This window comes from Delphinus delphis, chromosome 13, assembly GCF_949987515.2.
Source record: "Delphinus delphis chromosome 13, mDelDel1.2, whole genome shotgun sequence".
NCBI classification, from domain to species: domain Eukaryota; kingdom Metazoa; phylum Chordata; class Mammalia; order Artiodactyla; family Delphinidae; genus Delphinus; species Delphinus delphis.
Window position 1 is genome coordinate 76,184,909 of NC_082695.1, and position 71,849 is coordinate 76,256,757.

General features: G+C 43.4%; 1 protein-coding gene across 2 annotated transcripts; it reads left to right on the forward strand.

Annotated features, from left to right (window-relative positions):
• The first annotated feature begins 6,706 nt into the window (after positions 1-6,706).
• ZCCHC2 (zinc finger CCHC-type containing 2) lies at positions 6,707-59,657 on the forward strand. 2 transcript variants are annotated; one of them, XR_009521784.2, is made up of 16 exons: positions 6,707-7,735; positions 20,079-20,190; positions 22,777-22,853; positions 25,132-25,203; positions 28,190-28,302; positions 34,127-34,221; positions 37,035-37,118; positions 39,059-39,116; positions 41,211-41,346; positions 42,813-42,877; positions 43,265-43,359; positions 46,934-47,062; positions 51,611-53,095; positions 54,020-54,164; positions 58,406-58,519; positions 59,348-59,657. XR_009521784.2 is itself a non-coding variant. In XM_060029175.1 (14 exons), exons 1-14 carry the CDS (start codon positions 6,797-6,799, stop codon positions 54,085-54,087), a joined length of 3,528 nt encoding a protein of 1,175 aa, XP_059885158.1. In that variant the 5' UTR covers positions 6,707-6,796; the 3' UTR covers positions 54,088-56,990. The 2 variants fall into 2 exon arrangements, 1 of the variants encoding a protein (XP_059885158.1); XM_060029175.1 differs by lacking the exons at positions 58,406-58,519; positions 59,348-59,657 and having other exon boundaries at positions 54,020-56,990.
• The last annotated feature ends 12,192 nt before the right edge of the window (positions 59,658-71,849 follow it).

Here is a 71,849-nt window from a genome sequence, read left to right on the forward strand (position 1 = left end):
CCTTCTAGCATGAGACCTTGGGAAAATAGCTTAACCTTTTAGTCTCGCTTTTCTCATCTATAAAATGGCATATACCATTTTATAGAATGTTACGAAGATTAATTGGCAGGTGGATTCTTAACCACTGCACCACCAGGGAAGTCTGATTTTGCACTCTTCTTTAGGAACATTTCCGTCTGAGGATGACCTTGCTTGCATTTGGCTGTGGCCCAGGTTTCCTTCAGAATGCATTGACAAACTGACTCTTGGGACACCTTATAACTCTGCAAGCCATTTCAAGTTGATTCTAACCAGCTTTACTCTCTAATATCTTGAAAGGTCAATATATTGAGGTAACAAATTCAGAAAACCCATTCTCCATTAGGCTTGTGTTCCTTTTACAAATCTTATTATTCTATTTTATATATAGTTTTAAGGGGACTTTGATTAATGTTTTGTCCCATTGACAAAACCAGTTAATTAAGCAACTTTAGGGACTTCCCTGCTGGTGCAGTGGTTAAGACTCTGAGCTCCCAATGCAGGGGGCCCAGGTTCAATCCCTGGTCAGGGAACTAGATCCCGCGTGCCACAACTAAAAGATCCCGCATGCAGCAATGAAGATCCTGTGTGTTACAACTAAGACCTGGCACAGCCAAATAAATAAATAAATAGTTTTTAAAAAGCGACTTTAAATGTGCTCAACTCCATTCCTAAATTAACAAATTTTATTTTTTTACTCATCCTGTGGATGTGTATTTGCAATTGCCATTTTTTCCCACTTTATTTTGAAAAAAAAAAAATCGCACCTAAAGAAAGGTAAAATTGTACAATGTTCACGCATATACCCTTCATCTAGATTTGTCTACTGTTAATATTTTGTCACATTTGCTTTATTTCTCTCTATATAATAAAAGATAAAATTGTAGATATCATGACATGTCAACGTTCAGTACTTTGGCATGAACCAACTGAAAACATTTTTCTATACAATCATGATGTCATTCTCACCCAAGAAAGTTAGCATTGATACAGTAACCATATCAAATAAGAAGTCCATATTCAAATTTACCTAATTATTCCCAAAATGTCTTTTAGAGTTTTTTAAACCCAGGATCCAATCATAGATCATGAATTGCATTTGGTTGTCGTGTCTCTTTAGTTTTCTTTAAGCTACAACAGTCCCCTGCCTGTGTTTGCTTTTATGAGATTGATATTTTGGTTGATTCAGGCCTGCGTCTTGTATAATGTCCCCAATCCAGATTTTGTCTCTTTCCCCATGACTAGATTCAGTGTAGACATTTTGGCAAGAATACTGCAAATAGTGTGTGCTTCCAATGACATCCATGACAGGAGGAGGAATGTTAGACTGTCTCATTATTGGTGATGCTAATCACGACCACATGGTTAAGGTGGTATCCATCAGATTTATTAATGTAAAAGTACCATCCCTCCCTTTTAACTAAGTGAGGTGTTATTTTGAGGACCTGTGAATGTTTTGCTTCCCAACAACTTTGCACCCAGTGGTGAAAATGCCTGGATCAATTATTGCATTTGGTGGTTGCAAAATGATACTTTCCTTCTAAAATTTTCAGCTCGCATTCTTCTATAAAGAAGCGCTTTCCATGCACCCTTCTCCAGCCCTTTTTCTTTGAGAATCCCTATGAACTTGGATTCTTTTTTATTCACTGGCTCCATCTTATTCTTTTTGATATTCAAATTCTGCTAGATTTGGCCAGTGGGAGCCCCTTCACGTACCAATTTTATAGAGTTTCTTGGCTCGTATGTCCATTTGATATATCCCAGTCATTCTGGGTTTCTGAACCAATTGGAGAGAAGTATGGGCTTTCCTGATTGGGTTACTGCTCAATCCACGGAGCTGGCAAAGGTATCCCCCAAGCCACACAGGGTCTTTGGGAGAAGCCTGGATACTTGAAAAAAAAAAAAATGAGGCTTCTTTTATGAAGATGAAAGGGTAAGAGATGGTGGGTTTAAGGTGGGTTGACAATCAACAGCTCACCAATAATATGATGTTACCATATGTTTAAAGAAGTACATGAATTCAGCAAATTCTATTCCAGAGATGCTGCTGGAGCAGAGGTTATTTTTCTATCTAGCAAGTCAGCCTTCCAGAACTTCAATTCTACCTTTCCACAGGTCCCTAGAAGGCCATGTGATTTTTTTTGGCAGGGGGTGGTGGTGGGGGAGAGACAGCCCTTGCCTTTTTGAGCGATTGGGTACAAGGTCTATTTGCAAAGCTACCAAAGAACCACACAAGTGCCTAAGGTCATCCAGCTCCTTAATTTCTAACACAAATCAGAAGCCTGAGGATTTTGCAAACCAAACCACTTCAGAATCAAGTTTATTTCCGCACAGGGCTCAAAGATTGGTGGATTTCAGGGTTTCTCTAAAAGTTTTGATTTATAAGTGGGAATACTCAGGCAGCCTGGTCAATCTAAGTCCCTAAGAAACTTTCTGACAAGTGGAACCATAACTCCAGGGAGACTCCGAATTTTACCCAATGGTAGCCTTCCAGAAAAGGTGCCATATACCAGTATTGGGCATGGACTGCCAGCTGATCAATGAGATCATGGACTGCCAGCTGATCAGTGAGATCATGGACTGCCAGCTGATCAGTGAGATCATGGACTGCCAGCTGATCAGTGAGATCATGGACTGCCAGCTGATCAGTGAGATCATGGACTGCCAGCTGATCAATGAGATCATGGACTGCCAGCTGATCAATGAGAATACTGCCACAGCATAAACACTGAGGATTTCTTTTTATCTCAAATCTGTCATATTGGGTGTTTTTGTAAACCTTACAAAAACTTATCCTTTTAATTTTAAATACGCAATATTTTTTCCCTTAAGTTGTATGTCAATTTACCTGTGTTGTTTGCAAGACCTTTAGACCAGATTTTTAACTGTAATCTCTAAAGACAATTTAATATTTAATCTCTTAAAATAAATATGATGTAACAAAAGGAAAATATGTGACCTAACTAAACAAAAAATTGTTCTTGAGGTACCTTAAACCCATGACAACTTAAGTGATCAAAACTATAGATTGTAAGTACAATGACACTGGACACATGTTGGGTGCTTCCCCAGCATCCATGTTTCCCTTCCTTCCAAAAGCCCTGGATTTCTTTTGGGGGATCCACACAGTTCTGAAGAAGCTGCCTCCACTTCTCTGGCTCCAGGATTGATCAGGAACAGGCATGTAACCGAAGCCAATTCAGTTAGAATAAATCTCAGAACTAGCCTGGCAAGGTTGGGAGCCGATGTTTTCTCTTCCCTGCTAGAGGTGAAAAGGGTTCAGGTGATCCCAGGAGCTGTTAGCAGTTACTTTTGGTCCCTGGAGCGTTATTCATTCATTATTTAACAAACATTTAGTAACAGCTACTGTGTTCCAGATGTGAAAATATAAAAGTGAATAAAACATGGTCGTTGATGTTAAGATATTTATATTGTAATGGAGGAAACAGGGAGGTATAATGGGGAAGGGGGCAGATAGGTCAACATTCACAAAGACTAAGAGAACAAATTCTTGGTACGGATCAGGTTAGCTGTTGCAGGATATCATCTGAGGTAGACGTGGCTGTATCTAGGCATCCTTTATATGGAGTAGATGTCATTACCAGTCTGCCTTGAACCATCCAATTAATTGTGGTTTCAGTGAAATTTCTTGCAGTAACCCAACTGCAAAAGGCTTACAAAGTCTCCTCAATCTTCAAACACTGGCTGGTTCTTAATCCAAAGTATAATCTTAACTTGAAACCAGTCTTCTGGGTATACCATCTTTCATTGTTAAAGAGGCAAATAAAACAAAGTATATTGAATATGCATAAGTATCATCTAGGGACAAGACACAATAGCACTTTGTGTCCTTAAAGATGTCTTTTACAGGATATATTCCTCTGAAAGATCTGGATACAAACACACACACACCATTACCACAGCAATACTATTTGGCCCATCTGAATGATTATATAGAAAATATATAAAATACCAGGGAATCTAGAGCAGGTGTTCCCAATAGGTAGGTCCGGTGGGAGGAATACCTTGCTAGGATGTCTTATTAGAATCATCTGGATAGTTTTTTCCAATAAACACGCCTACACCTCATCTTGGGATTTCCATCTGGGCCCCTCCCTGTTGTAGTACATTAGTCTTAACTGAAGGTGTTCTCTCTCTCTCACTTAGGGTGGGGTGGAAAAAACAGAGGCCTGGTCTAATGAGTAGCGGTATGGAGAGGGACCTCTGAAACCATGTACTGGGGCATAAATAGCAAATTATCCAGCTGATGGATGATGACCAGAATCATTAAATCACTGTGTGTCATGTATGTGATTTGATCACTTTGATCACTGCATTTTCTAATATGGATGAAAGATAGAAGGACAAAAGTAATCATCATTGATTACAAATCTGAATTCAGACCCAAAATTTATGGATCAAGTATTGTGGGGAGTTCATACCAAATGGCTTCTTGTTGCCAAGGAAGAGGTGAAGACCATATGCCTGGATCACCTCGATCCTCATCTAGACAGGGTGACTCACTGTGGACCTGTGAGTATCTAGCAAGATTATTATTGGTTGCCTAAAGTATTTCACCCTAAGCTTCAGAAATGTGGGAACAGATGAGATAGGATAGAAGATTCCAGGGCAGGTGAGGTTGACAGCAAACAGGGGCAAGGACTGTAATAATAAAAGTCCTTGTAAAGTTTTCTCCTGATTGTAATGATTTCTACATCACACCAAAAGAACACAAGGAAATAGCAAATTACAGGAAAGAATGGCTTTCATATATTTTACTAATCTCAAGTGTGTTGAAAACAGTTGTCTCCCTATTTTATCACTGAAACTGATTTAGGCTTTAGTTCAGCCTTTTACTGAATTATAAATTAGCTTCTTAGGGCATAAAGCTGTGGGGTAAAGAGGGCTCAGCATATGCTCTCCCAACAGATGTCCAAATAGTTTCAGAAAGACTTTCGTAAAAAGTGATTCTTTTTTTACATACTGCCACAATATAGCTATAATAGGACTTCCTAATTTAAAACATTAAGGATTTTTTTTAAAACCCACCTTTTTAAAGTTAACCCTCAAAAGATCCAGTGGGACCGTAAAAACTTAGGCTCCATTGGTTTTTAAAAAGCAACAAACAGGGGCTTCCCTAGTGGCGCAGTGGTTGAGACTCTGCCTGCCAAGGCAGGGGACACGGGTTCGAGCCCTGGTCTGGGAGGGTCCCACGTGCCGCGGAGCAACTAGGCCCGTGAGCCACAATTACTGAGCCTGCGCGTTTGGAGCCTGTGCTCCGCAACAAGAGAGGCCGCGATAGTGAGAGCCCCGCGCACCGCGATGAAGAGTGGCCCGCACTTGCCGCAACTAGAGAAAGCCCTCGCACAGAAACGAAGACCCAACACAAACAAAAATAAATAAATTAAAAAAAAAAGCAAACAGAGAGGGAAGAGATTTTGGAGGTCTTTAAACATTAAAAATGAAAACTTAAAAAAAAAAAGTTGAAAGCCTGTTCCCGGCATGGGAATTCAAAATATTACGTTTTGTAGAAAATAAAATAATCCCCCAAAGATGGGGGCTTTGGAGGGCTTTTGCTAACTGTCGTGGAAATAATTTCCAAAGAGCGTTACAGACCAGAGGCAACTGTTAGGCCAGAGGCGTCCACACCCGAGCGTCCCGCCTCGGTCCAGAGGCCGTGGAACTCCCGTGGGTCGGGTCGCCCCTGCGCCCCCAGCGTCGACCCGTGCCGCCCGCGCCCCGGGTGAGCGCTCGCCCGGGATCGAGGTGTCCTGGCCCCCCAACCCACAGCCGCAGCCCAGCTTCCCCACCCTGTTCCCCGATCCGCAATCCGGAGAGCCGACACAGAGATCCCGGTAAAGCTGCGGTGGGAACTGTCCTGTCGCTGACTTCCAGACAGTCGGCCGGGCTGTGAACCGAAGAAGTGCGGGTTAGCGCGCTCCCTCCGGAGGAAGCCCGGTTCCTGGGACGCGTACCACGCGGCCGCGAAGGGAACCCGGCGGCGCTCTGGGGCGGCGGCCCCCATGAGGAGGTAGGGCAGAGTCGGTAGTCACAAGCCGTGCTCGGGCCCCTGGAAAAGGTGCAATTCCCCACCTCCCTCCTCACATGTGGGGCTTGCACCCTCCTCGCCGCGCTCCTGCCCATCTAGCCGCCACCCACGGTCCCACAGCGTCCTCCCCCCGACCCGCAGCAACCACCAGACATTAGGACCGCGCGGAAGCCGTCCAGAGGGAAGGCGCCTAAAGGCCAGTTGGGCGTGGCTTCTCGGAGAGAGGCGGGCCTCGGGGGCGGGGAGATCTACGCAACCATTGGTTCGGGCTGCTGATTGGCTGAAGTGCCTGAGTGGAGCCCGCAAGCGTCTCCGCCCCGACTAGCCGCTCCTCCTCTTCTCCCAGCCGATCGGTTCGCACCAGTTCGCGAGGGAACCGCTCAGGTACCGCCGCCACAGCCCAGTGCGGACGACGGGAGAGGGAGGCAGAAGGAGGACACGCTCGCTCGCTTGCTCGCTCCCACCCGCACCCGGGCTCCTAGAGCCGGCGCGGAGCCCAGGGGGAGGAGCCACTGCGGGCACGCCCCGCCTCTGGCCCGGGAAGACTACGCCAGCGACCCCGCCGGCTGGCCACCGCCCCCCTTGCCGGCCGAGACCCGCCCCCGGCCCTCCCTCGGCGGCATGGAGGGGACCCGCTCCTGACGGCCGCACCGCCGCCTCGGCCCCCGCCCCTCCTCCTGGCCCCTCCCTCCCGCCCCCGCTCGCATGTCCGCGCCGCCTTAGCCGAGGATGCTGAGGATGAAGCTGCCGCTGAAGCCGTCGCACCCCGCGGAGCCGCCGCCCGAGGCGGAGGAGCCTGAGGCGGACGCGCGGCCAGGCGCTAAGGCGCCGCCGCGTCGCCGCCGCGACTGCCGACCCCCGCCGCCGCCGCCGCTCTCGGGCCCGCCGCGGGGCCCCCCGCTGCCGCCGCCGCCGCCGCCGCCACCCGGGGGGCTCGGGCAGCCTGTTGCTGGCGGATCGGCGGCGGGGGCGGGCATGCCGAGCGGCGGCGGCGGGCCCACGGCGGCGCTGCGCGAGCAGGAGCGGGTGTATGAGTGGTTCGGGCTGGTGCTGGGCTCGGCGCAGCGCCTGGAGTTCATGTGCGGGCTGCTGGACCTGTGCAACCCGCTGGAGCTGCGCTTCCTCGGCTCGTGCCTGGAGGACCTGGCGCGCAAGGACTACCACTACCTGCGCGACTCGGAGGCCAAGGCCAACGGTCTCTCGGACCCGGGGCCGCTGGCCGACTTCCGAGAGCCCGCAGTGCGCTCGCGCCTCATCGTCTACCTGGCGCTGCTGGGTTCCGAGAACCGTGAGGCCGCCGGCCGCCTGCACCGCCTCCTGCCCCAGGTGGACTCGGTGCTTAAGAGCCTGCGCGCGGCCCGGGGCGACGGCTCGCGGGGCGGCGCGGAGGACGAGCCCGGCGAGGACGGCGACAACGAGGAGGACGCCGAGAAGGACGGCTCCGGCCCGGAAGGCGGCGGCGCCGAGCCCCAGCCCTGCGGCGGGCTGGGCTTCAGGGCCCAGGAGGAACTGCTGCTGCTCTTCACCATGGCCTCGCTGCACCCGGCGTTCTCCTTCCACCAGCGGGTCACCCTGAGGGAGCACCTGGAGAGGCTCCGCACCGCGCTCCGCGGGAGCCCCGAAGACGGGGAGGCGGAGCTGTGTAACTTTGCCGGCCCCAGGGCCCAGGTAAGGCGCGCCAGCCTCCCTACGCCCGCGGGGCGGCCTCCCCCGCCTGCCTTTCGGACGCCCCTTGACCGAGCCTCACCCCGGCGCAGGTGGCTCGGCATCCCCAGCCCAGGCTCCCAGCCCCAGAGCACTAATCTGCGTTTTGCTGGGCCGCTCAGTTGCACTCCCCACCCCCCCGCCCCTACACACACGGGTACCCGCCATAACAGAATGCTCTAGAAGTCTCTTCCGTGCCGGAGTTGCCACGGAAAACATGGAGCGCTCAGCCCCGTCCCCCTGTCGGATGAAGGGTCTCGGGACCTTTCTGGCTTTGAGCATCTCGACGTGCTGGGAAAGGCGAAGCGCTAGGGGAGCCTGTGTGTTGGCCGCAGTCAGCCCTGGGCTGAGCTTTCCCTTTCCTGCCTCCTGGCGCTCTGGTCACACGTTGTAAGGCTCTGCCTTGCTCCTCGGTGAGGCGTCCTAAAGGTGCGCTCCCGGCGTGTGGCCCTGTCTTTGATACAGAGGGGCTCTTTTTGCTCAGTGTATGCCTGAGTTAGAGGGAGTCGTAGGGTCTTTGGCTCCTGCTCAGGGAACTTGATGTTCCCAGAAAAACGTCAGATGTGGAGACCCGCGAAATGACTCAAATTAGATAAGTCGTAGCGCTGGTTGTCTGGGTAAAGAAACCCCTCCTGGGGCGGTTGGTTATGCTCTTTGCCTCTGGCGTGTCCTAGTTTCTAACGGGTTTGAGCCGTGCTTACACATTTGAGTACGGGGATGTTTGTTGGTCCTTTACTGAGGCATAAGTGTTTTCTAAAAAGTTATTAAACACCAAAGTGTAGAAGACGAGAATTAAGATAAGTCATTTGTCGCAAACATTAAAGAAAATTAATTTATTTGGCCACGAAAGCAATTTAATAATAATCTAGGCCCAATATAAAGTCCTTGAGCGTCACAATCTTATGGAGTAGTAGCTTTTATTTAGAGTAAAACCTGTACAGTAAGTTTATTTTCGTGGTTCACAACTATTTAAAAAGTATTTATTTGGATGCCGTGTTAACTTAGGTGATCTCCAGGATGGAAAGGGGGAGTTTTTTCACTCCTTGCTTGAAAGTTAATTAAACTTATATATCTGCTGACGTTCAATACCTTGGAATTTAAACTGGGCATTGTATTTCTCTAATGGCTGTGTGGACCCAGCACCCATAGAATGAAAGGAATTTGGGGGCTGGAAGGGATTTAGGGATAATCTAGGCTGAACCCCTCCTTTCTATAACGAGGCTTCTGTGAAGTGACTAACTCACATTTTAGGACATACTTTATCAAACTCAGATGTAGTAACGCTAGTATCCAGAATTTTCTTGGTGAGCTTGAAATATTTTCCAATGTCTACTACTAGCATGCAACTGTGTATACTGATGGTATAAGCCCTTACCACTCTTCAGCCTACTCACTAAAATAATTCCAAAAAAATCCTGCACCCGTCATTAAATTTAGAGAAGCAAGTCTGAACTCAGAAGCAGTACTTATATATCTTTAAAAAAATTGTTTTCTTGTAATAGTATATATTGTAGAGATAACCTTAGAGTGTAGATATAATCAAAATGTCCCACAGTGGAGCAGTTTATATTCCATTCGTATCATTCCAACAAGGGTAACCGATTTCTGGTTTTAAAGCTGAGTCTTTTTTTTTTTTTTTGCCTTTAAAATTTGCTTATAATGTGTTGGAAGGTGACTAGACAAGGAGAGAGAAGCACGAAAACCACAGTAATGAAATTTTTATCGTGACTGCAGTGTGTGGCCTTTTCTGGCAACCAGTGAGTGCTGGGAAGAGTGGACAGAGTGAGGCTGGGCATCCTGCCATTAATTTCAGCACATCATTACTTCTCAGGCAGTGCCTTGTGCTGTGGCTATCAGTAGAAGTGGGGGAATAAATAATAGGGGATACACACACTACAGGTGACACTGAAAGCTATTTCTAGACGTTGGTGTTGTGATGAACTTTTTTTCTCCAGTAGTTGTTTAGGGTTACCGTAACAAGTCACTTAAGTCTCACTAAATTGTTACTGCCCCACACTTTCTGCTTGTTGGCGTGGACTCGGAGGCCCTCAGCTGTGGCTTGTTATGGACTTGAAGACATTTCCGCGGATCTTATTGCTCCCAGGCTCGCTCTCTAGAGGCGGCAGATGGGGGTGGATTGATTTCAATCCCTGTTCACTGCAGTCCAACCCAGCTGTACCGCGGCCTTGCACCGTCGATGCACTAGGGGGAGGGAGGGCCCACCTCCGAGTCTGCAGGGAGGTGCCCGAGGCTCGCGCCCGAGGGCCGCGCGGTCACGCGCCGCCGCGGACCGGCGGACGGCGACTGGGGGCCGGTCCTGCGGGGTTCCTCCCCTCGCCCGCCCTGCAAGATGGCGGCCGCGCGCCTCCCACGTGACTGGCGCTGGGCCCGCCCCCGAGGGAGCGGGCTGAGGACGGGCCGCGCTTCCAAGGGGGTGTCCCTTAGGCCTTCGCTGGGCGAGGCGGAGTTGAAGGATCGAGCGAAGAACCCTGTGGATTGCATGGTGCACTCTGGGAATGGCAAAGGGGAGTTCTTGTGGCAGCCTTTTTTGGCCCCGGAAGTAACCTTTCAGACCCATACTTGTAACTTCTTCATTGCTTAGGAATAATTGTATTTCTTCACTAGTGTCTTAAGCATCAGTTATATTAAATGGATGAAGTAGAGCTAATCGTCTTTTAATTCTCTGTTAGAGTAAGGGTATACTAGCCATGACTTACGGGAAGTTTTAGGTTGCTTTGGCTGCAGCAAAGAATACAAACAGCTCACTTAATAAATGCCTTTGGGGAGAGGCTTTTAGAAGATCACAGTTAAGCAGTGATTATTTTAGTAGCAAATGGGAGCTATTGGGTATCCTCCTCCAGTTACTTACATTTTTCTCTGCAGTGGTTTTCTCAGGTAAGGAGAACTCAGGGAAAATCTCACTTATACCGTAAGTTAATATACCATTAATTTTTCTGCAAATTAACTAATGTAATATATATCGTTTGTTTTTAATTACCTTTTGTGGGGTTTTTTTATGGGATAGGGGACAGGAAGTGTGTTGTAGAGGCTATCAAAGCCTTGAAGAGTGATAGCCATGTTTAGTATAGCACTAGACTTGGAGGCTTAAATTCCAGCTCTGCCACTTACTTTGTAATATTAACCAGGACACTTAAATCCGTGAGCCTCACTCTGATCTGTAAAATGGGAATAATAACTTATTTTTAAGGTTATGGTGATTGAATTAAGGGGATATGATGCAAAATAATTCACATTGTCTTGAGCACAAATTCTTTGAGAATGACGTTCAGTGCGTTTTCTTTTCCACTAAGATGCAGCCATCCAGATTGTTACATCAGTTGTTTTCAGGAGTAGGTTTTCTTTTCTTTTCTTTTCTTTTTTTAAGCCTAATAGAAGTCTATACATAATAGTATTTTCTGTATTCTCTATTACCATACCTCTAAATTGATTGGTGTTCAGGAAGGTTAAGTAATTAAGCTGATGTATGAGACACATTTGGGGCAGTTTTGTTAATTCTTACATTGTAAAGATCTGGTATGCTACAGATAAGCCCAAAGGAAGCATTTCTCTGGGTCACAAATCATTAAAATATGTATTTTCCCCATATTGGATTTGGGGATGGGAATAGAGAAAATACATATTTTGAATTTGGGTTATCATGAACTCCCGTGCAACCATAATCTGCTTAAATCTTTTTCACATTTAGTTAGGATGATGTAAAGCTATTTTGCAGTTTTGTTAAGTTATGTAATTTTTCGTTTATTTCAGAGTGCAGCCTGGAATCCATGGATAATTAAACATTTTTATAGAAGCTATTAAATTGGCTGATGTTTAAGCATATTTAATATTTTTGTTATTCTTGAGAAATATTAAGCTTAATTTTTTTTTTTTTTTTTAAGAAAAGCAGAAAAAGCCTGAACTACCCTCAAAGCAGACTGAGTTTCACTTTTATCAACCGTGTTTTCCATTATGGAGGACTGTGTTGTCACAGCACTCCCTTTCTTCACAGAGAGCGCTTTGTTACACAAGCCACCTTCATCCAGGCTGTGTAAACAGTCACTCCAGAAGGGAAGTGCCTAATCGGGTGTTTATGTTACAGGTGGCAGAGCTGCTGGGTGCTCGGTAGTCCGTTTCCTTCTGTTCTTCCTATGCTCCAGGGAACATTTGGCTTTAATGCCCTTCTAAATGTCTTAGTTCATTGGGCCTGTTTAATGCTCATTCAAGAAATCATTTGAGGTCAGGTTTAGGTTTTGAAGAGGTCATTTTTGCAAGTTATTTGGCCTTTCACGTTTCAGACTGCCTAGTATTGAATAGGGATCTCATCACCATTTATTGCATGTAACTGCCGTGAAGATGAACGTGATAACGTACATGAAAATGCTTGGTAAACACGAGTGAGATAGGTCAACCCATCTGTCTATTGATGGTTCCAAGAGTGGATAGCACAATTTGGTTGCAGTGGATGAACAGAAATGCAGAAGCCTGAAGAGATGATAGGGGTTGGGTTACAGAGGGCCTTGAAGGTCAGATGAAAGAAACTGGTTGCAGTGGGAGCAAGTGGAAATTTGTGTGTCTCCCTGAAATGTTCACTGTCACTTTAAATTCATATGTATGAAAAGAATGCATCACTGATTTGTAAAAAAAAAAAAAGATCTTCCAGACTCATCCAGTTTTCTCAATGGTACCATCATATTCCTAGTCACTCTGATTTGCTTGATAATCTTAATCCTCTCCACCCCTCATATGCTGGATCCCCCCTTTTCTCATCCTTGCTGACACCATTCTGTTTTGGGACTTTTACCTCTGATTCCCTTGCTTTCAGCCTTCCCACTTCTTACCTGTTGGATACCACTGCCAGATACATCTTCCTAAAGCAATATTTAATCATACCATGTTTTCTTACAGTGACTGATGGGACGTGGTCTCTACTAGGTCTTTGGACTCAAAATCTTTCTTCTGCTCCTTCCTCTCACGTCTGTTCTTTTATTCAAGGCTGACTCATGCCATCACCTCTTGGATGTTGTTCTCTGGAATTGTCCGTGTGGTAATCTTCTCCTAAGACTCTTCACTGCCTCTGCATTCCAGTAGCGTGTATATTCTGTGTTACAATTTCGCTACGTATCCTATGATTCTTTTTTTTTTTTCTTTTACTTTGAGTTATTTTTAACTTAAAATCCAGGAGGGAAGGTCAATTTTATAAGTTCCCCAAAGACTCAGGCATCACGTCTCATTTTTTGGTCAACATTGCATATATTGTAAGTGTTCAGTCAAAATTTCGTATGCTTAGGATATTTCAAATATAGCTCTGAGGGCTTCCCTGGTGACGCAGTGGTTGAGAGTCCGCCTGCCGATGCAGGGGACACGGGTTCGTGCCCCGGTCCGGGAGGATCCCACGTGCCGCGGAGCGGCTGGGTCCGTGAGCCATGGCCGCTGAGCCTGCGCGTCCAGAGGCTGTGCTCTGTAACGGGAGAGGCCACGACAGTGAGAGGCCCGCATACCACAAAAACAAAAACAAAAAAACAAACAAACAAAAATATAGCTCTGAAAAATACCATTATGATTAATTGCTGTAAGACAAAGTGCATCAGGAAGTGATTTTTTTTTGGTGGGGGGGGGGTTGGTGAATTATCAGCTACCTTATGGTTACTTGCAGCCATGTAGTATAGGCACAGTTGTTTTGGAAATAATAGAAGGAATTGTTCCTTTAGGTAGAAAGCATGGAACAGTATAGATTTGAACTGAAGCTTCAATGAGTGAATGCTGAATAGTTGTGCTTATTAATTATTCTTTCAAAATCAGGTCGTGTGTTATGTACAGCACTCCCTAAATTAACTAAGTTTTTGTGTGTAGGGGTGCATATTGGTGCAAACCTATGGGTGATGTTTTGATAGGATGGAGAAAGTCACAACTTACAAACTGTATTATTGTTTGGGTAATCGTAGTTACTGTCGCCCAGTGTTGATCTCTGATCCGTGATTTGCTTGAGGGGTGGTGGGAGCCAGATGTGGAATTGAGATAGTACCTTGCTTATGATCTGAAAGTTAAAAACTTTGGTCACTCAAGTGAGCAGTTTATAATCTAAGAATTGTGGGGTTTTTATGTTTCTTGTTAGGAACGTTTAAATTGGGAGCGTTAGGAAGCATAATGTTCCCTCAGTATAACTGATTTTTGTTTTGGGTATCAAATGCTTGAAATTCTCTAGTGGTCCTGGAAGGAACAGCATGGTCGTGTGTCAGCCACAGTGCTGTGGTGTTTGGAGAAGACTTCCTCAGGAAAGAGATCAAACACTTACAGAGAGGGTGATGTTGAGTGGTTTTGTTAGTTTGGGGAAGGTGCCTGTTCTCCCAGTTGGTATTGAACACAAGTCCTAATGCAGTGTTTCCCAACACTAATAATTACCGACCTATAAGTCACTTTCTGTCAAGGATGCTTCATAAGCTTTATAAGTTACAATTTCCACATGGTCCCAGGAACATTTCTCCACTGGGGGTGAAGGCTGTGCTTCAGCTAGAAGTCCGTGCAGGGCCATTTGGCGGTCAGGCTCCTGAGCCCAGGCTCACCTCCTACCAAGATCCTTTGGTGTCTCCTGTGGGGTGGGGCTGTGTAGGAGAGGGCAGTTCGGTCATATACGGGCTAGGGAGGAGAGACACATCCTCGTTAGATCCTTTTGTACCCATGCTCATGGGTGCGTTCTTTTCAACTCACCCAAGAAACATTCTGGCAAAGTGGGGATTTAAAAATCTGGGGGCTGCTAGCCCAGGGATGTAGCAGCTCTTGTTCAGCCTCCTAATTCTAGGGTAAAAGAAGAGGTCTTTCCCCTTCTGTGGTAGGAGAGCAGAAGGTTGGTAAAGGAAACAGACGCTGATGTTAAAGAGGGGGGCACCCCAGCTTTGGTCTAGGCCAGAAGCCATTACCACTACTCCCTGCATTCTATACCTTTCTAGTCCAATACAGTTTATATTTTTTCACCAGTCCACCTATCAGCTACAGATGGCGCCATTGAGGTTCAAAGAGCAGAAACACAAAGGGAGTTTCGTAAACATCACATCCAGGTAAAAACTGCTGCCCTCACTTCTTTCATTCTATACTCCCCTCATCCCCAGTAGGCTTTTGTATCAGTGTTCTTCTGCTAGATCTTCCCTAATTGTGCATCCTACAAGAGCAGTTCTCTAGAAAAGATGATGACATCGACAATTTTAATGTTTTTTATTTGTAATAAATTCAGAGTTCCCCAGAATACATAGAAAGTTACAGTGAATCAAGTTTCCCACTCCCATCTTTGTTTGATGCACCCAGTTCCAGGCCACTCCTGCTCTACACAGGTAGCCGCTGTCAGTTCAGAGATGTCATGTTAGGAAGAATTTAACAGAGCCAGGTCTGGTCTGTGGGCTGTGATGGCAAAGTGTATACACGGATTCAGTACATAGTTTAGCACTTCCTCCCACATTCAATAACTAGAGTGCGCTTACCCATGCTTTAACATAGTGAATTCTACCACACTCGTCTTGCTGAATCACCTTATTCGCACATTTCTAGTTAAACAGTAAATTACATAGGAAGTGAGTCCATGATCATAGCAGAAATCCATACTGAAATCCATAGCAGAAACCCAAATGGCATACTGTTTCTAAGCTGCTGATTCATTGCTCCCTCCTTTCTGCACTGTTGGGTCAGTTTTGTTCTTTGCGGCATAACTTTAATACATTTACCATCCATGTTTCTTCTCACACCAGAACTTGCCTTTTATCAGATGCTATAGATTGATTCAAGGCATTTCTTTGGGTTGGGTTATACTGTTTCATTGAGTAAAGATGAGACAGATATCTGCTTTTCTACCACATCCTCTCAATTAAAGAGACAGACAATAATTCTTAAATTCGCCTCAGCTTCTTCCCTCTTCTTCTACCAAAAGAGATGAAATTTGACATCTCAGTAATGTTTCTAATAATGAATCATTTTCTGACATTCAAAGGAAGACTTTCTATGAATCTTGCTTAAATAATAGCATATGCTTTAGGTACAATCCTGGTTATTTAAAGAAGAGAATCTAAAACCTAGAACTGTAACAGATTACCCCAAAACTTAGTGGCTTAAAGCAACAGCCATTTTATTATTATTTCTCATAATTCTGTGGCCCAGGAATTTAGACAGGTAACTAACAGCAGGGGCGACTTGTCTCTACTCCAGGATGTCTGGAGACACAGCTGGGGACTGGGGGCATCTCTACCCCTCTCCTCTCTCTGCATGGTCTCTGGCATGGCAGCCTCAGGAGAATTGCACTCCTCACAGGCTGGCTCAGGACTCCAAGAGCAAGTGTTCCCAGAGGCCCAGCTGCAAGGCTTCTTATGACCTATCTATAGCCATCCAGGAACATCCCTTCCATCCCATCCTACTGGTCAGTCAGGTCTCTAAAGTCAGCCCAGATCCACTGGTTGGTAATTAGACCCACCTTTCAGTGGGAGGAGTATCAAAAGTATTTTTGGCTATCTTTCATCTACCACAAAAGCTTAATAAGGTGGTGTTGTTATATATACTAGTGTTAAATTCTAAGTCTGATTTGATGAGTGTAAAAACTTCTGAAGTTAGTAAAATTAGTAAAAAAAAACTAAGAAATTCATTTTCTGCTTTTGTTTTTTGTTTCTTTCTTAGAAAGAATGTCTTGGTATTTTAAAATGTACAGTCCGCATCAAAGGACAAGAGGGAATGTGTAGAACATTGGTAGATGAGCTAAAATAAACCTACAGTTTGACCTTTGTTAATGTAAAATGAGACCAGTGTGATCTTTGTTCTAATGATGTATTTTCAGAGAAGAATCTTTTTAGGACTGTCCAGTCACTTGACTATTTCACAAACTTTCTCCACATTTAAGAGATCTCAAGTATGTAATTGTGATGGCTCTACATGCGTAAAATTGAAATCTGAGCAATCTCTAGAATGAACGAGATATATTACGTGACATGTGGATTTGAGCTAACCAGGAGCACGCCATAGGTCAGAAAAAGCTTTACACACTCAAATGAGTTATAGAAAGGAGAAGGGCACACACATACCAATGCTCTTTTTGTTCCTGTGCATTCTTTTGCCGGCTTAGAATTTTTAAACTTCGTCTTCTTAATCCAAGCAGAGAAAATTCTCCCACTTTCTACTTGGTCCTGATTCTTTTTGTAAAATGCCAATTCTGGCATGTCGTCTATATTGCATTTGCTTGGGAATCTGAACTTAATAGAAAAAGTGGGCATAATTCCTTCCTGTACGATTCCATTGAACCAGTAGTTCTCAGATTTTATGGCACCTTCCTCTACGCAGAGCAAAGCACGCGTGACAAGGAGAGGAGAAACGGCAGAACTGACCACCGTTCACGCTGGGACCAATAAACACCGTGATTCTGATCTCTGTAGCTCATGAGGCATTAAATTTTTGTTGAATTAATAAAATTTAAAATTTTATAGTTTCTAAATTTAGTCTAAATGATTTTATAGCTTTGGTACATGCTGAGACTTGGTGTTGGGAGGGGGCAGAAAACTTAATTAGTAGATATTTCATGGGTTGACGAACTTCAGTCCTTGGTCAAATACCATTTTTCTGCCTATCTTATTAAACTAGGAGGCTTTTTACTTGGTTTTTAAATTGTGTTCTTTAAAGTAACTTCAGGCTTTAAAAATGTGATTTTGATTGTGAAGCAAACTACTTTCACACAATTGCTTCAATATAAAATTTGTGGAGACAACATGATAAAATTATTCTTCTTAATTTTTTATTGTGGTAAAATATAATAACAAAATTTGCTGTTTTAACCTTTTTTGAGCGTACAGTTCAGTGGCAGTAAGTACGTTCACACCGTTGTGCAACCATCACCACCATCCATCTCCAGAACTTTTCTTTTATCCCGCACTGAACCTCTGTATCCATTAAGCAGCTACCCCTCGTTCCCCTCTCTCTGAAGCCCCTGGTAGCCACCATTCTACCTTCTCCATGCATTTGACTACTCTAAGGTACCCCATATAAGTAGAATCATACAGTATTTGTCTTTTTGTGTCTGGCTTATTTCACTTAGCATAATGCCCTCAAGATTCATCCATGTGTCAATTTTGTTCCTTTTTAAGGCTGAGTAATGTTCAGTTGTATTTATACCACATTTTGTTTATCTGTTCATCAGTGGACATTTGAATTGTTTCCACCTTTTGGCTATTGTTCATAATGCTGCTATGAACATTGGAGTACTAATTATCTGCTTGAGCCTCTGCTTTCAGTTCTTTTGGGTATATACCTAGGAGTGGAATTGCTGGATCATATGATAATTTTATTTTTTTGAGGAACTGCTGTACTGTCTTCCACAGTGGCTGCACTGTTTTACACTCCCACCAGCAATGCACAAGGGCTCCGATTTCTCCACATCTTCACCAGTACTTGTCCATTTTTTGGATAATAGACATTCTGATGGGTATGAAGTGGTATCTCATTGTAGTTTTGCTTCTCATTTCCCTGATGAAAACTGTTGTTTCTTTTATATTTTGCATTCATTTATATTTAAAGGTGTTATTTTTAATTCATGAACTACATATGAACAGTGTGGAAAATACTCTCTATAAAATGGTTGACCTATTAAGCTAAACTTCCAGTTTACACAAGTATTTGAGAGGATTACAGTGCTTTATTTATATTGATTTTTGACATATTTACAGCAATTTTAGGCCAATGTGGTTGTATTACTTTGTATTAAATGATTATATGGTTTGGGTTAGGAAATACATGATTTTGTTATTGTTAGAAGAATTCCTGTATCCACTTTTTTTTTATTCAGTAATATTGAAAGTTGGTGAATGACATTCGAAAGTTGGATGTTGACTTAAGAGGTCAGTGCTCCCCTTCTTAAGTGTTTCTGTGTAGACAGTCTTTATTTCCTTGGGTTTCTAGAACAAGACATACTATAAGGCTGAAGCTTTGCTCCCAAGAGTACCTATTATGGTGCCTTATTCCTAGAAATAGAGGTGTCAACTGGCAACCCACACTCATTGACAGGCCAGAATGAATGATGAGACTATAGAACAAAATATATTTTTTTAACTTCTTTATTGGAGTATAATTGCTTTACAATGGCGTGTTAGTTTCTGCTGTATAACAAAGTGAATCAGCTATACATATACATATATCCCCATATCCCCTCCCTCTTGCGTCTCCCTCCCACCCTCCCTATCCCACCCCTCTAGGTTGTCACAAAGCACCGAGCTGATCTCCCTGTGCTATGCGGCTGCTTCCCACTAGCTATCTGTTTTACATTTGGTAGTGTATATATGTCCATGCCACTCTCTCACTTCGTCCCAGCTTACCCTTCTGCTTCCCCGTGTCCTCAAGTCCATTCTCTGTGTCTGTGTCTTTAAATTAGGATTCTTGGAAAGTTTAGGGTCTTCTGTTTACTTCATTTCTCTATACAGTTCAAAAAATTAACGTATCTTATTTATTGCAGATTTGCAAAATTGTAATTGGTTCCTGTAACTGAGATAATTTGGGTCTGAGTAGTGTTTTGAGATTCTGAACATAAAGGGGAGGATAAGGTGTGAGTTGTGATAAAGAACTGTGATAAAGCTGTTTTAATTTTTGGCTTACCCAGTGGGTTAGAGTAACAATATATACAAGACAATACTTGAATTCTGAGAGCTGTGTGTAAGATTAGCATGCTCTTCATTACTCCAAGTAGCAGTTCTGGGGTGAAACTTACCTCTAGTTCACTAATGGTAGCGATTGGCTGAGCAAATTCAGATTTAGAGCACCCGGTTGCTATTAGATGGTTTAACATTAATAGTAAGGTCATTGTCCACACACATTCTTGTTTAGAATTGTGTATTGATGATACTTTTGCTAACAAAGCGTCTTGTTAGACTGTCACTAAGACCAAGTAATGAATAAAAATTGCATAATTATATAAAAAATACAAATACCCTTACATCTGGGGAATAGCATAAAGGGTACCATCTTTTTATATTTATTTCTTCGATCCTGGTTCACTTAGGTAAAGAATTGACATCATTGGCAGTTCTGAATAGCAGTTTGCAAGGTGTCCCAGGAAACTGGGACAGTAAATAATGGATAGAATATTGCCATTAAATGAAGATAAATATTGATACTTCTTTCCCCACTGCTCTGACACTGTACCTTTCTGCTCTTAATGTGTAATCACCTATTTTATCTCTAAAAATTGCTATTAAAATTATTGCTATTAAAAGTAGGACTTTAATCTGGTTTATTTTTGTGGCATTCACTATTCTTAGTCTCTGATATAGATTAACATGTGCCCCTCTTTCTCCTCTAGAATGACTCTGCTCATGGTGATTATATGCAAAGTAATGAGGCCAGTTTAATGGAACAAGCCCCGATACCTCATGATGGACTTACTGTGGCACCTCATAGAACCCAGCGAGAAGGTATGCTGTGTTTTTCCTCAACTTTAAAACATCTGTACACGAAAAGATTGCAGAGCGCTACTGACATTGGTTAACTCACTCCTCTTTCTCCTTTTTGAAGTAGAGAAATCCTACAGGTCCTGGGTTTAGCTCAAATGCCAGCCCTCCCACTTCCTTGACTCTGTGTCTGGGCTCTGGCTCTGCAGCCCCTGTCCCAGCCCATGCTTACATGGTTCTGCCTTGTGGTCCCTTGTCTTAAATCTGATTGCATACTTCTGGAGGACAAAGACCTTAACGTACTCCCAGAGTATTAGCATAGTGCTTTATCTGTAGAACGTGCTCAGTGTCTACTGAAGAAATTAATTTTACAGAAGCTCACTGCAAGAGAGTGAAGAAATTCCTTACAAGCCCGTTCTTCCTGCAGTAATGCAGTTTTCAGGGGGACTGGGTGGAGGAGTGAAAGGACATTGCCACCTGAAAAGAAAAGAGTTCAGATATTCTCTTCTCCTCACATCTGGGGAGTCCGTTAACCTGTATTGAGGGAAATTTGAAATGGCAAATGTTGACTGCCACTTGGGTGGTCTTGGAAGGGTGAAGGATGTACAGTTAGCATCACACTCAGTTATAACAGCTTTGAATTGATGTCGTTTTGCTTCCTTTTAATTCCAGTAATAATCCTTTCGTGTAATGCATTTTTCCTCACGGAGGAAAAATAGGTGTGAATGTTTAATGTTTAGAAAATGTTTACAGAATTACCACTTCTATTCAAGACTATTAAACTACTCGAATCATGAATGAACTGCTTCAGCCAGGCTCAGTGAGCCTACCAGTAACCTAGAGCAGAGTTTGGTTTTGCCGTGAAGGTCCTTTTTTTAAAAAAAGTAAAGATATTAAAAAAAAAACCATAAAGACTACATCAAAAAGGTAACAATTAACTGTAACGTACTCATAGATGGTTTTTCCTTTATTCTTAATTTGTAAACAAATGTACACAGTCCATGCTTTTCAGTTTTAATTTATGAGGGTTAGGGGATCTCCCGTTATCAGCCATTCCTCACCACATACTCCTTTGTTTTCCTCATCTTGATTCTGATAGATCACAGCAGGTATAACTTGAAATCAAGGCTGAAGCCATAGCCGTGTTCCCGTACCCACACTGCCCCAGTGGTCCCCTTCCCTAGAAGTAAAGCTGCTTCATATTTTGGAACATTGATTAGTTCAGGTGGTTTTTATTTAATAGCATCATCCTTCACATGATTTAATAGAACAGCTTTTGGAAACAGCAGACTCTCTCACTTCCCCACTTTGGCTTTTATCATACTGCAGCAGTTGTGAGCAGTTGAAGGCTTCTAACCTGGCTTCTGAGATTTTCTTTTGTCCCATTCTCAACATTTCTCACCCACCAAGGGAAATTGGTCCAGAAGCAGGCCACCAAACATTATACATTTGGAAAGTTAACACAAAATACTGGTAATGGTATCTCCTTAGTTTATTATACCTGTTTACCAGCAAATTTCTGTAATCTTACGTTTCCTGCTTTCTCAGTGCCCACCTTCTGTGATCTACAGCAATCTTAATTCTTCCTGTATACTTTTGTTACTTTGTATATTCTACTTCGCCTATTTTAACTTATTCTTTTAAGGCAGAGTGAGTCCTTCCCTTTTCTTCTCCATCTCCTGTCCCCTGAATCCAACAGTGACCTTCTGTTGAGTCACTTTCCTAACTTCTTCCCTGTGACCTTTATCATCTTCATGACTATTTCTTCTACTTACACTGTGAGCAACAATCTTTTTTTTTTTTCCCCCTTAAGTCCTTATATTATGCTTAGTAGACTGGCTCTTTTCAATTTGTAAAGAGATTTACTTGCTAAGGTGATAACTTTTACTGAAGGATGTATGAAATGAGTAGTTTGGGGATTTGCACTTTTGCTTATTACTTCACGAGTAAGCTGACCATCTTATCTAGTTCAATTCAGAGTAATTGTTCTTAAGCCATTAATGTAATTTATAATCACTATTTTATCTGTATAATAAATTGTGAAAAATGTTGCTACAGTGAACCATCATAGTTTATTATAATGTTATGTTTGTGTTACTGTTATATGATATTAAGGGTCACATTCGAAAAAACCAATTTTTAAATTCTCAATTGGAAGGAAATTTTTACCAGTTCATATTACTTTTGAAGGGTTTTTCCCCCACAATTTTAAAAAAACCAAAAAACATTTTCTAGTTTACACCTAATATGCATAAATAACTGAATGACTCTAAAGTGCTGTATTTGTGGTAATTTGAATTAACAGTTCTGAAGATTTCATCTAGAAAAATAATCTTCACTGCAGGCGCCTTTTATTATTTATCTTTGGTGCTTAGCAGAGTGCTTGAAATGACTTCAGCCATTCAGCATGCTTAGTGGATATAGAAACAAATTACTTCATGGATGGACAGCACATTGCTGTGCTTCTGGGTTTTTTTTGTTTTATTTCATGATTAAGGCTGGTAGTAAAGATGAAGATAAATAGCTTAATCGTTTGGCTTTGTCAGGTTGGGTAACTGAAATATGTATCTAGTCTCTGTAGAACAAGTCAGCATGTTTTCTTTCTTTCAGCTGTACACATTGAGAAGATAATGTTGAAAGGAGTCCAGAGAAAAAGGGCTGACAAATATTGGGAGTACACCTTCAAAGTAAGCTACTCTCATCACCCAAAAAGATATCTCATACTATGTTAAATGATCTTTTGGAAAGAATGAAAATTGATCTTTGGAACAACTTAATGGCAGGTTTGCCAATTTAAGGGAAGCTATACCCATGTCTGTGTTTGTCTGAATTAAGGGAATGTACTGTTTTCAGTATATACTGCATGGTTTGCCAAGTGTTAAAAATTGTATCACATTAAAGTTACTCTGACAGTTTTATTAAAAAGAAATAAGAGCCTTAGATTTAAGGTGTAAGATATATCTTTAAAAAGTGAAAGTAAACATTCACCAGTATTTTTAAAAATCAAGATCACAGATATTGTCTTTTCCTGGTATTTTTCTCCTCCTCTTCTTTCTCCAAGGCTTTTATTTTCTGGCCTTTGTTGGCTTTTCTTATCTCTAATTGCTCTGCTGTCATTCTGTCCTTCACACAGCTTTCTGATTAACTGCAGAGCCCAGCTCTGTTAGTCCCCGCCGCTCCTGTTTGCCTGTTGACTATGATGTGCATTCCGTGTTGGCATCTTCCTTCCTCCCTGTTCGGGCTTTGCTGTCAGGCACTTTCTTCTGATGTGGGACTGCCCACGCCTTGAAGCCACATGGAAGGACGCTGTGTTTCTGTGCATCCTCACTTCACTTCCTACCCAAAGGTGTTGCTTGCCCAACGTTAGCTGTACTTGCCTCACAAAGTCATTTCTGATCCTCCAGCAGAATGTTTTTTCATTCATCCCAGGTGTACCACCATCATCCCTTTCCCAGATTCTTAATTTGGGTTACATGATTTTTCTTTCCAGAAGGCTGTCATCTCATAGAGAGCAGGAATCTTCATCCTCTGCATCTCGCCATATCTGACTTGCTTAGTACATTAGTTGGAGTTTCAGGACTCTGGCTTCTGCCTTCTTCTGTGAGAAATATTCTCAGTTTTCAAATTTTAAGTCCTTATCTCCATGTTTCACCTACGTTTTGTGACGTTTAACACAAGCCCCCCTGCTCTCGTCATTCATTTAGACCAGCTCTCCTTTTGTTGCTGGAGCTCTAAGCGCATTCCTTCCTTAAGGCCTTCGTTGTCCTCTGGCTCTGGAACGATATTCCCCCAGACCCTGGCACAGCTGACGTCCCTTCAGGTCACACACAGGCTCGACGGCCCCTACTCTGAGGCTTTTCTTGGCACCCCTCTGACGTGCTTCTCCCAGCTCCTGCTGCATGCCCAGCTCGTTTTCTTTGGAGCACTGATCACTGATGGAACTCCTTGTACATTCATTGGCTCTAATCTGACTCCTGCACTAGACTCTGACCTCAGCCAGCAGAGGCTTCACTGTCTTGTCCACTCCTGTATCCTTTCATAAGAACAGTGTCTGACACAAGTAGCTGCTCAACAAACATTTGAGTAATTAAAAATCATTTAAAAGATGTGTCACTTAATAAGGATATTTGTTTGAGGGTTGCTAGATAAACTTTTGTATGTATTCTTAAGTATCTGGTTAACTGTGGCATGATTGGTTGGTAAGGCTTATGTATTAGCATAGTTCAAGTATTCACTCAGCTCAAATAATTGTGAAGTAGAAATTATTAGTGGGTTACCATCGAGTCCACTGAGTTAAAGGTATCCAAGAAGTAGGTGGGTAATAGATTTTAGTTCTGGCTCTTCTGCTTACCTAGAGTTGAATCTAAGTAAGTTAGCCTTTTTGAGTTTTAGTTTCTCCATCTGAAAACAGAGGTAGTCATGTCTGCCCCATCTACGTTAATAGGATTGTAAAGCATTAAGATAAAGATGAAATCTTTTCATAAACCATAAGTCCCCATAAAAATGCAATACAGTACTACCAAAGAAGGGCGGGCAGTAAACTTGGTATTTCTCTTAAGAATGTATATTTAATTAAAGTTCCAGGAGATCGAGTTTTTCTTTTTTCTTGGGGCATAGATCTGTGCTGTCGAAGTGTCATTTTAGAGTCCCTACAATGTCACCAAGAGGAACATAAGACATTTCCCTTTCTGAAAAATTACTAAAGTATAGTCACATTTTTAGAAGACAGCTTGTTTTGATGAACCATGCACTTTGAAAGGAGTTATTAAAATTTTTTAAAGTAGAATGTCAATATACAGTTAATTTTAACAGTTTTGAAGAAATTATGACAATACCAGATTTTTATATTTCTAATTGTTAATCTTGATAAAGTTAAAGTAAGGTCATTTGTTTTACACATGGCTTTTTTCCAGTCAGTTCCTGCCTAAGAAGTAACTGTATAACGTGTTTTTTTTTTTAAATCAGGTAAATTGGTCTGATCTTTCAGTCACAACAGTAACAAAAACCCACCAAGAACTACAGGAATTTCTGCTGAAGGTAAAAGTATAGATTTTTTTTGTTAAAACGATTTTTATGTGATATACAGCAGGGGTCCCCAACCCCCGGGCAGTGGGCAGGTAGCGGTCCTCGGCCTGTTAGGAGCTGGCCGTGCAGCAGGAAGTGAGTGGCGGTGAGCGAAGCTTTCCCTGCTGCTCCCCATTGCGCCCCATCGCTGGCATCACTGCCTGAACCATCCCATCCCACGACCCCCCGCCCCGGTCCATGGAAGAATTGTCTTCCACGAAACCGGTCCTTGGTGCCAAAAAGGTTGGGGACTGCTGGTATACAGAATCCAAAAACCTTAGTACCAAAACAAACACCAGGAAAATTAAAGCGTGTATATAGAGGCTGGCTTACAACTCTTCATGAACATTGATGTAGAAAATGTCATGTTATTCTAAACATAGATTTTGTTACCTTACATTACCAATATAAGGAATTGATGGTTTTCCACATTAAAAAAAAAGGGGGGGGGAACCTTATTCCTGGTTCCTTGCTGAGATGTATATTGTTGGTGACTCTGCGCGTGGCGCCCGACAGGGTCTCTCCTCTGGATTTCCCTAAACTTTATCTACTGTTTGTCTTGACAGATTTCATTTTTCAGTCACAGAATTTCTCTAAAGGCTTAGGTGTTTTTTTAAAAAAAATGCAGCCCGAAATAAATAATTTGCTCTTCAGAATCACAGTAATTAATGGTCCCCCTACTTAGCCAACATCTGAATATAGTGGTTTTTTCGTAGGACCAATGCCTTATCAGGTTATATGAAATAATTGGCAACTAGCATACTTCTAGGAATGAATTGCTGATTATGAAATATCCTTTCAAGTTTACCATATGTCTCTTTTCCTTTTCATCTTCCTTTTAAAATCATCTACAAAAGGTAAGATCATAAGCTGTCTGCTTGACAACCTGTACATACTAACAGTCTTTAACTTCTGTGGAGGCTGTTGAACTGCACCTAAAGTTTGCTATAGTGAGAAGGGTCAGTGAGTTTGCTGTAGTGAGTTTGAGGTCAGTGCTTTCCAATCCTTTTTTCCATATCAGTAGTAGCCTCTCTGTCCTCCACATCCTGGCCTCCTTCCCCTGCTGCTCCTTGACGGCTGTGTCTGGCACCTGTGTTGTTTCTCCTTGCCAGAAAGGAAGCTCCATGAAGGCAGGGTTCTTGTTTCATCCTCACTGCTGTATCCACAGTGCCAGAAACAGTACTTAGGACAGGGTCGGAGTTTGAACTATATGTTGACTCAATGAATGAATGGATTAATGAGGAGAGTTGCAAAAACCAAATTGTAATGAGATTTTGTAGATGGTTATCCGTCAGGCCTCAGTGTTTTTAAAGAAGAACTTGTACCGAGGTGTGAATGCCTTCCAGCACGCTGAGCTTGTGCTGTGGCTGAGCCGGGACCCCGGAGGTGGGGGACTGGGTATGCTGGAACAAAGACCAGGCAGGTGAGAAAGTTCGAGTGACTGGTATAGAAGAGACATGTATTTTTAGCGAATATGCCTTCCTCTAGGACTGGAAGTAGTCCCTGGATATTGAAGGTAAAAGCACTTGAAAATAAATCAGTTTGCAAATTCCACTGGCTGCATATCCGCACTCTGCCCAGTCACGTGAGCAGTCACTGACCAGGTGAAAATGAATATATTCTCACCTTCCTGTGTTTAGAAGAGCCATCAGTCATTCGGTAGTTGAAATAAGCTTCTCCACTGAAGCTGGTTTTGGCTGTGTACAGATATTCAGGAGAAATTGTGTTTAAAATGGGTAATGTGATATATGCCTAATGTTCTAAATCTGTATTAAAATGATAACATCAAAGTATAAATACTGAAATGAATGGTCATTTCCTTGTTTGGAAAAATGTGTAGATCCAGAACATGTTTCTTCCTGTTTGTGGTCTGAGGATGTGATTTACACAGTGGGTGTGTGGAATGCCAGCGGAGTGTTTGACCTTACCACGTTAATAAAAGGTCCACGAAGAGCTTCATTCTGTGATAACATCTTGATTCCATAGCCTTACTGTGCCTAAAATAGTAATACTTACGCTACCTTTGTTAAATTTTCCATTTCTGAATTGTTGACTCAAAATGCTTATTTGTCAGAAGAATACTTACTTTGGGTTCTCCAATTAAACATTAATATGTAAACGGACAAATTTGTATAGATTGTTATATTCCTGTGGCACCTTAGATAAATGTGTTAATGGTTCTATTCTTAATTTTAGTGAAAGTGACTGCAGTTCACAAGTTAATTGCAAAGACTCGTTATCAAAAGTCAAATTTAAAACTTTGACTTCTTGAAAGACTTGGAAAATTAGTTTTATAAGGGATCAATTTATTAGGCATTTTAATAGGTAAACTAGTTAATAAAAACAAAGTTTTAAGTCATTTTATTTAATTAAAAAATTTTCTTGGTCAACTGATGATTTTTTTGTGATTTCTTGTACATGGCTCTGAGGCCACCTCCATCACACTGAGGAAAAGGTTACTAAACCTCCAATTCATCTTTTTATGTAAGATTCTGAGTGTTCACCCCATCTTTCACACCCAGGTCTTTATTTGGTGTGTAGCGTTGACAGTCTGACATGGCCTGAGGTTCACACGTGATACAGAAGGCACAAAAGTGATAACTACAAAGGCGGAGATCGCAGTTTTCAGAATACTATTTGAGGACAAAAATAATACTCCCTGTGCCCTGCAAAAGGCTCCATTTCACTAAAGAACCTTGGTGCGGTGTCCTGGGATGGGAGGGGAGTGCCGGCGGGCCCAGAGCAGGCTTAGTGCTGCCGGCACCCTCGGCCCCTCCCCTTCCCTCGGGACCCCGCGGTGCCCTGTGCAGTGCCGCTTTTCGGGAAGATTTAGAAAAGGAACTGCTTTGGGATGATTTCTGAGTAGGAGGCATTCATCTTCCTTTTGTGCCTCTGGTGTGTGACATATTTGTCAGTAAGTGAGAAACTTAACGTTGGTCGTGCCGTTTTTCTTTCCTAGCTTCCAAAGGAGTTGTCCTCGGAGACTTTTGACAAGACCATCTTAAGAGCCCTGAATCAGGGCTCATTGAAGAGGGAAGAATGGCGGCACCCTGACCTGGAGCCCATCCTGAGGTAACAGTTTACTGGCACCTCCCCGGCAGCCTCACAGGCTGGGCCATGGCCGTCCCGGGGCTGAGGATGGAGTTCTAGGGGAGATCACAGAGATTCCTCCTCTGGAGTACTTTTCAGAATGGACTTTTTATCCTTGTGTTATTTAGATCTAGGCTAGTAGTAGACACCAAACGAATTTCTCATATCCTTGTACTTTTCAGCTGTCTGTTATCATAAAAATCATTTCTGAAGTATGCAGATATTCAGTGAAACCTCTTATTTTCACCATAAAATATTTATTGGAAGAGGCACTTGTCCAAGAGCTCAACTTTGGAGATGGTTTTGGATTTAAGTTGCTGAGTAAGATTAGGCTAATGGGTGGGAAAGTGAAGGGCAGCCGAGGTTTGCAGTGTGGTTTTGGTCATTGTTGGCGCTCATCCCTCTCTGAGGGCCCCCCTTTAGGAGAGAGAAACTAAGGAATAACGGCCAAGGAAACAAATGCTGTTATACTGGAAACTTGCAGTTATTAATGAGTAAAATAAGTGAAAGCAGTGTTGGCGCATATGTGGCTTAGAGTTGGGGCTTAGGTGAGACTGATCTGCCCTCTGAAGCTAAGCGGCCCAGCCTGGGAGGAAGACTTGCTGAGGCAGAGGTGCGAGCCTTTTCATGCAGTGACCCTCCTGCTGCCCCCAGGCCCCCTGAGTATTCTCAGGATGGGGTGGGGCTGGGGACAGAAGCAGAAATCCGGGAGGGAGGGTATTTTCATTGTATGACAAGATTTAGGGTGTGATTTGGAAGCAAATGAGGGAAACCAGAGAGGAGATGGAGGGAGTGACTGGGAAAAGGCAGCGGAGCAGAGAGCTGGAGGGTCCGATTCGAGGCCCCCCTACGAGCGCGAGCACCATGGAAGGCGTGGAGGGACTGAAGAGCGACCTGGAGGCTGGAGCCAGACGTGGAGTGGCCGGGGAGCAGCCTCAGGGGAGCGCCCGTCCCGCGCAGCCCGGCGCACAATGGGCTGTGAGGAAAGCGGGCCGGGCCGGCGGGATTTTAGAGTCAGAAGGCACCAGCCCATTCACTGAAGGGCGGGCATCCCAGAGGGCACAGTGGGAGGGTCCAGAGAAGGCCGAGGAGAAGTGGGAGGGGCTGGGTCTCTTGGGGGTGGGCACAGAGAGCATTCCAGGGCTGAGATGGGGTGGGGATGGGTGAGGAAGAGTTGGCTGAGCTCGAGTCCCCGGTGCTGCTGCTCAAGCATCGGTGGGCGTGTGCATCCCTGGGGAGCCTGTTAAAGGGCAGAGTCATGCCGCACAGCTCTGGGGTGAGCGCAGTGCTGGGATTCTAGGCTGCTGGAGGCGCGTGGTCCGCAGAGCACGCCTTAGAGGGTGGCGCGCTCCCAGGCCCCACGCATACAGGTGGCTCAGGAGGGGCTTGTGCAGCTGTGATACGGGGGTGGGGGGTGGCAGCGCGAGCCTGGTGTCTGCGCTGGGTGACAGCCTCTGGGGGGGGAAGTCATCCCCCCCCCCCACATGGTGGTGGGAGGCGTGGCCTAATGTTCCAGAGGGTGCACACATGACAGGTGGCCCGGCAGGGCGTGGGGCCCAGACGGGGTCAGGAGGGCGCATGCTCAGGGCTCCGAAGGGAGAAGCAGTGACAGTGGGAGACAGATAAGCTTACTACAGGGGGATGGGCCTAGTTAGGGTATATATTAAGAATCATGAGAACCAAGTTTCTCTGTTGGAGAAGAGAGTTATGGTATGGAAAGGAGAAAACCAGAATGAACCGTGGAGTGTCTCATTGGAATTGAAGATACCGGTGCAGACTCATGATTTTCAGTATATATAGGTAGATACAGAAATAAATGTGGTTGTGTGTGTACACGTGTGTTCCCTGACTCTGGTCATTGAAAGGGTCTGGAAGCAGCCACACCCCAGTAGTGGTGGGCATCCCTGGTATCCAGAGCTTGACTTGTAACTCCGTTCTCCACTGAACAGAGCTAGGGCTCCTTGGAGGAGAAGCTGATTGCAGGGCTGGAGGAGGAAAAATACAAGATGAGCCCGCCGTGCCAGAGAGCAAGGAAGCGCTCAGGGAATGTTTGGCTTGGTCACAGGACAAAGGCTAGCTTGAAGGGGCTCCTACTGGTCAAATCTGGAGCAAATTGAACATCAAAATAAATAAGAACAGTATCATTGAATAAAATAGGAAACCATGGGTCCATGTTGAGATAAATAATAAACGAATAGATTGAATGTTTGAGGACTAGGACATTTACATTGTCAAAGTCATTCCCCAGAGCTTCTTACTTCTAAAGAAGGGAGAGTAACCCTGGGTGGAGAAGTCTGACAGATGCTACTTGGATCCAGGAGAGTGAACTTGACTCAGGATCGCCTACCACACAGTAGGCAGCACCAAAGGAGCACTGCCTCACTCCTGTGATATTCCTGCTGTGAACCTAATCTCGAGGAAACAGCAGACAAACCCAAATTGTGATCATTCCACAAAATATCTGCGCTGTCCTCTTAAAGGCAGGACAGTTGAGGGAGGGCTGAGAAGATAGCACGGCTAGCTGGATGCAGCACAGGATCTGAACTGGGTCTTTGTGGTAAAAAGGATACTTTGGGATCAATTGGCAAAATTTAACTGGTGTCTGGGGGTTAGGAGGTCACGATTTATCAGTATTAACGTCCTGATTTTGATTGTAGGAGAATGTCTTTGTAGGAATACTCATGTTTCACCCGGTGTTGGGGCAGCAGAGGTCAGTTATTTATGGTTTAGAAAGAAAATTCTCTTTATTTGCAACTTCGTAAGTTTGAGGTTTTCAGAGGGAAAAAAAATACTTGCACAAGGAGCCACTTTCAGAAATTTGGCTCTTGGCCAACACCACAATTAAGAAGTATGTGTTGGACTCCTTGTTATACCTTTTAGGATTCTCCTCATATGATCTCGTGTGTGTGTGTGCGTGTGTGTGTGTGTGTGTGTGTGTGTGTGTGTGTGTGTGTGTATAGCCTTTTTACTCTAAAGATGTTATTCAAGCTATTTATGGAGAATGCAAAGGAAGGTGTAATGTGAAAAGTCCCTAATATCCCTTTCTTCAAGTCTACTCACTAGAAGTGGCCTTCATTAAAAACTTACATACCTTTCCAAAAATTTTCTGTGCACGTACACATCCCTGAATTTGTGTATTTGTGTGTATTTCCTTTGCGCAAATGAATCTCCTTTGCACACTTTTTTGCCACTTAGTCTTTTCATTAAATGTATTGGACATGGTAAAGCATCAGTACATGTAAAAAAGATTGCTGCCTCATTTTTTATTTGCTACGTAATGTTCCATTTTTAGTTGTACCATAATTAAACTAATCAGTGTATTTTATGGCTGTTTTGGTTCTTCCTAAATATTTTAAAGCTACAAGAATATTACAGTGACTCTCCACATATATGTTTCTTAACACACTTCTCTGTAAGAGAAATGTCTGGAATTGGAATTTTTGGTCAGAAGTACAGTGTGCATTTTTTAATATGCGGTACTTCCAGATTACTTCTGAGGAGGCAGTAGCACTTTATACCCTCAGAAGCCTTGTTTTTGCATCTCCTCCACACCTCAGCAGACATAAATACTCTCAGCTTCTCATCTTTGCCAGTCTCTCAAAAAGGAAGACTGTATCTCATTTTAATCTGTATTTGAGTGGCCATTTGTACTTTCCTGTGAATGAATTTTTCAGTCGCTTTCACTTTTTTATTGATTACTAATTTATAAGAGTTATTTGTTAGATAAAAGAAAGGAGCACTGTTTGTCATTTCTTGACCATGCAGAAGGTTTAAATTTTTATGTAGTTGGATTTATCAGTCTTTTCTCTTACGGGTTCAGGGTTTTGTGTCCAGCTTGAAAAGACTTTTTCTCTTCAAAAATTATATTTTTAAAATGTTTTCTTCGTAATACTTCCTTTTAAAAACATCTTTGATTCTTTTGTATGGCTAGCCTGTGGTCTCAACACCATTAATTGGATTTTAGGACACTTATTCTCAGTTTGTGAATTTTAGATTAGTATCGCTATAATTCATTTAAGAAATGTAGTAATTATAAAGGAGGGGCAGAAATGAAAGCGAGAGGTAGGTAATGAATTTATAAGTGAAGTGGAGATTGGATTGGTACAGGACATACTGCATTTACTTCCAAGTACACTGTAAATTAGGAAAATGAAGGTATGGCACTGAAATGTACATTTGGGGTTGGATGACTTCTGTTATGTCAAAATGTAATCCTGGGCTTCCCTGGTGGCGCAGTGGTTGAGAGTCTGCCTGCCGATGCAGGGGACACGGGTTTGTGCCCCGGTCCGGGAAGATCCCACATGCCGCGGAGCGGCTGGGCCCGTGAGCCGTGGCCGCTGAGCCTGCGCGTCCGGAGCCTGTGCTCCGCAACGGGAGAGGCCACAACAGTGAGAGGCCCATGTACCACAGAAGCAAACAAACAAAAAATGTAATCCTGTTTTTCTTATTTGATTGCTTGAGTAGTTTATGGCCACTTTGGGTTCTAGTTGGGTATAACTGCCATCTTGTGGTTATGCAGCAATGAACCCTGACTTGAGTCTGATTCCAGCCAAGCCCCTGCCTTTATCTCAGGTGTGGTTTTCCTATACTGGATATGCCTGTACTTTTGACCAGTTAATTTGGTTTGTAAATGTAACTGGGCAGTAGATGCCTTTGGATTTTAATCCTCAGCCTTAGGTAATGTGTTCAGACCTGGAAATTTAGATTAGCTCCACACTTTGTATCTCAATTTCTCTTCCATCTCTTCATTTCCTCCCTTTGTCTTCCTATTGAATATTTACCTCCACATTTGAGAACCAGGAAGCAATTTTGTCTAATGCACAAGGCAACTTTGGTCCATAAGGGTCATCTCTTGATATGGTATTTTGATGATTTTATAACTAATCTGAATGATAGGTCCAAAACCTTGGGGAGACATTAAGAATTAAATTTTTAAATGAGCATTTAAAATGTTCAAAAGTAATGGAAGGGGGTTTGGATGTTGAGCAGGGTGACAGTTTAATATGCGTATACTATTTGAGTGTCATAATCTTGAAGAATGTTAGTATATTCCCTAAGAAGAAATCGGAACTGAAAGGCCAGATAGCTTGTTTAGGGTGATTCAGCTTTTAAGCGATTGAGCTGGTACTCAGATCCCAAGTAAACTTTGCATTAGACTGTGCTGTAACTATGCCCCTTTTTGCAGAGTCCCTTTTGTAGGGAAGACCTCCAGTTGGAATCTTCTAATGACATTAGTAAAGCATGAGGAAAGCTGTTTTTTAAAGATAACAACTTAGAATTATGGTATGATACATATTGAGGTGAATCATCAGTCATACCTTAGTCTGTAGTAATACTTGTAACTAACTTGGCCGCTGCGTTCCGTTCGTAGTTTCCAGAACTCCTGCATCCCGAACTTCCGAACCTCTTACTTTCAGACTGTGGGAAGGTGCCTTCATGGTACACCCAAATGATGAAAAGTAACACCTATGAAGAAGGGTAAAGAAACTGAAGTTGTTTTTCTGAGCAGAAAGGCGACTATTGGACCACTTGGGTAAAAGGCTGAAGTAATACATAGTTGGTTAGAATTGAAGCATTACCACTAGATTATATAAAATTAAAAATAAGCCTGTTTATTAGATTCTTGTAAATAAGTCTTTTATTCACTTCCTCCTATGGGAAATACATTAGCAAATAATATTCTTTTCCTTAGGAAAACAGTTTTTTATACCTGAATTAAACTGCCACTGGGTTTGTTTACAATCTAAACTATCTCGTGGATTTATAGTACATGAAATTAATGAATGTCTTTTCTTTTTATATGCAGGCAGCTATTTTCAACTTCATCACGAGCTTTTCTACAGAATCAGAAAGTACACAGCTTTTTTCAGTCCATATCATCAGACCCTCTACACAGCCTCAGTAAGTGTCCCTCTGCTTCTCTGTAGAAATTTGGCCTTTTCTTTGCTTGGATTTCTTGCTTTACCATGCCATCTTGTATGGGATTGTCACTTTAGTTAAGGTCAAGGAATAGTGGCATACAAAATTAGAAACATTTGTAGTTTTTAGTGAATTTTACACTGCAATTTTAAAGAAAATAACTTACAACAGCTAATGTGACGAAACAGTAATGACCTATATGCAAAAAGAATATAAAAAAGAGTGTATGTATGTATATATATGACTGATTCACTTTGCTGTACAGCAGAAACTAACACAACACTGTAAATCAGCTACACTCTAGTAAAAAGTAAAAAATTTTAAAAAAAAAGCTAATGTCACAAAACAGACTGATTCCAAGGCAAGGGCCAAGTATCTCAAACTCGTGGGCATACTGGATCCTCAAGTTCCTTGGGAGATCTGGCTTACAGGTTGTAGAGATGCTGCAGTGCTGCTTGCATGATGGATAACCTCTCATGATGTGCCCCTGTTCCCATAATGACCTCCCCGGCCTCTTAGGCTGGAAACTCTGGCCTTACTCTTTTCACTTTTCCTCTTTGTATTCAGTCATTTAAAGGCCAAGTCATGCCAGACAAAGGACATCATCCTTTTTACCCCTCCTCACCAATCCCATTGTTAGTTAGGTCTTTTTTTCATGCACAGACTGTGCAAAGCCTCACTTGTCTCAGATTCTAGTTTCTTACTGTACTATAACCTGTCCTGGGCTTGTCTCGGGGATCAATTTGTTAATCCTCTATTTAGAACCTTAAACGTTTGCTGTGAAATTCAAGCCCTGCCGTGAGCCCCTTGAGCCGCCTCTCGCCTCTCTCGGGCTCACAGGCTTGGCAGCCACTCAGGACACCCTCCCTGCCTTTTCCTGTCCCAGGGTCTTGGCTCGTTCTGCACCCCATCTTTTGTTACAGTCTGTTAAAATCACACCTGTTTCAGGACCCAACTGAAATAACACCTCGTGAGGATTCCCTAGATTTCTCTTATGTTCCTGTGGTTTGGTTTTGCCTGCATGTTTCAGCATTCATCATGGTCTACCTTGAGTTTAGTTTTATACACGTCTATCTTAGCTGCCTTTTTTAACAAATATTTTGCCAGTAACATCGATGTGTGCTTTAGGAGAATTTCTGCTAACTTTAAGCACAGCCACTGTGGCAAGTCGCTGTGTATTTTTCTTGTTTTTCAAATCTTTCCTTCTGCTTTCAACAAAGCCATGTCTCCCTGTATCTAGAGGGGAAAGAAAATGCATTTTTCCTCAGTTCGAAGTGGGAGAAAAAAAAGGTTAAACAAAAAATAGTATGATTGGATATTTTTGTAACATAGGGGTTAACTTTTAGTTTTTCTAATCATTTGTGTGTATGTATATATCTCTTAAACAATTTAAACAAAAAGTAGCAACTAGAATTAATGACTCTTCATGACTAAGACGAGATGAACAACTCCATGTTTAAATTCATGTCTGAATAGTGGCAATAGCTTTTTGAAAAGAGAATCCTGATCATTCTAGAGTCATAACAGATTTAACAGTCAGTGCTTTCCACTTGAACCAAGTGTGGTTTTTAATGAATATCTATAAATAGCATCTGTCTAATTCTAAAAAAGCACTGAAGCATGAACTTAAGCTTTTAATTCAGATTTTAGCAGGCTGCCTAGGAAAATGTACCCAAGTGAGTAGTACACACATAAATAACAGAAAACCCGTCTGCAGAGTTTGTCAGTATCTAAATTACATGAGCAATGCTAAAGAGGCTGGTAGATTTTAAGGTATCAGATCGTTGTGAAATCAAAATAGTGTATTAAAGGACATGTTTTGAGGGCTTCTCTGGTGGTGTGGTGGTTGGGAGTCTGCCTGCTGATGCAGGGGACGTGGGTTCGTGCCCCGGTCTGGGAGGATCCCGCGTGCTGCGGAGCGGCTGGGCCCGTGGGCCGTGGCTGCTGGGCCTGCGCGTCCAGGGCCTGTGCTCCGCGACGGGAGAGGCCACGGCAGTGAGAGGCCCACGTGCCGTAAAAAATAAATAAATAAATAAATAAAGTAAAGGACATGTTTTGAGATTGTGGAAAATCTGGTCAGGATGTTCAAATTATTTCTCCAAAGAACACACCATTGGCAAAGTTCATTTGCACTTACTCTTTTAAGAAATGACAGCTCTAACTTCCCCTGCCCCCGCAATAGAGAGCAATATTCCATATCTGACAGCTGAGAGAACAAATGTTAAACTCCTGAATGACTTAAAATGTTGACCTCCAGAAGCCTACTGGTCTGTATTTTAATGGAGACGTAATCCAGTGCATCAGAGTGGGTTCCATGGGTCAGTGCTGGTCCGTGACTGCTGGTCACTGGTCTATGGTAGAAGAACAGGAACAGAGAGGAGACGCTGGGAGTAATCTGACGTTGCCACATTATACTGTCTTTCATAAAAGGAGCGGTCCACACAAACTGGAGATTCTGAAAAACCTTACACAGCACAGATAGCTGAGAAGCACTAATCTAGTCCATCTCCTCATTTTGCACAAGAGCACACGGGGGCAGGCAGACGTGAAGCAGCTTGCTTCACTCCTGCGGCTTTTATGGGGAGAGCTGGCTCCATGCTTCAGGGTCCCCACTCCCAGTCCAGGGTTTTGTGCTATGTCCTCTAGCTTTCTTCAAAGTCTTAACTACTAGACATGTTCTCTTTACCATTAACTCTCCACTCTCATCCTCCGTGGGAGAAGAGTAATTATTATATTTGTTTTTCTCACTATTATAATTTTCCCTAAAAGTTAATGGTATTTAATACTTCCCGCAGATAACTTACAATCCTCTCTGAAGACCTCTAAGATATTAGAACACTTAAAAGAAGACAGCTCAGAAGCTTCAAGTCAAGAAGAAGGTAAACGCTGATTCACTGGAATAAAGTCCTTCTGCGTGATGTTGTCACAGGGATAGGTAAACAAACCGTTAGAACAGGTTAAGGAACTGAGAAACAGACATATGGGAACTTGGAATGTGACAGGTGGCCTTACAGAAAAGTGGGGAAAGAATATGCAATAAATGGTATTGGCTGGCTTTCCAGTCAAAAAAAAAAAGTTATATAATTAGATCCCTACTTCTTTGGGCCCAGAAAATTTCAAATGAATAACAAATTATTTGCAACATATATAAACTTAATGTAATATGTAAAATGTAAAACTTAAATTTTTAAATGTTAATAGTCTGGGATGAGAAGGCTTTCTTGACAGGCCAGAGAATGACCATAGTGGAGATCTTTCTAATCTAAATGAAAGCTTAACAAGTGACAAGAGGTTACCATTCAGAGGACATTTGCAGGATATTTACAGGTGTAAAGACTATACGTCCAGACTATAGATTCTTCTAAAAATCATTGAGAAAATCAGTCTGGTCAACAATATGGGGAAAGATAAACATAGGCAGTTCTCACAGAAGAAACTTGAATGGTTCAGCCTCACGAGTAGTCCAGAAAATGCAAACTAAAAACAATGAGAAAAAAGAAAAAACAAACAAACAATGAGAGGGGCTTCGCTGGTGGCGCAGTGGTTAAGAATCTGCCTGCCAATGCAGGGGACACGGGTTCGAGCCCTGGTCCACGAAGACCCCACATGCCACGGAGCAGCTAAGCCCGTGCACCACAACTACTGAGCCTGTGCTCTAGAGCCCGCGAGCCACAACCACTGAGCCTGTGTGCCACAACTACTGAAGCCCGTGTGCCTAGAGCCCATGCTCTGCAACAAGAGAAGCCACCGCAATGAGAAGCCCGTGCACGCAATGAAGAGTAGCCCCCCGCTCGCCGCAACTAAAGAAAGCCCGCGCGCAGCAACGAAGACCCAATGCGGCCAAAAATAAATAAATAAAATAATTAAGAAACAAAAAAACAATGAGAGATTAGTTCACACTCATCAGATTGGCAAACCATTTTCAAGTCTGACATTATCAAAGATATGAAGTAATGGGAATCCTCATCTACTGTTGATGGGAATTTAAATTGGTACAACTCTTGGTACAACTATTTTGGACAAAAATTTGACACTCTCGTGAAGTTGGAGGTGATTAATGCTCCTACCCAGCAGTTCTGCTTCTATGAAAATTGTCGTCCGTGTGTTCAGGGGCCAGGGATTCAGGCTCTCCCAGCAGCTTATGGGTAACAGCAAGTACTTGGATGTTAACCCAAATGTTTCAAATGTTAATAAAGTTATAAATAGATTGTGGTACATTCATGCTAGGTGGCAATTAAAATAAAGCGTATTTATAGTATATTCAAACATGTAGCACCACTGTGTGTTTGAATACACACAGGGGTAGTTAAAATAAAAACATGCACTAGATTATTTCAACTAGTTAACCTCCGTAGAGGGAGGGAGCCGAATGGAATGGAGGGAGGCCTTCGGTTGTTTCTGGGATATTTCCTTTCCTAATAAAAAGAGGCAAATACAGAGATACCTGGGAGGTGGGTAAATGGGTGTTGGTTTTATTAACATGTGGTGTTTTGATATTTGAGACACTTCTTTTTTTTTCTAATGATTAAAAAAGAGCCTGAAATTGAATGTGTGGTTTTGCAGCATAATGCTCATGTCAAATTTCGTAGTCTTGGACAAAATTGATTTTGCTATTAGGTGGAACATATTTGAGAGGATATTTAAGGAAATTACTGTGCCTTTGAAAAATTGTTTCTTTAAGGAATTTTCTGTGAAAAATGCTTGGAAGTGCTCTACGTGGTCTGTCAACACTGTTATGGTTACATACATTAGTTGCGTCTTCCTTTTGGATTTTGTAGAAGCATATGGTATAATAAATTGTTTTTTTCCTCCACTCTAGATGTATTACAGCACACCATAATCCACAAGAAACATACCGGGAAAAATCCCCTTGTGAAGTAGGTATCTAGTTCCTAAAACATGAATGACTTTGTGTGTTTTTAAATCAGCATCACATTTACTTTCTGGTGTATTTGGCTATAATTCTGCCGGTTTACTGTTCGCTTGTTATTTGTCTCACCTTTTCTGTGTTTTCCTTTCTCTCCTTTCTTGCTTTTGGGCGTTTTTTTAAAATTCTGTTTTTCTCTTCTATTAGCCTTGATAGTTTTCCATACGTTGTTTTTCGATTCTTCTGATGGTTACCTAGAGGTTTTATTCTACATCTTTGACTTAGGAAGGTCTGATATTTGTGCTTGTACCATTTCCCACGTGAGGACCTTGGATCACTGTAACTTCACTTACCTCCTCCCAGCTTATAAACTGTAGCTGTCATGCATCTTAATTCTGTTTTAAACCTCATGAAACCTTTTTGCATTAATCATTTAGGTTTCTACCATTCCACTGTTCTTCATTCCTTCCAGTGTGCCTGAGCATCCTGCTAACTGAGGAACACTTGAGAATTCCCTGTCATCATATCTGCCAGTAATGAAATCACTTTGTTTTTATCTGGAAAAAATGTCTATTTTGCCTTCAGTTTTGAAAGACATTTTTGCTCATATGACATAGGGCTCCAGGCTAGCAGTTACTTTCTGTGAGTGCTCGGAAGCTCCAGTGTCGCTGTCTCCGGTCTAGTGCCCTTGGTCCTTCACATCATATCCTCTCAGCCCAGTTTGATTTCTGCTGCAAGCCACATAAAATCATTTACGTGACTTCTAACCCCCCTCACACTGCGACCGTCCCTCCGCAGGCCCTGCCTCGTGACTGTCCGCCTCCTGCCTCAGGGCCCGCGCTGATTCTGTGAGCCTGCTTAGCCCTTGAACCAGCCCAGTTCAGAGCTGCACGTTAATTTGCCCCAGGGGTCAGCCCTCAACTGGTGGGGAGCTCCCGCTTCCTGCCCTTTGGGGAGATAATTCTGGGAGGTCCCAGCTGGTTTGAGCCTCTGTCGCTCATAGCGGCAGCCTCACTAATGGACCCACACGCTGGTTTTTCCTCCTTTCCTGTTTCGTTCTCCCCACTCCTTGCTCCCACTTCTGGATCACCTCCCACATCAACTGTGTCATCCCCAGATTCTGCTTTTAGGGGCAACAGTGGACAGTGGGTACTGTGGACAGTGGACACTGTTCTTCAATCTTATTGCTGCTCTTTGAAAGTTAGTGTGCTTTTCCAAACTGACTGTGTTTTTGAATTTTCCCATTGTCTGGTTTTCAGCAGTTTCCTATGATATATTTGTAGCTTTCTTTGAATGAGTTCTGCTTCCTAAGTCTGAAGTTTGATACAGTTCTGTTTTAGAGAAGCCCAGGCCATTCTCTCTTCACATATTGCGTCTGCCTGTTCTCTTGTTCCCTCTTCTGAGGCTCGGGATGCTTACAGGTTAGACTTTTCACCATGTCCTAGGTGTTCTCTCAAATTTTTTTTGTTTTCCACATTTTTTTCCTCTGTGTTCCAGTCTATTTTCTCATGATCAAATTTCCTCTTCGGTGATTTTTTTCATCTGTTTCCATCCATTGAGTTCTTAATTTCAGTTTATTGTACAGTTCTAGAATTTAAATTTGGTTCTTTTTTTATATATTCCAGTATTCTTCCAAAATTCCGTCTTCTTATAGTCCTTGACCGATGTGAAACACTGTTAATTCAGAGTCCGTGTCCAATCACTTCATTCTCTGGATTCTCTCTGAGTCTGTTTCTGTTGTGTGTTTCTCTTGGTTTTCAGTCACATTATCCTGTCCCTTCACTTGCCTTAGACACACACAGTACATAGTGGTTCTCTTGAGATTGGAGTAACCCCAGCTGTGCGTGGTGCAGGATGAGTCTAAAGACAGACTGTGCCTCTGTTGTCAACCTCCTCAGAGGCAGGTATTAATTATTAAATAGGTAAGAGAGGTATGAACTGGTTTATTCTTATAGTAGACTTTTTTCCTTAGAGCTGTTGCTAAGCATTCTATAAAAAACTAATATACTGAAGAAAGGATTAGTATAGCTTCTTCATTATGAGATGAGAAGGTTAGCTGATTGAAGACAGAGTTTCATACTTGCGTGAACTCTTCTTTTGATAGCACTATTGGTACAAGTTGTTCTCCGTTGGATGGGCTCACCATGCAGTATTCTGAACAGAATGGAATCATGGATTGGAGGAAGCAAACCTGCACCACCATTCAGCACCCGGAGCACTGTGTGGCCTTAGCTGACCAGGTACGGGGGCTTTGTTTTGTCTTCGTGCCATACTGTTCAAGCATTGTCACTGCATGAGAGTCGAGTTCTTTAAGCATTATTATGTCAGATAGTGTATCTGGTAAGAAGAAATGAAGGAATGTTTGAATGTAAGATTTCAAAGTTAATTGGTGTACATGATCTAAGCTCCTCTGTGACCTGAAGAAGTGTATATGTATTACTTTGGTTTTTTTTTTTTTTTTTAATTTAATTAATTAATTAATTTTTGGCTGCGTTGGCTCTTCGTTGCTGCGTGCGGGCTTTCTCTAGCTGAGGCGAGTGGGGGCTACTCTTCGTTGCGGTGCGCGGGTTTCTCGTTGTGGTGACTTCTCTTGTTGCAGAGCTCGGGCTCTAGGCGTATGGGCTTCAGTAGTCGTGGCACGCGTGCTCAGTCGTGGCTCGCGGGTTCTAGAGCGCAGATTCAGTAGTTGTGGCACGTGGGCTTAGCTGCTCCATGGCATGTGGGATCTTCCTGGACCAGTGCTCGAACGTGTCCCCTGCACTGGCAGGCAGATTCTTAACCACTGCGCCAACGAGGGAAGCCCTGTATTACTTTTATTGCTCAAAAATATTAGTACATTTTATTGTGATGCCTAAAATGTTTCACTAGGGATGCATTGTTATGCCAGGTTTTTTGCTTTTGAATTATTCACATTTCAGTCACTGTCTTGCTATTTATTGGTGATGTGAATTTTGAAACGGACCTTCCCTCATGAGTTGTTGGGCCAGTTTACCAGCAAATCCTGAATGTACTTAGGAAATACTTGGTTTTAGGAGTTGGTGTAATCAGAGAACAGAATGCTCTCAAGTGTGTTTAGGTAACATGGCACCACAGATACATGAGAGATACTGGTACAGCTATGGAGAGAGCCACCTTCTCTCTAGAAAATTGATTTTTATTACTGGCCAACACTCAGATCCAAATGTTAACCTTTCCTGGAATGTGTTTTTACGAACTAAAGCATTAAAGCATACTTTGAGGAATTGTGTGTTATCGGAGTCATGCTTACTTAATGGCCGAGTTTTAGGTCTATGTGATTATACTTTTTCCCCCTGTACTTCAGCGCTAGCACCTTTTATTCTTAGAGTTGACGCAATTGTGTGTTGCAGTTTTACCAACCTGAACTTTACGAGAATATTAGTAAACGTATAGCAAATACCGGTTACTTGATTGCGCTTTATTTTGTGATGAGAAGAAAAAATACACATCCATTTTAAAAGCAAACTACGAAATAAATATTATACTCATAATTAATATTAAGTATTTGTCAGAATATGCAGATTTTAGTGAGTCAAGTAGGTAACTTCAAAAAAGAGGTTGGAAATAAAAATGTGTTAGAATATACAACTGGGACTGCATTATTTTAATGTTTTTTATCAGAATAAGAGGATACCTACACGAGTATGGTCTCGCTTTAGTCGGATTTTTTTTTTATTCTTTTCCCTAGCATTCAACTGAAAAACGAAGTTTATCTTCAATAAATAAGAAAAAAGGAAAGTCACAAATAGAAAAGTAGGTGCAATTTAATCTTTCCAGTAACAGAAATTGGTAAGAGGAGACAACATTTGATAATGGGCATGTTTAATTTATGTAGTATAAATAGTATTTTTCCATTAGTTTTCTTTATATTTTTACTCTGGACTTAATTTTTTCAGTTCTAAATAATCAACACATGCAGGTGATAAAAATAAAGCTCTTGTCAAATATTATATTCAGTTTGGAGGGGCAAAATTCTCAGCCCTGTAAACTAAAGGATGAATCTTGGATTTACATTGTACCTTACTAAACATTTTTTTTTAATTATAAAAAAATTTGAGGGGAATTTTATTAATACTGTACTTAGTGTTGTTCTCTAGGGACTCATAAACAATGTGGGTAACATGTATACTTTCGGCTTAGGGAGAAAATTAAGAAAACTGACAACAGATTGAATAGTAGAATAAATGGTATTCGAATCTCCGCTCCTCAGCACACCCACGGTGGTTCTGTGAAAGGTAAGGGTGTTTTTCTTTCAAATACATGTCACCTAAATATATTTAGCAGGGTACCTATTGCAGGAGGTATTAGACTGTTGTGTCAAAGCCTGATAACACTTTTTTTCCTGCGTTGATGAGAATAGTGATTTCTGAATTAACTCCATTAATACTTCAGAATTGTTTAATGCAGGAAATTTGATTCGGCCACGGAGGTAAATTTCTCCTTTGCTACAGTGACACTCTGGCACCTCTTCCTTCCCCTGGTAGCAGCAGTCTCCTCGATTGTTTCCTTCTCAGCCAATCCCTGCTCCAGAGCAGGGGCTGCAGGACCTGCGGGGTCTTTCCACCCTCGTGGAAGCCTGTACCCGTTCTTGTGTAAAGTCACTTATAGAAATCTTGTTGACTTTTTCATGTTTTAATGACCGTCCTTTGTGGAGTTTTATGGGACTTCAGGGGAATTCAGACCCTCAGATTTTTGTTGTACTCGATTTGTGTGGTCTCCATCTACCCACCATTATTTTAAGGTTCTTTTATTTTTAAGTGAAAGATTTTGTGTTCATTTGACTGAGAAATGTCCCTTGTGCTGGTTCATTGGTAACTTTTCTGTGTTACATTTACCTTCACCACTAATAGTAAAGATTTTTAAAAAAAGAATAAAAGCTCACAGACCTCTAGGAAAGTGTTTGTCCGTGTCTGTTTCTAACACATATGTTGACAGCTGACCCTACAAATAAGATTTGTTTAATTTAAATTTTATTCAAATGTTAGTACCTTCAGTTGTGATGCAACATAAATAACGAGAATATATCCATTTTCTTAATGGAGTACATTTTTAAACTAGCTATTTGTTTAGAGAGATTTAATATTGATAAGGAAATATAGTTGCATTTTGACTCTAAAATCATCTGGCCCACTCATTGAATTAATTAACTGAGCTGTCTTTGGAGGGAAAATGACATGGGAAAAAACCATGTTTATGAGTATATTGTAACACTTCAGTATCTTTGAGGTTTCCTGTGGTGATGGCAGCTAAAAGGAGGGGGAGAAGCTAAAATAAGGAAGACAAGAGTTCTCTGTCAGTGGATGATTAGAAATAGCTTCTGCCAGGCCTCCCTGTGTGTTTCCTCCTTCTGGTTCATTTTCTGCACTGTCTTCTAAAGCACACACTAAATCAGGTCATTCTATAGTTGAAATTCCTGTCAAATATATACCACCCTCATGACATCACTCTCTCGTCTCTCACATGATTTGGGAACTATGCCAAAAAAGCTTGTAACAGTTCTTTCCCTTTTAGCTTCATATTTTCAGAGAAGTGTGTGGACTTTGATCTCAGACAGATGTGGGTTTGAATCCTTACTCCACCATTTTCTTAAGTTTGTAAAAGAAGAAGAATATCTACCTCACCAGACTGTAAAACTTAAATGTGATAACATGAAAAGCATTTAGCTAGTATCAAGCACAGAGGTGTTCAGTAATGTGGTTCCTTTTCCCTATTCTAATAAGTTAGAAGAAAACATATGCTGTATACGTTATTAAGAACTTTTTTTTTAAACATCTTTGTTGGAGTATAATTGCTTTACAGTGGTGTGTTTCTGCTTTATAACAAAGTCAATCAGCTATACATAAAAATATATCCCCATATCCCCTCCCTCTTGCGTCTCCCTCCCACCCTCTCTATCCCACCCCTCTAGGTGGTCACAAAGCACCGAGCTGATCTCCCTGTGCTATGTGGCTGCTTCCTACTAGCTATCTATAAGAACTTTTGATAACATCTCAGGCTCTAATTCCTTTATTTCTTTATTTTCAAATATTATGAAAGTACAATCTCAGGATTTTTGATTCAAGATTAACCTTTTCTGTCTATTTTGTTCTCTATATATGTCACTGATTCATATATATTTACATTTATAGAGTACGACTATAAATATATATATCAATACTTTGTACAACTTGTCTTATTGTCTAGTATAGCTCAGATGTTTGCTGGCTCCAACTTAAAGGGAAAACCCTCTGTTCATTAATTCCCCTTTGAAATACTAAGGAATTACCTTTAAGAAGGTGATTACCTTTAAGCATTCAGTAAACTTAAGATATATTTAAGATTTTTTTAATAGAACAATCATGCATATCATAAGTGTAGATACTATATTGAAGCTGAAAATTTTAAATAACTCAGTTAAAGATAAGTATTATTTATTTATTTATTTATTTATTTAACTTTATTTTATTTATTTATTTTTTTTTTGCGGTACGCGGGCCTCTCACTGTTGTGGCCTCCCCCGTTGCAGAGCACAGGCTCCGGATGCACAGGCTCAGCGGCCATGGCTCACGGGCCCAGCCGCTCCGTGGCCTGTGGGATCTTCCCGGACCGGGGCGTGAAACCGTGTCCCCTGCATTGGCAGGCGACTCTCAACCACTGTGCCACCAGGAAAGCCCTTATTTATTTTTAATTTAAAATTTAACTTCTATTTTGAGTAAAATACATTTATGTAGTTCAAAATTCTGAAGGTACAAAAGGGAACAAAATAAATCCCTCACTGCGTTCCTCCATGTTGTCTTCTCCCCAAAGCAGTCAGTGCTGTTCATCATCTGTGTTTTGCAGTGTGTTTGCTTTTAATATCTCTTTGAGACATGATAGATAAAACAGTTTATCTCTCTGTTTAAAAGGGCAATTTGTGGAATAGCCTTTGGCATAGTTATTTCATCCTCACCTTCCAGCCACACCTCTGACTCCAAAGGATCACATATTTTTTTATTATAAAAATTCCAAAGACTCTACACAATTCTGAAGCACCTGGATTGTCAGAAACGGAAAATTATGTTCAGCATAGATTTACCTTTATGTATTTAGTTCTTTGAAAATTGCAAATTAATATATGACATTTGGTGGTTAGAATATTTGCTAGCTATATAATCTAAACAAAATCATTTCATAAATTCATTTTGAGAAATAGCTGCCTTTTTATTTTTTCTTTTTACATTTCTGAAACTTACTCTTTAGAGTTTCAAAGTCTTCACTGCATTTTAGTGAGCAAATCTTGGCTCACTCTATCCCAATGGTTTTGTTTTGTTTTGTTTTGTTCCCAGTCCATCATTTCTGGTTAGAACTCAGGGGTTACTCAGTCTACTTCATGGGAAGCAATTTACTCTTTTTAAATATTCAGGCATACAAATTTTAACTGAATAGGCATTTTTGGCAGTCAGTTCTATTTTTGAGTTCTTTTAAAGAAAGAATTTTACAACATGCTCTGAGGAGTTAAAATGTATAGACTTAAAAAGTGGCTCAATGTGCTAATATTGGACAGATCCTGCAAAGAATCTTAATTCTGATTTTTTAAAGTCTGTTATATTGATTTTTTCCTCTGCCTCTGCCTAAGAATGCATTTGTCCCCCGCAAAAAAGTCGTCAATTATTTTCAAATAAAATTGTGCTTCAGTAATGAATTTTTACCTAGGTCAGAGGCCAGCTTTTTTAGGTAATTATAGAAAAACTTGGAAAAAAAAATTTAAGAGTGTAACTAATTTCTGATGGTTCAATTCAGAAATCTATTTAACTAAACAATTCTATTTTTTAAAAATCACGTTATTTTTAGATGTGAATTTGGACATTGGATCTGGACATGACACATGTGGAGAAACATCTTCAGAGAGTTACAGTTCTCCATCTAGCCCAAGACATGATGGAAGAGAAAGTTTTGAAAGTGAAGAAGAAAAAGACAGAGGTTTGCTCTTTGGAGGGATTTGGGGGTGTAAGAGGAAAATGTGTGCTCTTAAAATCAGTCAAACATAAGTATTTTTATGGTACTGTAAATGTCATTATTGACTTTAATTGGTATAAAAGGGTGTCGTGTAGACCACTGACTTAGCAGTTCCTAGTGATGTTGATTTTTTTAAACCTATTTCACTGCATATGAAATTAAAGAGAAAGAAGACAGTCACAACAAAATGTAGAGTCAATGTAGAAAGATTGAAAGCTTGCATATTGTTAGATGCACATATATTTATAACGTTTATGTCTTCCTGATGGATTGACCCTTTTTATCATTATAAATATCCTTCTTTGTCTCTAATGACAATTTTTTTCTTAAAATCTATTTTGTCTGATAATAATATAGCTACTTTAGCTCTCTTTTGGGTGTTTGCAGGGTACCTCTTTTTCCATCCTTTTACTTTAAGCCTATTTGTGTCTTTGACTCTAAAGTATCTCTTAAAGACACCTTATAGTTGGATTATGGTTTTTTAGCAATTCTGCCCATCTCTGCCATTTGATTGGAGTGTTTAACCTATTGAAATTTACTGTAATTACTGATAAGGTAGGATTTACATCTGCTCTTTTGCGCTTTGTTTGCTGTATGTACTATGTCTTCAATTCCTCCTTAAATGGAGGCTCAGAGTCAGCCAGAAATAAGAGTATAGAGCCTTCTTAGGTCTCTCCTGGGCATGCATATATAGCCCTAGATATGAGCATGGCCTTTTAGATTCCCAGGAATATATTGAAGCTTTTCAGAGCTCCCTGTGAACATCCGCTTCTTCAGTTTTTCCTTTTAAGTTTTTTGGTCAGACTATTGTTAGCCTCAACTGGTCATGCCAGCCCAGGCAGCCAAATTGTTAAACGGTTGCCGCAGATTGATTGTGACACATGCCCTGTGGGTAAGCTGCTGTTAACACAGAGTGAACTCAAGTTGCCAGACAGATAGTGACGGTTCCTTAGGAAGGTGCTTTTATAGAGTTCCAAATCCATGTTTCTTAGAGCGGCTGCTAGGCTGCTTGTTTTCGTAGCTACTGTAGTTGCAAGACTATTAGTTTACAAAGCTACTTCAGAGGTGGAGAATGTGAGCAAGAATTCGGGCAAGGTGAAATACCGCAGTGGTTGCTATTCTTACAAGATTCAGCTGTTTTTCTTTAATAAACACTCTTCACATTGCTGCGAGCCTTTAATTGATTTCCAGAGTTCTGAAAAAGTTGATTTTGATAGTTTTTGCCAGGATTCTTGTTGCTTTTATGGAGGAATGGAGTGTCAGAGGCTCTTACCCTGCCATTCCAGAAATGAGGTATCACAAATGTATATGTTGGGACTTCCCTGGTGGTCCAGTGATTAAGACTCCCCCTTCCAATGCAGGGGGTGCGGGGTTTGATCCCTGATCGGGGAGCTAAGATCCCCCATGCCTTGCAGCCAAAAAAAAAACGGAAACATAAAAAAACGGAAGCAATATTGTAACAAATTCAATAAAGACTTTAAAAGTGGTCCACAGACACACAAAAAAATGTATATGCTGAATGAGGATGTCATTCTTTACAATGATAATGTTATCTGATAACATCTTGGCTATAAACGTCTTAGTAATAGTGTCTTGGTTATAAGGTGTGTCCATGCTGGTGGGCAGTAATAAATGGTTTCTCTTGGGCCACTTAAAGATCATAAAGATCCTTTAACAACAGCATTTCAGACGTGGCTTTTTCCTGCACAGTCCACAGCTCTTCGAGACCTTAGCCTTTGTGTTATACCGTCAGGTCACATCTTAGGAAGCTATGACAGTGATTCTGCTGTATCACATACAGATAAAGCCAGTTTTTACTTTGAAGTTATTTCGAAGTCATAACAAATGTAACATGCAGTGACTACTGCCAGTTCTACTAATCTGAGGCAACACTGCACTTCTGATCTGCAGTTTCCTCATGAAAGAAGAAAAATGAAAGTAACTGCCCAGAGCTCTTATGAAGGTTAAACGAGATAATTTTTATGCCTTATCCAGAATAGAGAAGCTTTCAATATGCTATGCTCGATTCTGTAGGATGTACCAATAATCCATGGCTCTTAAGCTAACAGTGCAGATTTGCCTCTTTGTCAGAATTAAGGGTACATCTGCATGCCTAGATGACTTTGCAGCAGTCCTTTCCTGTCATCAGATAGGGTGAGTTGGTGGGCCTGTATAGAGGAGCTTGCCCTTTTTCAGATAGGCTCTGTTATCGCATGACTAAATGAGCCTTCCCTAAATGAAGGATCATTAAGGGCTCTCTGAAACCAACCAGGGGGGAAAATGTCCACTGTGATAACAAGTGTTGATCATCTTTAGAATTTTGAGTGCATGGAAAGGTTGCTTTGAAAAGCATGTGGCTTTGTTGTTCTTGTTGGTCATAAAGGGGTTTTGTTGTAAGACTTTATACTTTTCAGAGTCAGTGCAAAAAAGGAGGACCTCTCTCTAAATAGCTGGGTAAGTCCTTATAATGCTTAGAAAACCATTTGGGATCATGGGGCCATTTGCTATGACTTAAGAAGATTTAAACAAAGCCCAATTCCTATAGAAATTGAATTGATCATCTGAAAAATATTACAGCTTCTTTTGAACTTAAATGTTTATTTTTAACTCTATACTTGTATGAAGGTACAGATATAAATACAGTGCCTTAAATAAGTTACTAATTTTTGGATACTTTTTGTTTTGCAAAGTTTAACCAGAAACTCCTCAGCTATTAAGGAGAGTATATGTTAGAACCACTTACTCATAAGTTGAATCTCTTCTAATATAAATTATTATTGTTGAATTAATAACATTGTTGACATTCTGTAGGTTGGTTCAGGTTTAACCTTTCTCCAGGAAGGTTCTATTTAACCTTTCTCCAGGAAGACTAGTATGATTTGTTTTTAGTATTGTTTCAAAAGATTTTAGCATCTTAACTGAATATAACTAGTTATTACCTTAACAAATATAAACATTTTAAGTACACAGTGCAATTCTGCTTATATTTATGGGCAGAAAGATGTTAAATTAGGCACTACATTTAACTGAATGGTCTCTATACATAGTACTGCAGTATCTGGGTTTACGATATTTAAACATTGTGAGTTAGATTTTGTCTTTTGTCCCCTTTATACCAAAAGTCAAGAAATCCAGGGGAAGTCTAGATTAAAGTTATTTCTGTTTACAAGCAGAAGAGTGATGCAGTGATAAAAACAAATGCAGTACAATTTTGTATCTGCCACTTTGCTGTTTTGTTTTAGGAGAAATGGCACTGCTTCTTGTGCTCTAGCACACTTGTTTTATGACCATAATGGTAGCTTTAAATTTTCTTTCCCCCACTGAAATATTTAAAAGTAAGAATATTTATTCCATTCTAAGAAAACTCTCTTCCTTTCCCTATCTCTGGATATTTGAGTTAAATATAGTCTTTTTTTTTTTTTAAATAAACTTATTTATTTATTTTCGGCTGTGTTGGGTCTTCGTTGCTGCACGCGGGCTTTCTCTAGTGGTGTGTGGGCTTCTCATTGCGGTGGCCTCTCGTTGCGGAGCATGGGCTCTAGGCATGCGGGATTCAGTAGTTACAGCACATGGGCTCAATAGTTGTGGTGCACGGGCTTAGCTGCTCCGTGGCATGTGGGATCTTCCCGGACCGGGGCTCGAACCTGTGTCCCCACGCATTGGCAGGCGGATTCTTAACCAATGCGCCACCAGGGAAGTCCCGAGTTAAATATAGTCTTGATTGAACTCCTTTAAATTGTATTATTTATGTGAGACAAATGTGAAGACCTCGGGTTTAGTAGTACAGAATATAAATCAAGTGAATTGCCTAAAATTGATTAAGGTTAAAAATATCTGATCCCTTTCTCTGTAATAAAGGTCTGTATTTTATACTGTGCTTCATTCAGTCTCCATTAACCTTTTGTTTCTTACCTCTCCATGGATTTTTTTTTAATTTAAGATTTAATTTTTTTAGAGCAGTTTTGGGTTTACTATAAAATTGAGAGAAAGATACAGAAATATTCCCTGCTCTCACACATATATAGTCTGCCCTGTTATCAACAATTGCTCCCTAGAATGACACATGTTTTACCAAGGATGAACCAATCTACTTTGACGCATCATTATCGCCCAAAGCCCATGGTTTATCTAAGGGCTCACCTTCAGTGGCTTTGGACAAATGTGTAATGATACATACCCACCATTACCGCATCACACAGAGTACTTCCACTGCCCTGAAGACACCCCGGGCTCTGCCCGTTCATCCTTCTCCGGGGCCCCCACCCCTGGCAGCCAACAAGCTTTTATTGTTTCCATAGTCTTGCCTCTTTTCCAGAATCTCCATATATTTACAGTAAAGTCCACAGAAAGCCAAAAATTAAAAGAAGGTCAGCTTGGTAGTCAGGAAGCTTAGGGATACATTTATTAGTCCAAACTTCAGTGTTTATTTTAGATATACTTAAAGTTTATTTCTAGCAAGAAGGTTGGGAGATTATGCTTGTGTTAACATCTAGTTATGTTTGTTTCCCTCAGACACAGACAGCAATTCTGAGGATTCTGGAAATCCATCCACAACCAGGTTTACAGGTTATGGTTCTGTCAACCAGACTGTCACTGTCAAGCCACCTGTTCAGATTGCTTCATTAGGAAACGACGATGCAAACCTTTTAGAAGATCCCTTAAGCTCACCCAAGTATCAGCATATTTCTTTTATGCCAACTTTACACTGTGTCATGCACAATGGTGCCCAGAAGTCTGAGGTGGTCGTTCCTCCACCCAAATCTGCTGATGGTAAAACAATAGGGATGCTTGTTCCTAGCCCTGTTGCTCTCTCTGCAATAAGGGAGTCCACGAACTCAACCCCCGTCGGAATACTAGGGTCAACAGCTTCTACTGCAGAATCAGAAAAGCACCTTGAATTACTGGCGTCCCCTTTACCTGTTCCATCAACATTCCTTCCACATAGTAGTACTCCCGCTTTGCACCTCACAATTCAGAGGCTGAAACTGCCGCCGCCGCAGGGATCTTCCGAGAGTTGCACGGTGAACCTCTCCCAGCAACCAACCGGGAGTCTGAGCGTCGGATCACCAAACACTGCCTTTATTCCTGTTCATAATCCAGGTAGTTTTCCAGGATCTCCTGTTGCTACCACAGACCCCATCACAAAATCTGCATCTCAAGTGGTAGGACTAAGTCAAATGGTGCCTCAGCTTGAGGGAAACACAGGGACAGCCCCTCAGCCTACCAATGTGAAGGTAGTTCTTCCAGCAGCTGGCCTCTCGGCCGTACAGCCACCAGCTTCCTACCCCTTGCCAGGCTCTCCCCTTGCTGCCGGGGTGTTACCCAGCCAGAATTCCACCGTCCTCAGCACGGCGGCACCGTCTGCCCAGTCCGCGGGAGCAGGCATCAGCCAGGCCCAGTCGAGTGTTCCTCCCGCGGTTCCTACCCACACCCCCGGTCCCGCCCCAAGCCCGAGCCCTGCTTTGACACACAGTACTGCGCAGGGCGACAGCACGTCTTACATCAGTGCTGTGGGAAACACGAACGCCAACGGGACAGTGTTGCCTCCACAGCAGATGGGCTCAGGTCCTTGTGGTTCTTGTGGGCGAAGGTGCAGCTGTGGGACCAATGGAAACCTTCAGCTAAATAGTTACTATTATCCTAATCCAATGCCTGGACCAATGTACCGAGTCCCATCGTTCTTTACTCTGCCATCCATCTGCAATGGCAGCTACCTCAACCAAGCACATCAGAGCAATGGAAACCAACTTCCTTTTTTTCTGCCTCAGACTCCATATGCAAATGGACTGGTGCATGACCCAGTCCAAGCCAACTATGGCATGCAGCAGATGGCAGGATTCGGGAGGTTCTATCCTGTGTATCCAGCACCTAATGTAGTCGCCAGCACGAGTGGTTCGGGGCCCAAGAAGAATGGGAACGTTTCATGTTACAACTGTGGTGTGAGCGGGCACTATGCACAGGAGTGTAAGCAGTCGTCCATGGAGGCCAGTCAACAAGGTAATCATGAGAGCTCCCAGAGGACTTGTTTTTGAGTCTGCCCGTCCCTCCCTCCCCTGGTGATCACGGTGATCCTGTTGAAGCAGAAAGAGGTGTTGTGTGTTTGTTTACGGATGTTGTGCTCTCAGTGACAAATCATAAAATGCAAACGGCAAAACCTAGCGTGGACACACACAGGACACACACACAGCACAAGGAAGTTCAGAGAAATTCAGTTCCCAATTAAGGAATAAACCATAAGGCACTTCTTAAGGAATATAATGGGGATTTGCGAATCTCTTGCTAGCAGCACTTTTTTTTTAAAGCTACAATCCTGTGTCATAGAGTAAGCAAAATTTTTAAATGCTGAAAAACTAGGAAGTGATAGTCATCTGACATGGAAGATTTTTAGTTGTTTGGGTCTATCTATGCATAACCAACTGGCCTCATGCTACACCCTTCCTTCCCAGCAGACATTTTTTTTTTTTTTCAGTGCTATTGCATTTTAAAAGGCACAAAATATTTAAGCACTGGTTTTTGGAGTAAGGAGATTCAAACTGAGTTTAATATTATTACCACCAGAATAAAGAAATTGTTCTTCAATAAGTACGTGTAAGATACCAAGTTCAGTGTAGACCTGAAACTGTTACCTTTCACTCACATTAGGCTTTTGTCATTTTGCCAGATCTCACACAGAAAAAAGGCTTGACTTGGGAGTATGTGCTTGACATTTTTTAAGGGAAAATTGAGTTTGATAGCTTTAGGTTGAACTTAAAGCACAAACTTCATTATTACTTTTTTAAAGTCATTTTATGGACCATTTTGCGGTCCGAGTATTGCCGAAGGAGCAGCGGCTGAGGAGCATGCCCATTTGATATCTTGTAGTGGTTTGTGATGCATTGCATTGTACGCAGTGACTTAGCAGTTCTGTCTTTCCCATTTTAGGCACTTACAGACTGAGATACGCACCTCCCCTCCCCCCTTCTAATGATACGTTGGATTCTGCAGACTGAAACAAGTAAAGCTTGCCTACTTAATACACTGAAGTGTGGGGAGTCATGGTTGGGGTGTGGAGGGGAGGAAAGGAAAGGTATTTTGTTTGTGTTTCTTTGTCTATACATTTCCTAGATTTCTATGCAGTTGGGAGTTTTCATTTCTCTTGTACCAAAATGTCCAAAACAAAAAAGAATGCATTGCTTTTGAGCCTCTGGTCTCCTGGTACAACAACAGGCTTATCTGTATGATACATGTAATTTAAACATCCAAACAGACTACCAAAAGGAAAATGTTGATGCGTGCTTTTTTTTTTTTTTACACTGAATACTTGCTGTGTGCAATGTTTACTGAATCTTTAAAACTGTGTATTTGACCTTTTTTAATAACACTGGTGACAGTCCTATGGTTTTGGAAAAAAACTTTGCTTCTTCCCCAGTTTTTCTCACTTTCGTCCTACACTCCGCTTTTCTCCCCCACCCCCACTCTTTCCAGTGGCCGCAGGAGTGGTTGGCACTGCATTGTCCACACTTTGTAAACTGCTCTGCATATAAATTGAGGGTAGAATGTTTCACCTTAATCATAAGGGAGAATCACATTCCCAAAATAGTGTGTATATATGTAATAAACAGCACCACGTAAATACATATATGCAGTGCTTGTTGTCCAAATAAAAATTAAAACAAGTGGAAGAGAGAGGAGGAAGTAAAATCATATGAAACTGAGAAAATATGACATATGAAGTGGACAAAGAGCTTTTTCTTTAAAAAAAAACAAAACCTTTTTACTTCATCATACTTTTTTAGCCTGTTGCTTCAGAGAGACATAAAGTGAACAAACTAGTGTGAGTGTGGTTCTTCTGTGTGTGTGTTTGTCATGAAAATCAACAGCCAATTTTACCTGTAGTCTACCACTGTGTCATGTAAAAGAGACACTTGAGTCAAGTTTCTTTTCCTACACCAACTGTTACAGTGTTCCATTGTGTTTAAAATGTGTATGCTTTATTGCAATCTGAACAGAAGCTCTGCGTTTCTACAAAAGTCAGGTATTTGTTCCCTAACTTGTCTCGTAGCAAAGTCACTTTTATAACAGTTTACCACTATGCTTGATTATAATGTGAAAGACTGAATTCTGCGTGTGTTAAGATGGTATGAATCACGTCAGTGTCACATCACTAAGTTTAATGCTGCTGTTTAAAAACAAAAGTTTTTTTAAAGCCAATCTATGTACTAAATTGCTTCCAGGTAATTTTTGATTTCCTAAAGTGCACTGAGGTTATCTGGAAGAACGGGGTGCAGGTTTGGACTGCTGCATTCAACAGCAGTGAGCAGCTACCACTGTAGAGTCGCAGGTTGAGGGCTTGGGGTTGGGTTTGTTTCCCCATCCTCAGTACAGGGCAGAATCGACAGATGTTTGTTGTGTGGGGTCACATTGGTGTGCAGCAGAGGAACTTGAATATCTGGTCTCGGTTCAGAAGCCTAACAGATTGCCAGACAAAAGGAAACACTTGAAGAAAGAAGCTTCGTGTAATGCTTCACAGATAGAATTTATATTTATAGCACCAATGTACATTTTGAAACCTTCTTTCCAGGGTGAGAGTTAAAGGGGAAGGAAGGGGGGTGTGTGAAGGGGGGGTAGACGAAAGCTTTAATTTAAAAAGAGAAGAAGTCCGAGTAAAGGAAATTATTTTGATTAAATGTATTTTGTTTGATCTGGGTATTTTTGGACCACATTATTAAATTAATTGTTGAGCTGCAGTTGAGTTGTTCAAGTGAGAGTTTTGATAAGCCCCATCTGGACCGCATTGTGAACCATTGCCAGTTGTACTTTATGGAGCTTATTTTATGATTTAAAAGACTGTACTGTACATAGGAGGTATGTTACCTTCTCCTTATTTGTATGTTTACCATATACTTTGATATTTGAAATGTTATGTACTGGAAAGGCCACTTATATTTCTAGAACAGATTGGATTTTATGCAACCTTTTTTCCTTGAATTAACAGCAATAAAAAAATGAAAAATGGCTTAAGAATTGTGCTTTATTGCAAATTTTGTAAAAGTGAAAGATAGGAGGACATCATACCTCGTGGGTTTGGGGTTTTTTCCCTTTTTAAAGAATCAACCCGTTATTTTCCTGCAATGTGGGCAGTGAATCCCCAAGTTACTTACCATCTGGAAATGTTTCCCACAAGCAGCCTTACTATATATATGGGGCACCTGTGTGACCGCTGAAAGAAGAGTCTGCACTTCTGTGCTTCCTGAGCACACACTGTGTGCCAGAGGCACCGTGGCGGCTCAGACAGAGTCCTTATCACCCAAGAGCGGTGTTTCTGGTTCAGGCCCTCCCTCACCAAAAGCGTAGAGGACCTAACTACTTCCTCAAATTTATTAATACCATTTTGTTTTCCAGGAAACTCTCCCAATAGAGTACCTTTGAATTACATTGGTTCTGTCTTGCATAATCCAGTCTCAAGTCAGTCTTTACACAATCAGTAATTTTATAAGAGATTGTGGGGAGGTGCTTTCCACATATCCATGCATCAGTCATGTCCTCTGGTGACGACGGATGTCACTCGGCCCAGCCCCTCCGGTTGTCCCCAACGTTCCGTGCAGTGATGGACACTAAGAATGATTGTCCTGAGCCACCTAACGCACGTTCCCTCTGTACCCAGTTGGGCAGTGGGTTTGAAAAGATCACAGGACCCCTGATGGCTTTTCCGTTAGCCAGCAAACAGGCACCTACACGTAACACACGGCAGTTATGGACCCGCCTCCAGTTAACTCACACACCACCTATCATCACCTGTGTCCCTTAACCGACCCTTCTCCTTCCTGCCCCCACTGCGCAAGGTCACCACTACTCTCAATTTCACTATTCCTCTTTTCCCCTCACATTTTACATCCTCCTTCCCCAAATATACAGTGTATTTCTACTTTTCTTGAGCTTTTTAGAAAGGGTACCCTTTACCTCGTCTTCTGTGACTATCTCTACTCATCTGGTTTTACAGTCCTGATGTTGCATTCCTTCAGTTTGTTCATTTTCACTAACTTTACAATATTCCATTGCATTGGGGGAGAATAATACACACACATACACACACACACACACACACACGCACACACACATCCATTCTGTCAACAGACATTTGGGTGGTTTTCACTCGTTTGCTCTTGTAACAGGAGCAGTTTTGTACCAGTCTCCTGGCTTGTATGTGCGAGAGTTCCCTGGGATATACATCTAGGAATGCAAGTGCTGGGTTGTAGGACATGCCAAGTATTCAGTTTTCCCAGATTCGCCATGTGGTTTTCCAAGTGGTTTACACTCTCACCAGCAGCATGCATGCCCCTCAGTCCATATCCTGATGCTGTGATAGTGCCCGGGGCGGCTTGGGGAGGGAGAAATAAGTGTAGGCTTGGAGGGATTTGTGTGAGGCTTCATGGAGGAGGTTGAGTGTGGAGGAGAGCCTGACATGACAGCACGGGCGGGGTTTGGACCAGTGTGGACCAGGGGGCGTGCTCTAGGAAGAAGGTGTGTGGAAAGGCACAGGACCCGAGGTGATGGGTTGTGAGGTCGGGAGGTGACACAGGCAGCTGTCATAGAGGGAACATCTTGAAAGAGTTATGAGATTTGTGGTTCAGTAGGTAAAATAGAGCCAGACTGGAGAATTTGGAGTTGATTGAGTGAAAAATTGGAAGTTGCCATTTTTAAGTAGAGAAAAAATACGTTGACGATAGTTTTTGAAAGAAGGCTTGGAAGTTGAGAGACCGGTTAGGATGAGGCGACAGGAAGGAAGAGGATGGAAGGAACCCCGGGCTTCAGAGCCACGTTTTCCCCAGATAGAAGATGAGCTGGTCTAAGTTACGGCTGTGAGGATTACATAATATATGGGAAAGGTCCAGCATGATGAAGTAGCACCAAGGAGGCACCCAAATGTTAGTTGAATTCCGTTTCAACGCACAGGAGAACTGTGATTCTGTTTTCAGAGATGAGGAAAATGTGGATGAGAGTTAAGTCTGTGTGAAGGCAGTGGTTTTCTGGGTGGCAAGGAGCCTGGTAACTGTAGTTCTTCATTATATTAAGCTTAGTTGTTTCCGCTCTGTCCACTTATAAAAGACAAAATATTTCTTGTGCTCAAAAATTAAATCTATGTGGAGGTAGCTATGGGCTCTATATCCATGGGCTGAGTCTTGCAGTACCAAAGTAGAACAAGGTCTTACAAGGCAAATCCACATTTAATTTTTTATGTAAGTGCTAAACATCTAATTTTTCTGAGAAGTTTCCAAAAAGGTTAAAGCACAGTATAAAGTAATTTCTCTCTCTCTTTTTTTTTAACAGGTAGCATCTAGTACTTGAGCACCACCATCCATTTGAGCTTGGAGGACACCTTTTTTCAATTCTACATACTGATTACAAAAACATTTAAGGTTAAGGCAGTGAAACCAAATGGAGGCAAGCTGTGACAGTAGTTAACCCCATAACCCTTCCATCTTTCCTCTCAAAGGATAAAGAAAAATGCTGACTCCCTCCGCCTACCCCACCCATAGAAAGGGCCCGTTTCTGTCCAGAGAAATGAGTTGAGGTCTGGGGGATGAAAGAAGAAAGAGGTGCCCTGACCGTAAACATGGTGGCTGCACCTCTGGACCTTTCCTCGGGGATGGAAGACAGTCTGAAGTTGGGTTCTATTATGAGAATGAAGGGCTCCGGGGCCCGAGATTGAGAGGCAGGTGTAAACTCAGATGAGGGCGTGTTCTCACTGCAGTGCCCTAGACCGCCTGCAGAGGGCAGCACCATCCTTTCCCAGAGCACGCCCGTCCGCTCGCACGGTTTGTATACCTAAGGTCAATCGAACATCATTATTTTAGTATACCACTGCTTATGAATCACAGCTGTTGTACTCATATGTGCAAAAATAACTTTTCCACGTTTCAGGAAAAATAGACCTAATTCTTAAATGCTGTCCTCTTTTGAAAACTGTGAGCCCCTACATTGGAGCATGGGTACACATGACGTGAACTCTGTGTGTATGCAAATGTCTGTCCATCTTGGAAGCAAGATGGCTTTAGGCTCCCTCGTTCCTGCTCTGGAAAGTGGGGTACATCACAAGTGTAGGCATCAAAAATCCTGCCTGCCTGCAGTCACACCTCTTCTTCAGTGACTGCTGGCCTCAAGTCTCCAGAGCTCTTAATTCTAAGATCCTGATTTGCTACTTGAACTTTGGGGGTGGGGCGAGGTGGGGGGCTGGGTGGTTCTTCATTGTCTTTCTTTTTCCTCTTGCAGCTCCGACTTGATCCACTGTAAAAGGTCTCGCTCGGCCAGCCTCTCCCCAAAAGAAATTGCTAATTGGGAAGCAGCGCCGCCTGGTGGGGGACGAGGACAATGCAAGCAAGCGGACGTCATTGCCCACTTGACCTGATGTAGAGAAAATTGAACGTAAGGCAGAAAACATTTGAGATTGTAAACCTGTGCTCAAAACCTTAAAGAATGCAGGCAACTGGCCATAAAAGTAATTTGAGCGGTCTCCTCTTTCAGACATTGCAATCTCAGTTTGTTATAAACATCTTAAACGCATTGATGGTACTTTAGAGTTTCCTTTGCACTTTTCTCTGGGCTCATTGGCCTGCACAACTGTGAAGGGTATGGGGTCTCCCTCCTCCCTATTTTACAGACTAGGAACTCAGGGTTCAGAGGGGTTAAGTGCCACAGACATGCCACCAGTGATGAAGGCCAGGCCCCAACTTCAGATTAGTGCTTACCTCCTGCCCCACTTCCTGGCCTGCAACTGCTTCTTCACTGACCCCAGGGCAATGACCTTTTAAACCGTATAAAGCGATAGGCACCCATGGTCTTAAGAACCATGGGGCCTCTGGGTTCCTGAGAGAGGAGTGGGCTGGGTCCTGGTCAGTCAGAATGTCTCTTTTCTGTATCTCTGTTGAAGGGGTGAGGGAAAGTTTGCAGAACTGGGAGACCTCAGTACTTTTAGAACTAGGCTTTCGGCGTTTGCCTGTCTCAGATGAATTCAAGGAGCAGCAGCTGTTACCTACATCCAAGGTTTGAAACATGCAGCAGTATGCTCTGTTGGAACACTGAATCTTGCTCTGCAAAGGTTTTTATTGTCCCCAGATGTCTCGGTGACTCTTGAGCATTTGGTGGCCAGTCCATAATTTTAAGACTTCAGAAGTTAAGAAGTGCAGTAGCAGGGCACACAGGAAAGATACTTCACTGCTGCTATTTGAAAAGCTCTGACCGTTATATATAGATTGTCCCAAGCACTCCCTCTACCCGCCACCGCTACTCAAAGACACTCCAAAGACCAAAAATGACAGAGGCAAAGTCACCTTCAAGCAGGAACGGTGACAGTCACACCCGCCCCAAAAGCCTTTCTGGATGTTAAGAATGCCACCACGTCACCTAGTACTCGGTGCTCATTCTTGCTAGCGTATCAGGGTTGGGTATTTGTGACATGGTAACTCACTTTTGCATTGGAAGCCTCCATCAGATGAACTTGTACAAAGAGGTGGCACTGGTAAAGCCTTATTTTCAGCACCCACCCACAGTACGCATGACCTTTCTCAGGCTCATTTACAGAATGGGGATAACATCCACTTTGTTAGAATAGTTATAAGGATTGAATCTGGCAAAATACATAAAGCACTTGGTGTCTGGCACACAGTAGGTGCTCAGGACATTCGTGATGGTGGCAAACGCCTTCATGCCCAGCGGGGGGCAGGCACGTGTCAGCCTCACCGCAGCCATATGATGTGGGTACTCCCCTCCATCTTACCGTTGGGGAGGTTGAGGCATGAAGGCCGCCCAAGTGTCTGAGGGCACAGAGCGGTTCAGTGGCAAGGCTGGGGCTGGAACCTGCCGCTCTTAGCCCCCAGGCTCCTCCAATTCTTTGTGCCCGGGTCACAGGATGCTACAGGCATGGTGTGACAGTGCAGGGCACCCCGCACTGGGGTAAGGTAGGCAGAACTCAGGCCAGCTCTGCCGTAAACTCTGTCGTCTTGAACACCTGGCCCTCCTGGACCTTCATTTTTCTTACCCGAAAGCTGAGTGTTGCTTGGAAAAGAGTGGTAGAAACTGAGCTAAATGACCTTAGAATTCTGTGGCTTGAAGCTTACTTTTTCACTTTAAGTGATTTATCAAGTTTTTATAATTCTTTACCTTTACACTTTTGTTTTAACTGATTTGAAGTTCTTTTTGGGTGTGGCCAGGAGCACAAACCCCAGCTGTCACCATGTGCTAACAGGACAGGAAATGTTTCCAGGTCCTTAGGGAGCGGCAAGAGAAAAGACCCCAATTGGGGCTGGCTGGGCCCCACTAGGTGGCAGCACCGGCTTCTGACTGTGTCTGGTCCAGCGGAGGAGCAGGTGCTCTGTCCTGTCCTCAAGATCCTAGGTTCTCCTCTACTTGTACTGATAAAGTTTTCACCTGGGGGGGCCTTCCAGTCAAAAAACGAAGCTCGCGTACCGAGTCCTGTGCTGAAGGACACAGGGTTAGCCGTAGCTCACAGGTCAACAACACGTAGAGATGGACAAACTACGGTCCACAGCTAAGAATGGTTTTTACATCTTTAAATGGTTGAAAAGAATACGTTTTCATGACGCATAAAAAAATTATATGAAATTCACATTTCAGTGTGCACAAATAAAGTTTCTTGGAACATGGCCACTCGTTTGTCTCGTTGTGGCTGCTTTCGTCAGAAATGGTCAAGTTGAGCAGTTACGACAGAGACCACGTGGCCCTCAGAGCCTGAGGTACTGTCTGTGCCTTTATGGAAAAAGCTTGCTGACCCCTGACACATAGCAACCTTCTCCAAGTAAAGGTGCGCTCTCCGGTATCTTTCAGGTCCTACGTGCGAGTGCAGGAATTTCACTCTCCTTTTTGCTGCTGGGTCTTCTTAGCAAAATGAGATCACCTCTGGTGCACACATTCCATCAGCTGTTTAGCAAATATCTCTTGGCTGGGAGCTGAGTGTCACGAGGGGCATAACCAGCTACAGCCTGGTCACAAGCCGTGGGGTCCCAGTGGGTGGACAGGTGAACTCTGCCTGCTGAGAACTGGGAAAGGGTTTTCAAAGGACAACATTTCTGCTGGGCCAGAAAGGGAGAAGTGAGATATTCTTAGTGAAGAGTTAAAGAGATGGCAAAGAAAATGTCATCGACTTCAGGAGTGCTGGGTAGGGAGGTGAGAGGGTGGGAGGAACAGGCAAGGGCAGGTGCGGGGCAGCAGGGCATGAAGACGGGAGGGAGCCAGACGGGCAAGGGTTTGGAAGAAAAAAACATGGATTCTTTTGCTCTTGCTGAATTTGTGGTGCTTGAGTGACACCTGGTCATCCAGTGTTTGTCTCACAGCGTGGCCCTGGGTCACCTGCAGCAGAGTCACCTGAAGGGTGTAACTAAAACACACACTCCTCAACTCTCCCTCCCCGCAAACACACACCTAGAGAATGGAAGTTCGCAATGTCTATTTTGGTGGGTGCAGGGGAGGGCAAAGCCGATCCGTCAAAGAAGGCTGAAAAGGAGAATCCAGATAGTGGAGAATGTTCCCTGAAGACCGGAAGATAAACTTTGAGAATGAAATGGTCGTTATTGCCACATACAGTAGAGGTCAGGAGGTATGGCCACGAGCGTGACAGTCACGAGGTCACTGGTAACTTTAAGACGACAGTTACGGGGGATTGTGAGGAGAGCCAGAGGAAGACAGAAGGATGTGAGGATGGACAACTAACCTCACTCTAGTTGCTACTTATTTTTAAAGGCAGTATAATGTAGTGCTTTGAATCCCAAGGCTGTCACTTGAGCCGGGGCCTCTGAGCAAGTTCCCTTACCTGTAAACAAAGATTACAAGAGTGTCAACCTCCTGGGGTTTTTGTGAGGGTTAAAACGTTCCAACGTGGTGCCTGGCATACAGGGAGCACTAACACAATGTTATATTTCCTTTAAAAATACTTTCTTATTCAGAACCTGCCTTCCTATTTTAGGGCCTGTCAGAATTAGGAATGCCTCCCTTTGGATTATGACTGGGCTTTGTTCTTTCCTGTTAGCTATTTCTGTTTTACATAATTGCAGTCATCCTATACACGCATTTTATATCTTTTTTTTTTTTTGTTTACAGCTGATAAGCCAATATCAACACTTTATTACTAACTAAAGTCCACAGTTTACATCAAGGTTCACTCTTGGTCTTGAACATTCGGTGGGTTTTGACAAATGTATGATGACGTGTATCCAGCATTGTAGTATCGTACAGAATAGTTTCACTGCCCAAAACATCCCATGCTCTGCCTATTTACCCCTCCCTCCCACCCCTGGCATCCACTGATCTTTCTACTGTCTCTATAGTTCTGCCTTTTCCAGGTGGTCATATAGTTGGAATCACACAGTATGTAGCCTTTTCAAATTGGCTTCTTTCACTTAGTAATATGCATGTAAGTTTGTAAGTTTCCTCTATCTCTTTTCATGGCTCAATAGCTCTTTTTTTTTTTTTTTTTTTTTACTCTGAATAATCCACTGTCTGGACGTGCCAGTTTGTTTATCCACTCACCTACTGAAGGACATCTTGTCTGCTTCCAGGTTTTGGCAATTATAAATAAAGCTGCTCTAAACATCCCTGTGCAGGTTTTTGTGTGGATGTAAGTTTTCATCTTACTTGGGTAAATACCAAAGAGTGCGATTGCTGGATCATATGGTAAGCTATGTTTAGTTTTGTAAGAACCTGCCAAACCGTCTTCCTAAGCGGTGCCCCGTTTCCATTCCCATCGGCAGTGAACAGGAGTCCTTGTTGCTCTGCATCCTTACCAACACTTGGTGTTGTCCTTGTTTGGATTTTAGCCGTTATAAGTACGTAGTAGCACCTTATTGTGTGAACTTGCAGTTCTCTAATGACATAAGATGTGGAGCATTTTTCACGTGTTTGTCATTTTTGGTGAGGTGTCCAGATCTTTTGCTGATGTTTTTAAATTGGGCTGTTTATTTCCTTATTATTGAGTTTTAAGCATTCTTTGTATATTTTGGACACCAATCCTTTGTGCTTTGCAAATATTTTCTCCTTAAAAGCATTCTTTTAACGCTTTTTTCTTTTTATTGGGATGAAACGGGAATGTGAGGCCATCAAGGCACAGAGCCCAGAGGGTCCCCCTGTGTCTTTACTCTTCTCAGACGCAGCGCCATACATCTCCAGCGGGCGTCCGGCAACATGTCAGAAGCGGGATCCCGTAGTGGTTGCCAGGTCCTCAGTGCAGAGCTGGGGGCGCACTTGGCAACTGGGGTGGGACCCTGGAGGCTTCCAAGTACCTCCTCTGAAGGGACAACCGGCAAGATTAAGCGGCTGGGCCACCGCTGGCCCTTTTATTACTTGCCCAGAGAACAGAAATTGTGGGTCTACAGCGACATCCCTTCGTAACTTCTTCAACCTTATTTGGGACACAGAGGACCGAGTTCCTCCCCAGTGTGTTTACAGAGACGTGCACGGCAAAGGAAGCAAGCCGTTTCCACGCCGGGCTTCAAGCAGGGCTGCCGGCGTTGCCTGTGCTCCTCGGTGTGGATGAGCTTCCTTTCCGCCAGACACAAACAGACCTTGGTGGGGCCTCGGCGGAACAGGAGACAATAGTGCTTCCCCCAGGATGGAAAGTCGTCACCCCGCAGCAGACGGGAAGTTCAGCTCCACAGAGGGGCTTTGCCTGTGGGTCTTCAGATCTCCCCTCCCACCCACCCATCTCGTGATAAATTGATGCAATGCCTTAATGCTTCCACATAGCTGAGTATCTTCTCTGGAGCTCAGTATCGAAATAGGCATATTTCTGGCTACATTGAAAACCCTGGTGAGGAGGAAGTGAACTACTCTAGAGTGTGTGTGATCCAAGCGGAAATAAATCATTGTGCCCAGCTCGTTCTGAATCCCAGTTTCCTCTTAAGCCAGACTTTCCACCTACTGGAAAGTGGAGGTGTGTTTACTCTAGCAAAGATGGTCTCTTGATTGAAAACAGTTGGAAAAGGCCCGTCACGTGGAGGGAAATTGGTGGAGCGCATTGTTTCTCCCAGTGCTGTCCGGGGAGCCCCTTGGGAGGCCTGTGAAATACGGACTCCAGCACCACCACCACTGCCCCCCGGCCCCCCCTGCACAGGATGCCTGGCGGAGGGCGCAAGAGCGAGCCCTTCACAAGCTCTCCATTCCGATGCACAAAATTTTGAAAATCATTAAGTTAAAAGCACAAACTTCAGAAGCCTAAAAAGCTGGCTTTAGATCTTGACTCTGTCACCCAGTAGCCGTGTGACTTTGGACAAATATTTAAATGGCTTCGTTCTTACCTGCAAAATGGGAATAATAGCAATGGGGTTGTGGAGACCCCCCAGTGCCTGCACAGCTACCAAAGCTAAAGTGCTTGAAACATGTACTGATGCACACAAGAGATCCTCAGAAGACAAGAAAGGGGGCTTCAGAAAGTGTAGGCTGTCCCCCTCCTCTACTGTGGGGTTTTGTTTGTTTTACACGAAGTAATAATGACTAGCTTTTATTTGAGTCCATATCATGCACCAGGCATTATCCTGAGCACTTCCACGTATTATTAACCCTCAAGCCTATAAAATAGGTATAATTATGATACCCACTTTATAGATGGAGAAATCGAGTCAAGGACAGGTTAAGGAACTTGCCCACTCAGTTTCGAAGTCTGCATTTGAATGCGGGACCTGGAGCCTGGAGCTCTCTTCTTGGGCCTCTAGCCCTTAAAGACCTGACAGTAAACTGATAGAGAAAAATGGAAGTCCACTTCCTGGGTAACAGTGGAAGTTTAACTCTTCAGCAACCACATGGTAAGCATGGAATGTTCAAGTAATTATTATTGTGGAGCCCAAGGCAGAACAATGTTTTCTCTGACGAGCCTTACAAACAGTATCCTTTCTGAGATGCTCAGTCTAAACCCGAACTGTCCAATCTGGTAGCCAGTAGCCACAGATAGTTATTTAAGTCAATCGGTCCCTGGAAGAGACTAGAGAGTCCGGATGTAGACCCACACATATGCCCAAAACTGATTTTTGACAAAGGTGCCGCGGCAGGTGCAGCCGGCTGACCTCGGGCGCCCAGGGACTGACCGGCTGCAGGGCTGGGGGCGGCGGCGGGGCGGGTGAGGAGGGGCCTTCTCAGCGACCCCCGCGGCCTCTGCCCCCCTCCCCCCGGCCGCGTGGATGCCCCTCTGCGCTTCTCCTAACCCATTTTAGGACCGAGAGAGCCGCCCAGGGGATCTTCCCCTGGCGCGCCGCCCCCAGGGGTGTTGTCCTGCCAGAGCTGAGGATGCTAAATGTCCTGACAGAGGCCCGCACCACCAAGGACGGTCCCTCCGGAAAGGCGATCGGGCCCCGGAGGAGGCCTCGCCCCGCCCGCCGGCGCTCGGGGTCCAAGTGTAGGCCTCGCCCCTCCCACCCGCGCGCGGTGTCCACGTGGAGGCCTAGCCCCGCCCTCCCGCGCGGCGTCCATGTGGCGGCCTCGACCCGCCATCTCGCGCCCTCTCGCGCCGTCTCGCGCCCTCTCGCTCCCCCTCGGCCTGCGCGGCGGCCCGGAAGAGCCGAAGAGCTCGGGAGATGGGCCCCAACCAGGTGGGCCCCAACCCGGCACCACCTGCCCTTCGGAGCATCAGTGTGTGCGGGTCTCGAAGACGGTGAGAAAGGGGTCTTTCCAAGAGGCTCAGCATAGTTTCCCCAGGGTTGGTCTAGAAAGTGCTCCCCGTCCCTTCAACTGGTTCCCGGCGCCGCAACTGGAACTGTCCTGACCGCGAGGCCAGGACACATTCCCCTTGGATGGGCTTGTCCCTCTGTGCACGCGGCCCGCCCGCAGCCCGGATCCTAATGCCTCAGACTTAGCGTCACAGCCTTTGGTTCTATCCTGAAATGAGCAGGGAGAGATTTGGACCTGGGAATACCTGGAAGACAAGCGGTGTCTGTATCTAACAGACTCTCGGTAAATGTTACAGGAATGAATGAAGTGAGGAACCGTCCCCCAGCCGGCACGGTTCCCTTTGTTCTTCCACGAACCAGAAAATGACGAGTGTATTCTGAGTGGGCATTCTAGGACCGCAGCCCTAATGAGAAAGAATTATGAGGACTTTATACTCCTGGGGTCCCCCCCCCACCCCTTGAGACGAGAAAAGGATGTTCAAAGCCATTAAGCTCCTTAGAACAAGCAGATAGGAAAGGCGGAAAGCAACGCTTTGAAAACAAAAGCAAATGGCCTTATTTACTTTTAAAAATGATACACGTAAAACATGAAGATATGTTCAAAAAGAATGTATTTCTGAAAAGTGTAAACAGTTAAAATCCCTGGCCCCAGAGCCCCAGTCTTAATTCCCTCCCCAGGTGTAACCTCACCCCACGGAGCTCCTTGAACTCTGTGCGGCTCCAGCTGCGGGTTTCTGGCTGTTCTCCACGAGGGACAGTACACCTGCAAGCCTCTTGCTCTTGCTTATTATTCCCTCCACCTGGAAAGCCACCCCCACTTTCGTTTCCCTTTTTTGGGGGAAGGGGTATTTAATTTTATTTGTAGGATAAGTGCACAAACCTTAAAGTATGCAGCTGGATGAATTTTTACATACTTTTATGCATATATATTCACCCAGATTCAGATGCAGACCATCTCCTGCACACGAAGCCTGACCCCGTACCTCCCAAAGTCAGTACCCTCCCCAGAGGTAAGCACTGTTCCGACCTCCATCGCGGCAGATTCCTTTTGTCTGTTCCTATAAATGTCCTAACGTCCTTCGGAGTCTCCAGCACTTTCTTTGGGAGCTCATTCCCATCCTCCAGGTCTCGGCTCAGATGTCATCTCCTCTCCTGTTCCTTTCAATAGCGGTATCCATAGCGGTGTCCTGTGCCTTTCCTACAGAGCCCTTCAGGGTTTGCAATTTGTTTACTTGTTTGCTGTTTGTCTCCCCAACTGGAAGGTAAGAGTCCTCTTACCTGAACTCTCCTGTTCACTGCTGTCTCCTGAACCCCTAGCCCATTGCCTAGCATATGTAGACAGTCAACAAATATTTATTCAATGAATGCATACGTGTGTGAATGAAGGGAAGAAATGCCCCAGGTATCAGTTTGTAGGGTCCTGAATCCGAAGCTAATTACAGTCATCCAAACACACCAGAGGCCTCTGCGCTGTTAGTTACAAAGGCAATATTCACCAAATTCAAATGTGAAGATTTAGAAAGAAATACTGGAGTTGTTCCAGTCTGCCTGGAAGCAAAAAGTGGGCTAATTCTCCCCCTCTATAACAGGATTGCTTTCTCCACCAAGACTGGGCTTTTGCTTTATAGTTTTGAATCAATGTTTTATAAAACAACTCCACTTTGGCTACATAAAAGGACTCTCTCAACAGTGGTAGACTCTGTTGGAGTGATAGAGGATGATGTTTTTAAAACTTCCTGTATATTTTGTCATGTTTTAAAAATGAGCACATAATACTTAAAAAAATTTTTTTAATTGTGATAAAATACACACAACATGAAATTTACCATCTTAACAAATTATTTTAAGTGTACATACAGTTTAGTGGTTCTAAGTACCTTCACATTGTTGCACAGCCCATCTCCAGAACTCTTTTCAGCTTGCAAAACTGAAACTCTGTAGCAATTAAACAAGTCCCCCTCTCTCCCCGTCCTTGGCAGCCATCATTCTACTTTATGTCTCTATGAATCTGACTACTGTGGAATCTTATGTAAGTGGAATCTGTAATACAGTATTTGTCCCAGTGACTGGTTTATTTCAATTAGCATAATGTGTTCAAGGTTCATTCACGTTGTAGCACGTGTGAGAACTTCCTTCCTTTTTCTGGCTGAGTAATAGTCCACTGTATGTTAAACCACATTTTGTTTATCCATTCATCCGTCGATGGACACTTGAGTTGCTTCCAACCTTTGGCTATTGTAAATAATGCTGCTGTGAACATGGGTATGTAGGTATATCTTTGAGAACCTGCTTTCAGTTCTTTTGGGTAATAACCAGAAGTGGAATTGTTGGATCATATGATAATTCTGTTTAATTTTTTGAGGAACTGCCATGCTGTTTTACACAGCATCTGCATCATTTTACATTCCCAGTAGCAGTGCACCAGTGTTCCAGTTTCTCCACATTCTCGCCAGCACTTGACATTTTTTGGTTTTTTGATTGCAACCATCCTATGGATGTGAGGTGGTATCTTTTTGTGGTTCTAACTTGTATTTCCCTAATGAAAAATGATGTCGACAGCATCTTTTCATGTGTTTGTTGGCTATTTGTATATTTTCTTTGGAGAAATGTCTAGTCAAGGCCTGTGTCCATTTTTCATCAGCTTGTTTGCTTCTGTTGTTGGTGTTGGGTTCTGGGCACATATTACTTATAAAATCAGGAAAGAATTTTATTTTATGAAGAAAAGGGGAAAATGCATATAGAAAGCCAGTTAAAAGAGAGTGTGGTGGTTAAAAGCTGTGGGCTCTGGAATTAGAACACCCAGTCACCGTAATTATTGAGTACCTGCTGTATAAGTTGGGGTAAGGTAACTACTCTAACATACAACCCTAAAAATGATCTAGTACAATAATGTTGCTTGCTTACTTCAAGACCGTGGTGGTCTGAGGCGGAGGTGGGGGAAGGGCAGGACTTATGGAGGGACACTATGTCCTTTGGGGACTCTGAGTGACATAGTCATTCAGGGACCTCGGCTGCATCCATCCTGTGGCACTTGACATCCTCAACATGTGGCCTCCAAGGTCACCAAAGGATGGGATAAAAGGGAGGATTACACAAGGGCATCGTTTTAGGGACCAGTCTTTGCCTGTATTGCATTAACCTAAAGTTGTGATTCAGAGGAGACTGGGAAACATCCTCTTCCTGGGTGCCCAGAAGGAAAGGAAATTGCGTTGTCTCTGACCCAGTACATCCTTTTGGTGACCAGCCATCTCATTCTTTCCCTCCACACACAGTCTCATCTCCTTCTCTCAGGAGACAACCCAAAGTTACATCCAGGATCTCCGGGTCACACATTCTTCTCCAGCAGGACTAGGTTCCGATCCTGTGTTCTGGTGACCAGTGAACTAAGGGGAGGTGAGTTGTCTGCCTGCCCTCCTGACACCCAACGTACAGAGCTGAAATAGAAGTGACAGATTCCCATTGAGCAAAGGGAGGGCGCAGTAGCCCCTGGTTCACAGAAGTGACAGATTCTTTCCTGAGAGACAGGTTTTGTGAGGGTTCCCAGCCCTGACAAGGGGAACGTTCCCTTAGGTTTCTGATCTGGCCTCCAAAGGGCACCCCAGCTTCATCTCAAAGGAGTTTCTCCTATTTCATCATCTTCCCTGACTACACCTGAAATTCTCCTTGGGGCGTAAGCCCTTCTCCTTGGCTCCCTCACCTGGTTCTTGAAGCGTTCTTCCTGCTCATGGAACCCAAAGGGATGTTTTAAGTCTACTATATGCATAGTCAAGGACATTTTCAGGTGACTTTGTGATTTCTCTGGCAATAATCTTCTCAGAAAGGTAGTGGGCTGAGCGAGATAGGGAAAGCTCTGGGAAGGGTAGATTTGAGATGCCGACCGGAAATCCCCGCACAGATGTAGACTAGCTGGATGTAGGAGCCTGGCATCGGGGAGGAGTCCAGGCTGGAGAGATACGTGGGGAGCCATCACCATCTGGCTGGCATTTATCAGGAGGCTGGCACATGTAGTCAGAAGAGAAGAGGTCCAAAGACTCAGCCTGGGTCCCTCCAGTGGCCAGAGGTGGGGACGAGGGGTGCGTGCCACAAGCCGGGAGATGAAAAGGACGGCCTGGGAGGTAAGTAAAAATCCAGAAGAGTGTGGTGTCTCAGAATAAGAAAGAAGAACACGTCTCAGGGAGGAGGGTGTCCTCAACTAATCCAGTGGTGCTGAGGGATCAGTAGGGTGAGGACTGAGGGTGGACACCTGAGGTGGTCGTCGGTGACCTGGGCGAGAGCTGTTCCTGTGGAGCGCTGGAGTGACGGTCCCACTGTAGTGGGCTCAGCCGACAGCAGGAGGGGAACATGAGTGGATGTGACTGCGGACAGGGTGGTCTTGCTGTGAAGGGGAGCGGGGACGTGGGCAGGGGTCTGGTGCGCAAGGGCAGCAGGGACGCTTCGCCCCTGGTAACCGCCCTGAGACGGGGCAGAGGATGTGGCCGGAGCTGCCGGGAGACGGGGCAGCGAGAGCCCGGGCAAGTGAAATGTGCGGAGTGAAAGTAGAGCCTGGGCAGCAGCTGAGAGTGAGGATGAAGAGGCGTCTTGGGGGTCCGAGGAGAGAGGGAACTGCCGCGCAGGAGTGGCGGGAGAGCGGGACGCGGGTGGCCTCGGGACCTGTGGCGCCGAGCAGCAGGAAGCCCCCCCCCCCCCCCCCCCCCCGGCGGCCGTGGTCATGCCTTTAGGGAGGGACGCCCCCCGCCTGTCCCGGTCGTGGCTGTGCCTCCTCGGCAGAGCGCAGCCTCGTGGGCGTGGGCGTGGAGCGGGCAGAGCTGGATTTAACCGCGTTTGGGGGTTTTGCCGCCGTCGGCTCCCCTGGTTCTCAGGCCTTAGGTTTGGACTGGAACTACACGCCGGCTTTCCTGGGCCCCCAGCTTGCGGAGGGCAGATCGTGGGGCTTCTCAGCCTCCACCATTGCATGAGCCAGGCCCTCATAATGGATTTCTTTGTGTATATCTGCATCCATCCTCTTCGTTCTGTTTCCTGGAGAACCCTGACTAATCCAAGGCGTACTGGGGGAGGTGATGGGGGGGTGTGGCCGGCTTAGGGAGGAAGGGAAAGTCCTGGGCGCCAAG

Coding starts and splice junctions, on each gene's coding strand:
- ZCCHC2 (XM_060029175.1), top strand. CDS start 6,797: ATGCTGAGGATGAAGCTGCCGCTGAAGCCGTCGCACCCCGCGGAGCCG. Junction 7,736..20,078: donor TTGCCGGCCCCAGGGCCCAG/GTAAGGCGCGCC, acceptor TTTCTCCTCTAG/AATGACTCTGCTCATGGTGA. Junction 28,303..34,126: donor GACCTGGAGCCCATCCTGAG/GTAACAGTTTAC, acceptor TTTTATATGCAG/GCAGCTATTTTCAACTTCAT.